The sequence below is a fragment of the Clinocottus analis genome, unplaced genomic scaffold (genome assembly GCF_023055335.1).
Source record: "Clinocottus analis isolate CAN_PGR_092001 unplaced genomic scaffold, fCliAna1.0.p SCAF_10, whole genome shotgun sequence".
NCBI classification, from domain to species: domain Eukaryota; kingdom Metazoa; phylum Chordata; class Actinopteri; order Perciformes; family Cottidae; genus Clinocottus; species Clinocottus analis.
The window spans coordinates 18,979,751-19,049,964 of NW_027175821.1; the positions used below are offsets into that span (position 1 = coordinate 18,979,751).

The window sequence follows — 70,214 nt, forward strand, 5'->3', positions numbered from 1 at the left end:
ATACAGGATTGTTTGCGAACCCTCACAATCCAGGATGAATCCACAAGTTTGTTTTGTTTGAGTTTCTATTCAGTCAATCATTACATACAATAAAGCCACAATCCAGTATACAAAACAGAAATGACTGAAAATGTATAGGCAGAAGCATAAATGCTTCTACTGTATATTCCTATCCTAAATTCTTATCAATAAAATCAGATAATGAATTAGATATAAAGAATATATGTACAAATATTCCGTTCACACTTTTAACCCTCAAAAAGTGTTTAATCAGCAATCCTTTTGAAAACACAAAATGAGTTGACCCTTCTTACATTCATGTTAGCGTTGTTCCATAATCTAACTCCTATAAAGATTCATCTTTTAATCCCTCTTTCTATCTGTTTTTTTTTACAGTGAACTTACAAACATCTCTCAAATCATATTTACACTCAGGTGTTGAAAACAACCTTTGCACGCAGCGTGGCAGTGACTTTACTTTGACTCTGAACATTGTTTGCATTTCTTTAAAATACACCAAATGCAATGCTTCCCGCTGCTTTTAGAGGAGCATAACTCTCGGCAGGCTCACACATTTTATCCTGTGAGTGTTAATCCGGGGAACACAGTCCCACTCGACAAATTATGCATAGAAATAGGGGATGCCATTTATCTTCATTGGAGGGGAAATCTGTCTCGCTTGAGCATCTCAGTCGGGGGAAAAAGAAGCGTTCACAAAATGAGAAACTAATTACCGGCCAGATAAGACCCGATGATGAGCTTTACAAGTTCCTCTCCATCGACACGGTTTAGTGCTGCACCTTGTCAGGGTTTGATGGGTGAGAGTACGTCGTTTCAGGAGGAGGCGTGGCCTGCTGTGTTACACGTACTTCAACAACGATGAGGTGAGGTCATCGGTCTCCAGTTCTCAATGGCATCGAGGAACCGATCTCATGAGGGGAGAGTTCACAGATTACATATTTTAGAGATGAAATTCGAGTAATGGATTTGTACTTTCCGCTACAAAAATAGACACATGGCATTCAAGAAATGCACTTGAGTTTATTTTATTTTTTCCACCTGTAGCAACTGTCTCTCCTGTGTTTTATTTAGACGTGCATTCCAACTGGCCCACATGTAGAGGAAGGTTTATCATACCTGTCATACTTTCAGAGACGTTCCCCTCCCTCGTGGAGCCTAATATGCTCAGTCACATTCTCAGGATGAGACCACACAGCCGCACAACCAACAGTTGCAGCCAAGCCACCTGATTGGTCGCTGATGCGTTCCAGCCGCGCCGGTAATCCCACAATGCACCGGGTGAATATGAGGAAAAATTGGAAATGGTGTCGATACTAACTCAGCTCGAGGACAATCCGTGTCAGCCCCATATTTGTAATTTATTCACGCCGACGCTCTTGAAGAAAAGGTACGAGGCCACGTCATCGACGTACACAAAACACGCCGAAGAAGCCTCTCGTGGGTTTTATGGCGATCATAAAGAATGTGTGCACACTCTTCACTGGGACTCTCAGCGCTCTTTTTCCACCGGTCTACTTTGTTATCCTGAACACATCTCGTCACTGCACAGTATGTTGTCCTTTTTTATTTATCTATTTCCATTTTTTATTTGTTTCAGTGCAGTTTATGTCCAGAAGAAATTCTTCTCTTCTGTTTTCCTGATGTCCAATTTTAGAGGTGAAGATGTTGGCCGTCGTATCTGAACAGATTCTTTATGTGGCTGCTGGTTACAATCCTGCAAATGGTCTCCAGCTGCATGTCATTACGCATCCCTGTGTGGCAGAATGACAATAATGATCCTTGGAGGTTGTCAGTAAGTTACAGAGCAGTCAACATATATTGCCAATAAACACTTCATTTTCAAATGAGCAACTTGTGGAGTGAAGGAGATTAAAGTGGAGGGTTGCTGAAAAAGAACCAGAAAAACACCGTCTGTCTGTCTGTCTGTCTGTCTGTCTGTCTGTCTGTCTGTCTGCCTGTCTGTCTGTCTGTCTGTCTGTCTGTCTGTCTGTCTCTCTGTCTGTCTGTCTGTCTGTCTGTCTGTCTGTCTGTCTGTCTGTCTGTCTGTCTCTCTGTCTGTCTGTCTGTCTGTCTGTCTGTCTGTCTGTCTGCAGGTGTATTGCTGTCGGCATCACCAGGCAGAACCCCACAAGGCACAAGAAAGAGAGCCCGGCCCAGAAACGCCTGCCAGAGGGACCTCAGGGCTGACCTCCAGCAGGGCGGGCTGACAGTGGAACAAGTGAAAAGGAAAGGCCGCGGCAGGAGACTCTGGTGCACTGTGATCAACGGCCTGCGCTCTATCAAATGGAAGCTTGTGGGTCAAGTTAAATAAGTGTGTATCGCTGAGGACACAAGGAAGCGCAGTGTTGAGTGTGTGAAGTTGTTTGGATGAGCAGTTCTCGAGAAAGCTGCAAGCAACGATACCGGAGGCCCGAGCAATCGGCTGAACCGGCACTGCGTCCCCTCCCCCGAAGACCCCACATTGGTGTTTACAGTAGTTGCTTGTGCGGTTGCTATAGTAGCATGTAACCAAAGCTTTCAGGGTACTTTGCTTTCAATATCGCACAAAACTAAAGACTACAGACCAGACCCATACTCTCTAAAATAACACAAGGTAACAACCTTAACAACCTTAAACATGAAGCGAAGTTGTCTGGTGAAATGTTAAAAAACAAGTTATTGTGCATCAGACCCTGCAGCTCAGGTGCAGCTGCGTCTTCAACAGCGGCTTTAAGAGTGAAGTGCACGGTCGGTTTCAATGCGATGACGATGTCATGCAGATGGGCCGGGGTCTAATGCAACGGAGAGCCGAGGACCGGCTCAACAATACGACATTCACTTCGGATCACATTGAAATCTGTCAAAAAGCTCTCGGGTGCATGGAGTAAACCTGACGGCGTCCGGTTCCTTCAGAACGGACCAATCCGTTCCGGCGTCACGGCCTCGTGGGTGTTTTTGTCAAACGGAGGCGGGTTTGATTCTGAGCAGAGCTCGGCACTCCACCTCTCCAGCGTTACGTAAAGCGTGAGCCGCGACTTGGCACCGTCCGCTCGCAACGACGCTGCATGAGAACATGACTGAGCAATGCTAAACCCATGACCCCATCACGATGTTATACCCCCCCATCCATGCCTCACTCTCTCCATTTTAAAAGCTCTCCTCCTCCCTTCCTCTCTTTTCAGTGGAATTTGAAGATGAAGCTAGGCTTTACTATTTTGGAGGACGTGCAGGAGAAGTGGAAGCAGTATTCATTCAAATCATTGACTTCATAAAACATTGAAAATGTAAGAATACCTCATGGCAAGTATGCAGACAAATACAAGTACTCAATGAAAAGTATAAGGACGCACTATGGGAGCAGTTGAACTGTTTGGTGGTTTGATATTAAATAATGCCTCATATTTCAGAAACTGATCCTTAAAATCCATCGACTATGAATCATGGCTGCAGTTTCAAAGTAAAAAGTACATTAAAGCTGAGGTTAGTGCTTTTTATAAACATTTTTGTAAATTTGAATATATAATTGCTCTGAAACAAAAAAGAGAAGAAAAAAATCCTTTCAATATAAATATTTGTAAAATATATAAAGTTGTACTTGGATGCAACACTACTCATTTTGGTTCCACTGTACATACATATATATATATATATATATATATATATATATATATATATATATATATATATATATATATATATATATATATATATATATATATAATTATCAGCACTGGCCCTGAGATGGATAACGTTAGTACACTACATAGTGTGAGTATAGCAGTATTCATTGTTTGAATAAATGAGTAGTATTGCAGTAGTAATGGCTGTGATATGTAGTAGTAATGGCTGTGATATGTAGTACTATAGCAGTAATAGATTCATAGCAGCAGTGTTGAGTAATAGTGGTGGTTCAAATGAAGTGGTCTATTGAGCAGTAGTAGTAATAGTACCACCAGTGTTCGTAGTAGTAGTAGTAGTCGTAGTAGTAGTAGTACTTTTTCAGCCATACAGCAGTAATACTTGTGTCAGTCAGAGTAGAAGTAGAGTGATATAGTAGCAGTTGTTTTGGTATTTGTGACAGTAGAAGTAGTTGTAGTAGTCTGGCTTCCTCTCTCCTGCCTGCTAAGACTTGCAGGTACAAGCGGTACACTTTGTACCACAACACAATCTGAGATACCGTATCCTCTGATCTCTTTCATCCTATTTATTTTGCATCTCATCCCCCCATTATACATCCTCCCTCATCTCTCCTGCCACTTATTTAATCACACACGAAACGGCGCCACAAATCAAATCATATCCAAATATCCTCGCCGTCGTCGTTTAGAGTGGCCGCTCTCGTCAGCACTCTTTTCATATTTACAGCCAAGTGACGTGAGCTACGGGGATTTCACCAAATGTCTTTTTCAGTCACACGTACACGCGTAACTGCCACTGTGAACGCGTACAATATTGGGATTTTAAAAAGGTTGAGAGAGACAGAAACCACACGCACGTCGAGTTGCTCAGTATATACCAGCCGTTCCAACGTGCTCCTCCACACAAATATATATATATATATATATATATATATATATATATATATATATATATATATATATATATATACAGTAAATGCCTTTTCTTGTGCAGTATTATGACCCTCTCTGTCTTGCGAGGAGTAAAAGAGTCATGATTACTGATAAAGTGATTGCATGTTTCAAAAGTTTACATTTTTGCAAGTTGCACCATTAAAATATGAACATGAATATTTTGGGTTCACAATAAATAACAAACCCATCAAGTGGAGAGTTACAGCGAGAGCTCTGGACTACCTCAACAGAGAAGCATAAATCACCTTTTACACTGCCGGCCAGTGTGTTCATGTGTACTTGTATCAATGACACTGTGGGGACATGAACCTGGTCACACAAGCACATTGTGAGGACTCCCCGTCAGTAAAGCCGATGGGGGAAGCAGGAGAGCTCGCATAGTGAAACTGGTGCTCCTGATCCATCATTTAAGAGACCTTTCACAATATAAAAGCAGTGTGTGGCCCCGTTGTTGATGTCACACACGAGTTGTTCTGCTCCACATGACCTTCGGCTCCTTTACATCCAGATTCAAGACTTTTCTGTTTCCTTTAATTGACCCAGATTCAATGATATTAATCAATGTCTGCATCTCACCGCTGCATTGTGTTTCCAAAACTGCACTGCTACTTTTATTCTATTTTTTGCTTCTGTTTTTAAATGTTTAATTAATGTTCTTAATTGTTATTAAATCTCATTTTCTTCTACGTTATGTTTTAATGCTTTTACTTGTTGAAATGTGCGTTACTAATAAACTTGCCTTGCAGGCGTCTCAGGGTTCTTGCACGTCTGGAGTTGAGTTCAAAATGTACATTGAAGTCATTTTAGTTCTGGTCCAGTTCTTAAGTCCACTGACTTTTTTACAAACCAACCAAGAGGGTAAACATGGAGATGCAGATGGACCGGTAACTCCATTGGACGGTCTTGGCGGTCGTCATCCTGCATCATCAGGACCGACACGGGAAAATCCCATTGCAGTGACTGACGGCAGTTTATGCATGGCTTTACGTCTGCTGTGTCTCTTTACGTTCTGTGATTCATAAAGGACTTACGGCATTATTGGCATAATGAGACTGTGAATCTACTACACGTTATAATCACCATCACTTTTCAATGGAGTTGATGATCTTAATAAGCATGTGTAATCGGATTAAATCAGGGAGGTGCTTGTATACTTACAGATCAATAGGATCACAGAATGTATGAAAGTCAATGCAAAGTCTTTCTAATTGACCGTAACAAGTGTGTCTGTGTGATTGAAGCAGAAGTAGCTTCCACAGGCTTTAAAATGGGTATTTTAACAATATTTCATCACTAATAAACTAGTTTGATGACAAAATATACGCTCAGCATGTTCAAGGGCAACAGAGTTGAGTTCAGCTCAGTTTAGTTGAGCTTGGTTTCGGCTTGACGTGCTCCATTAGCCCCGCCCTCAGAGACTGAAGATCCAGCTCAAGCCGAGGCCGCAGCCGGAGCCCCGCCCCCAGCGCCCGGCGCCCGGTGACGGACCGACCATTGTGTCTCCACCTCTGCAGCGGCCCAGGATTCTATGAAAATTGAATAATCACAGGTGAGTTACTGCTTTGACAGGGAAGTGAAATATTCCTATATTGTATAAACATGACATCACTCGCTATAAGCTGAAACTGGCGATCGTCCACAAGTTATTAAACGGAGGGATCCAATGCTTTGTCTCTGGGGTCTCGATGCTTCTCTTTGCAGCTTTTTCTAGCTGACAGATAAATTCCGATAGCAATTTTTTAAATAAATATTTGTGCTAAAGAAAATGATTAACTGCAGTGCTGTTTTGTGATATATTGTAATACTATTTAAAGCAGTTAAAGAACTCACAGATGTTTTTTTTGTGTTCTTTCTTCCTCTAAATTGAGTCCATACTCATACACATCAATGTCCTTACAAACAAATGGATAGTTTTGGTTATTATATTTGAAATGTTTCTGTTTTAGTACAAACTGTTTTTTTTCTGAGCAATGCTTAGCTCAAAGGTCACGTCGCTGTATTTACATGGTCGTTTCTTTCTGGGGGTACATTTTCATTTCCCTGTAACCATCTGAACCCTCCAGTCCCCTCGGTACTGCCCCTTGAGTTCAGACACTGAGCATCATCTACTGGGGTTGATGACAGAGAAACATTATCATCATCTAGATAAGCTCTGTTTAACACCAAGACATTTTCTTTTATTGCCTCTTGGCACTTTTAGAAACATTCCACTTATTTTGTCCGTCCTCCACTCATCCATAAAAACTGATAAAATAACCAGACTCAAACACTTTGGAAACAGTTTTTTTTTTGGTCACACAGTAAATGCCCCTTTTTTTTACTTGTATCCCTCTTCAATGTAATCCAGATGTTTATTAGTTAAAGAATATCTGTGGGAAAAAAAAGAGACGACATTCAAAACAAAAGGACCCAAATCTGTGGGGGCATTTCTGTCATATTTTTCCTCCCTGGGGAGAAGACGTTGACACACATCTGCAGAGCTTTTCTGACACTGTCAAGTGATACTTTAAAACACTGTTATGGTTATGATTATAGTTATGCTCAAGGAACTGTGAGAAAGTATTTCAACAAGCATTCTCAAGCGAGGAGGAGGACACTGGACGTTGCCGTGACGTTTCATTGTGGATGAGATGGAGAACAACGTACGAGTGACTTCAGTACATCAGCATCAGTCCATTCTGCTGCCTGTCTTTATATTTTAGAGCTCTGCCACATCGGCAGCATTTGTATTTCTACTTGAGGTCTCATTCGTGCCAACCGACTGGCAACGATTTCCCACAACTTGGATTTTTGAGCCGCTCACTTTTTTCCCGCTAAACGCGCTTCGCTTTTTTGCAGGAGTGCCCCGAATGCCCTTTTCCTCATTGTGGGGACTTTTGCTGGATACCTCGAGCTAAACGTGTTCAAAGTAATGGACCAGGATCTGAAGAGAGAACGGCGGGAGGCAACGGTGTACGGGAGATTTCGGGTAAAGTGTTGGATAGCGCACAGCTCATGTTTGGTGTTTGTGTCGAGCTAACGTTAGCATTCATTATGTGATTGTGACACAGCAAACTGCATAAAATGCTTTGTTTAGTTGGGCATCAAGATGGCAGCGATCCAGACCCAAAGGAATCCTTTTAAAGGGGCATGACAATTTATTTGGCGCCCCCCAGTGGTAGTACAAACAACACCGTGACACACACAGTCAATCATAAATACAATGCATACATTCGCTCTATGATTGTGTACTTTTTCTACAAACAAAAGGAACATTAAAATCATTTCAATTGTTCTCTAACCATACAAAATGGTGCGTAGTGTCTATAATAAAACTAACTGTTGAATTTTATTGAACACACTGAGGAACAGAGTCAATTAACTCGTGAAAGGAAAAGGTCCTGTTCATTGCTATTATTTTCTTCTGCAGGCATCATCATCATCATCTTCCTCACAGCTTGGTCAAATCATCCTGGACTGAGGCCGTCTGATGTCCCATTCATAACGTCTGACAGGTCAGCAGGAGCTGCTGTAATCTGATCATAGATAATCTGTGGGGTCATACATCACAGCTGTATGAAAAACACTCTCCGTTTGAACTCCTCCGACTTCTTGTACGACTTGTGTGCGAACAAAAACCTCGTGACTGGTCATCCGTCACTATCCGCGTAACCTTTACATGACAAAGCAACAAATTGCCGTTGAGCTGCTTGCTGCGGGTGACATCCCGGCTTCAGGGGAGAGTTGTTCTCCTTCCATCTCAAAGCAATGAATCATAAAAATGTGACAAATATGGTTTGACATTGCTTTTTGGGGCTGATTAATGAGTGTAGCTATAGTCGCGGTGGAAAGTCCCACACAGACAGGTTCAAGGATTTCTGTTTAGCACTGGAGCAGGAAAGAAAAGCCTCTTCATGTGTGTCCTGGCACTCAGCACAAGTTGGCGGGTTTCTTGCAATCAGGCTGTTGCCGATGTGAACTTTGAAATGCACTTTATAGCTCGCTGCTGTTTTATATTTTACAGTTTGAGCTGTTCCTACCACAACAACACATTGTTCAATTAGTCATCTACATGCTGGCCCTTTCTGTATTAATTGTACGGTGTTGTAACGGCAGTGAGGCTTGTAATGGAGTTACATTTACCTTCAGTCCAAAAAACAACACACTTACTGGGACACTTCACTTCATAATTCATACTTTTACTTTTGATACAACAGGTTGTGATGGAAGATTGTTAATTCATAGAAGATATGCATGTTGCACTGTTTTTCTTTAGCTTTCAGAATCTATAAATATACGTTGTCCAACCTTTCTTATTACAAATGATATGAACAACAAAGTCACACACATAATAGCCTCCGTAAATATAAGTTGGATTAAATTAAAAAGATAATTGTCTCGTCAGTAAATAAGAACAAGTTTGGTATTGCCGGAAAGTAGAACAAACTTTCTAAAGCACCTGAACCCATCACGGCTCACACGGTCCATCATTAAAAACGTTGGGATGGAAAGTCGCCGTGAGACTCAGAGAGGAGTCAGCAGCCATCTTCGTCACGTGTGAGTGACGGCTGTTTGTTTCCACCTGGCGGCTGTACAGAAGCACCAGCAGCCAGCAGCCCGACGTCATGCTCCTCTTCTGGATGAGAGGAATCTGTGGATGCCCAAACACTGTGATGCCTCCCATCCTCCAAGTATCTGCTTGTGTAGCATGGAGCTCTGACGTCATATATGAATATTGATCTCCTTTCATTGAATTTATTACGACTCAACATTTTTGGGGAGATTTGTTAGTTGTAACACTGCTGTAAGGAAAGAGTGTTTTTATAGAAAGTTAAACAGTCAACATGTAGACAAAAACTAACAGTGGTAAAGTGCAGCAGAACGGCTTTGGAATTAAGATTATACAAGAGGCAGAATAAAACATTTCATCACTTCAGATGAAGTCACAGAACACAAGTCCTAAATACTTCATTTACAAATGAGGACTCCGTCATTTATAAAGAAAGAAAACCCAAGCTCATTAGTCAAGAATGAAAGCGTGCATACTAATGATTTACTAACGTGTATTCATGTTGGAACAATGCGTTATAAATGATGAATTCAGTGTTTATTCATGCTTTACTACTGCTAAATAGTGTGTAGTTATTATAAAGTGCTACAATTACCCTTGAAGAGACCATAACTTTGCCTTATGGTTGAGGGCGTAGTACATTTTGCAGCTAATATTTGTGTATTTTTAAGATACAACCCCATAGTAGCAAGCGTAGCAGCAACAGTAGTAGTAGCATGAGCAGTATCAGTAGTACCATTTGCGGTAGCAGTATTTTGTAAAGTCCTATGCACAGTACTATCATTTGATTGGTCCTGGAAGTCTTGTGAGAAATGAGAAACTTCAGGTTCCTGCATTGTTTCAGAGCTTCACCACCCAGAGAGGACCTGCCTCCACGCTCGCTGGATACTTTACTGTTGGAAGAGTTACGGCAGTTAAATATGAAATCATCTTCTTCAGCTATAAAAAAAGTCGCTGGTATTTCTGGTGTCGGCGCCAGTGATAGTAACCATGACTTCTTACAGAGCTGTTTGGAAACAACCTCTTCATATTTGTTTGATTTTATTTGTCACCTGTAGCAACATGTTCGTCTGTGTTTTATTTAGACGTGCATTCCAACTGGACTACATTTAGAGGAAGGTTTATCATACCTGTCATTCTTTCAGAGCCATTTCCCTCCCTTGTGGAGCCTAATATGCTCAGTCAGACCACACAGACGATTATGCAACAGCAACCCCAGTGATCGGTCAATGGAGCGGTCCAGCCATGCCGGTGATTCTCGCAATGCACCGAATAGCTGAGCTTTATTAATATTGCAACCGGTCGCTGTGATGACGAAGAGCAACAGCGAAGAAAGTCAGGAGAAAACGTACAATATGATCATAGGAGAGGACACTTTGTTTTGTAATATTCAGGTCTGTGTTCAGGACTTTAAAAACCAGTAAAGCTTTAGCCCATTACTGCTCTGCTCAAAAGGGAAAGAGATTAATAAATAAATAAATATATATATATATATATATATATATATATATATATATATATATATATATATATATATATATATATATATATATACATACATACATACATCGACCTTATAGTTCAGTAAAAACGCTGGAATATCCTACGAAACAACATTGAAGTAAATGTATTACAGTAATACATACTTATGATAATACAAGCAGTTTTTATTTGTCCAGTTCCGGGACCAAAACACATATAACATTAGCTACATTACCATCTTTATTCTATCTATCTATCTATCTATATAGATATACAATATCTATCTATCTATATATATATATATATATATATATATATATATATATATATATATATATATATATATATATATATACATATATATATATATATATATGTATATATATATATATATATATATATATATATATATATATGTATATCTATCTATCTGTATATATATATATATATATATATATATATATATATATATATATATATATATATATATATATATATATATATATATATAGTATGTATGTATGTATTACCGAGGGGCAATCTCAAGCCATCTATGATCCTTTCTTTGTTTATTGAGGTAGTTGTGACTGTGTGTGTGTGTGTGTGTGTGTGTGTGTGTGTGTGTGTGTGTGTTGGCAGCATGCTACCTGGAGCTATACCTGGAGGTATGACATTACTTGGAACAAAAGACGTCATTGGTCAGACGTATATTTCTTTGAAATCGAGGCTGAATACTTCCTCCCCGCAAGAATGTTCAGCAGGGCCGTGCAGGCAGTCGTAACCCACAAAGTTATGTTTTATACATTTATGTGCTTCTTTTTTTTACAGAAGAAACTCTGAGTTTGGTGTGAAAGGGCTCCGATAACATTTTAAAAACGAAGACAAATAGTGATGAAGTTAATCATTTTCGTCAGCTGTGTGGGAAGCATGCGTTGGCGTGTAGAAAGCACAAAGGTGTTGATTGTTGGACTATCATTGGATTAAGTGACCTATTCCAGTTTTGATAAGCAGCACGAGATCAGTGCCGTGTGCACACATACTCAAGGACTGACACAGGCGACTGAAAATATTATCGCTTATCTTTGTCTTGGACTCTGTAATCCACATTTAAAAAGGTGGAATTAGATTAAAACCTAAACTATTAATTGGCCTTTTTTCAATAAAGACATTTCTTACTGTGACAAGTATCATTTCACAAATAAATAAATAAATAAATGATGAATGCCATTTAGCTGCTTCAGTTTCAGGTCCATGGTTTAGAAATAAAACAATGCCTTCAAAACTATGACAATGAAAACGTCTATTCATATCCCTTTTCAGTAGTAAACATTTAAGAATAAAGGCCTTTGCACACCGTTTACATTTTACACAAACATAGTGGTACACGTTGGTCCACAATATCTGGCTTTTAAAAAACAAGTATTCATATCTACTTTAAGTAAATAATGATGATATCAGTGAGGTCCATCATAAAAGTAACACAGCTGCAGGATGCAACCATGAGAAATACATGTAATAACTACCCTGGAGTCAAAAGCCGTCACATATAATCCAGACACCAGTGAAGAAAGACCAACATAAAAAAAATAAACAAATACATCCACAACAGCCACAGCGGGACAGCACCTGCCTGGTTGACTCCAGGTCGTATGCAAATGAGCACTTTGCAATGCAAAACCTCACGTGGTCTTTTATGGACTCAGGGAATTTTGTGATCCTGTATTAACGCTGCCTTATAAAAAAAAAAAAAACTGCTGGTAGTCTATAAGAAGAAAAAAACGTCATTCTTCTCATTCTTTTCTTTGTGGTTTTTGTCCCAAAGCTGCAGAATAGCTGGAACAACCCCCGTCCCGTTACAACAGACTGTGTGATTTCAGCATTGTTTGGGAATTTCCCTGAAGAATCTCGCAGAATATTAGCAAGCCGCAAGACTTCACAAAGACTTTGGCTTTGGAAAAAGGTAGAGAGACATTTTTTTCATCTGATTTAGCTGCTGCAATAATAAACATTGGCATTCCTCTCTTTAACTCGCCATCTAGAGTTTCACACGCGCTGCCAAATTGAGCAAGTTTTGTTGTTGTTTTGTTCCGTGTGTGATACATGTGATTATACACGAGAATACTTCTTCCATAGCTCGTGGGGACATCGTGCCCTTTGACCTTGCTCTCTCTAGAAGTGGCTGTTCAGTAAATAATGCTCCGATTGAACATTTCTGCAAAGCATTTTGTGGTTATATTTTTCTCTCCTGCTCTCGGCGTATGATCAAGGTAACGCGACTTAAACCATGTCGGTTACCCGAGTGCCTCTCATTAGAGGATTTCAGTGATCTGGTCCAGCTTTGATGTGCGCTGCGAGCACAAACTCTCACTAACGAGCGCTAACACCGCCGAGTGAAATGAATCTCGTTAAACCTGGACCAGGGTTCCAGAGTGACGACGTCACTGATCCAAATGTAAAATGCGTCTCAGGGAGGATTAACTGTTGGAGATAAAAGCCTACGCTCGCTTTAATGTATATCCTTTTCCGGGAAGCTGACTCAAGCGGACTCAACTAGGCTTCATGCTTTTGGCCTTTTACACAGATATGTTGACATGAAGCAACACACACACACACACACACACACACAGTCATCATTAGTGTTATTAGTAACACCTGTATGTACAGTCTGTAAACTGTGCTGCTTTTTTAGAGAAGACCCTTTTCCAAAAAAAGAAGAAAGAAAAAAAGAGTTACCCTCATCTATAAACAGCTTTAAATAAACACTGACAAAAGAAAAAGGTTAAAGCAGCATTTACTGACTTTTGTGGCCACTTGAGGGCAGCAGAATCTACACAAACACAAACACGGGCATATTATCACCTCGTAAAGTTGTGGAAGACTTTTGCCTTTTTAAATATCCAGCAGATATCTGGATATTCCCACGTCGCCACATACGGATGCTTGGGTACCGGTTAGCATCGCTTACGTTTACGCAACAAAACTACGTGGTTAGCTTTAGTAAAAGCTGTGTTTTAGATCAATAACCATATTTGTGACATTACTCCAGTGACGCAAGTTAAATATGTATGCGTCTACCTCAGAATAAGTCCATACTGACATGAACAGACGTAATCGTTTTATATACAATGTCACCTGACCTGCGTAGGAGTTCCTCTGAGGCGGATGGGTTTTACGTTCCAGTAGCTTCCAGAAAACCCTTGTGTGTTTCATACAGACGCTAAAAAGTGCCGTCTGCACTGGTATCAGACGCCAGAGGACGTGTAAAAACGTTATTTAAGTCCACCTAAATAGCTAATTAATGCTAAAGGATCACAGGCTTCTAGGTAACCTGGTCTGCCTGCTGTTTGGAGCTGGGAAGCTAGCGTATCAATTTGTTTTTTTTACTCCAACTTCAATAAAAGTACAAAAGCTCATGCAAATCCATGTGTCAGTATGAGGCCTCGTCGACTACGTCCCAGCAGCATGTATCCGTGACGTTATTAATAGCGATACACAGCAATGTCCGCAGACAAAGCAGCATTTCATTCTCCAACACAGGAGCTGAACACCTCCTCCGTTGTTTGTGCAGACTTTCCTCGTTCGCGCCCTCCGAGAGTTCGTCCAGTCGTGGCGAAGTGCCACCGGCCGTCCGTGTCGCTGTGATCGGCGGTGCCGATACGTTTCATTGAGAGGTAACTCGAGCCGCTCGCATCTCCGTTTCATCCTCAGCGAGTCTCCTGGGAGCGTGCTGGACAACAAAGGCTGCAGGGTCCTTTGTGGGGTACACTTAGGACTGCTGGAGTTTACTGTAAACACCCTGCAGGGCCACCGCAGGGGTCACTCATGAGTGTTTGTGTGTGGCTGCGGAGGCTTTAGTCGCGGTGCTTTCATACAGAGTTAAGTTGCAGTTGGTGATGGAGAATGAAAAGATGAAGAAAAGGAGACTTTTCTTCAGAAGACTGGAGGGCAGATAGGAGAGAACTCAGACTGCAGTATGTTAACTGTATGAGGGAGTTTGACCAATATGGGTTTAAATGTTTTAATCCTTGTATTAATTTTTAGGATTATATGTGAAGTTTTTTTGCATGTAGTATTTACCCCACAGGTTCTCAAAGGACCCCTGAAAAGATGGAGAGACCCCCTTATGTGTGTTTTCCACAATCAGGGTCCATGCAAGGAAACATTATTTATTAACTAAGATGTATTCAAAAGAAACAATGGATTGTGCAGATCAATATATTCAGCAAACGAGGACCAGAGAGAGACGGCGAGCACCTGGATCAGCGTTCACCGCCTGAGAGGCTCAGCGCAGCTTCATCGGGCTCACGGCGACCAGGACAACCCGCAAGACATGGAGGCATGCAGGAGGCATCTCCTCATTGGAGAACATGAGAAAGATAAGAGCAGGTATTGGACATGTTTCAGTGACATTGATTAGATCAGCTGCACCTAACCAAAATATAAAAGGTGAATCTATAAAGAAAAGGGCAGATTTGAAGTTTGAAGTACATTTAAAAACACACACGCACACACACACACACAGAAAAGTAAAGGATTTCACTTTGAGCTCATTGTTGGCTAAATAAAACATGATTTTTTATTATGGTACAATTTGATAGAACCTGAGCTGTGAACTACTTTAGATGAGAGAAAAAAAATCATTGAACTACATAGCCTTTTGTAAAAATAAATGAATAAAATACATTTAAAAAAAGATAAGTACCACAGTGCATACATGTGTGTACCCATGATCATTGTCTTTGCTGCAGTGTGAGTTAATAACATCATCGACGGCTGCATTTCATTTAGCTGAGTTACTTCAGGCCTATGGACCCATCATGATCTTTACACCTACTCCTGCCTAAAGTCAAGATGTCTCCCGTGGAAAAGGTCTGTTACGGTGTTGGACCTCATTAGGGGGCTTAACGACATTCTTCACTTGGCATCAGGGACAATTTCGTGAAGCAGGTGGATTGTTAGCCGACTCGTTAGCGGGCTGATCAACTCGCAGAAGATTTATTTGGTGTTTGCCATTCGTCACCTTGACCCTCAGCCGATCTACAAACAGCATGAGGTGCAGACCCTGATGAGGCTGTGTGTGTGTGTGTGTGTGTGTGTGTGTGTGTGTGTGTGTGTGTGTGTGTGTGTGTGTGTGTGTGTGTGTGTGTGTGTGACACCGGGGTCAACCAGTCAACTAGGTGCTGAGGGAAACAATTTTTCACAGGCTTTGATTTGCCTGTGAGTAAGTTGGCAAGTATGCTTTCAAAGTCCAGTAGTCTGCGGTCCCAGCAGACCACCACAAAGGAGCTAATCCCCTCTATCACAGCCAGCGCAAACACATTAGCCACACAACATCAACACTGCACTCAAGAGCCCCATTGACAAATCCTCCCTTGCCTTCTCAATGAAATGCAGGCGAGGAGCCACGATGTTCCTTTCCCAGCAAATCAAGGAGCTCAAATGTTGAAACTCAAGATGCTGTGAAGACTGATTAAAGCTGCAGTGTGCGGAATTTTCATTAGATAAACAATAATTGAATAAGACGCTTATATTAGTGTGCGTTTCTGACGAATGAACTCATATGATTGAGCTTAGCGTTTTGCCAAGGACAAGACGAAAGAATGAAACACAAAAGTACACGTTGCAGTCGATAAAACCTGTGTGAAAGATAAACTGAACGTTCTTTTAAGGTTGTTGATGTTCTTACGTCTGTCCGCTCCCTCGGCTGGCCTCACAGTTTCCCTCTGAAAGGCAGCAACACGCGTCAATATCCGCTCGTGTCGCGCATGCAAATCTTTTCAAAATAAAGTTCCGTCATTACGGGACTAAGCTCGGCGAGGTTTAGGAAACAAAACAACCTTGCGAGTTTTCGGAAGCGATCGTCATTTGGGTAACAAACAAAACAACACGGAAGTGCCGTCACCGATCCACAACATACGTGACGAATAAATCAACTCGGATTCCTCGTTTCACGCGGTAAGCAAACATCAGTCTCCTCTGTGAAGGACCAGCGTTTGATGGACCCGTCTCGCTCCCCTCAACCTTCCCTGTGGAGACCTTTGCGGTCTTTGCGCCTGCTCACCAATGGATCACACACAAGATGCTCTTGAGAAAGATCCACAAAACGCCGACGCATTATTTTCCGTAGGTGTAGCTACGAATGCTGCGGGAGGACAGCCTGCATCAGGAGTCAACAGTCAACTTCCTGCCCCGTCTTGCCGCTTGAATTGCGTTGCTTACAGTCTACACTTGAAATAATACAGAATCCAGCCACGGACAGCTCCATATTTTGAAATATTTTTTTTGTTTTTGCATTTTTGGAGCAGGTTTGTGTTTCCATATTTGTCCATGTGAAGAACAGAGACACCTCTCAGCAAAATGGTTCCTATAACTTCTCCATCGCCAGCATGACGTTGGACCCAAAGCTCATGCCCGCTGCACTCTGACAGGTGGACGTTCCCCTTCGAGCAGCCAATCACAGAGCAGTGATGTTCAGCCTCTCTCTCTCTCTCTCTCTCTCTCTCTCTCTCTCTCCCTCTGTGACTCTGTTGGCACCACACCTTGCAATCAGGCCACTGAAAAGTGTCTGAAAAGAATTAGTGTCGAGCTCCTGAGAGGACGTCATCAGAGGCACAATGGGGAGGAGGCAGCGAGCCCTTGGGCCCCCGTGGGGGTTGCCGGCTCCCGAGTGAGAGCCCTGTGGACTCCCAGCTGTTCTATGCAACATGCTGAACAGTAGGGGGTCGCCCTGTGTTTGTTTAAAACTAACAGGAGTCCCATTAAAGCCCTGACTCCCCTCATTTAGGACTGCCATGGGGACACAAAGGACAGCCCTGGGAAGCGGCACGTTGCAAGGGACACCAATTATTGAGGCGAGGACACAGGCCAGCTTGTTCGTGCTCAGGGACATGTCAACTCGTTGGACGACCCCCTCCGTCAAACCCATTGACCAGAGCGCACAGAGAGGCATCTTAATTGGTGTTGGGCAAACAGATTTTGTCACAAAGTTGCAAAGGAAGCTAAGTAGCTGAATGTTCACATTGTCCAACCCCTGACCTGGGCTCCAGGGGCCGTTCCGAGACATCATTATGCTCCATTACTTTGAGTAATCGTCTCAGACTCGTCCTATACCGCAAGCGGGGAATCCAGGGCAGCAATTAAAAGCAATATTCTGGCAATAACAGCGGCGTAAATATAAAGTGAGCCCTTTTCTCTTTGTACACTGATATGATAGTGGCGAGGGGTAAGATTTGGCACAGGAAGTCGCTGGTAGGGTCTTTGAGCGGCACCCATGTTGAGTTGTTTTTTCTGGGGGGGCGGGGGGGTCTCATCTCAGTCTTCTTTGCCCCAGTCCCCTCCTCCCCCCCGTCCGCCCTCCCTTCACCCCTCATCCCATCATCCTCTCCAACAACATCCCCTCGCTGGATCCCCAGAGCCCCCTCACTTCCCTCTCCCTCTCTGCCTCTTTCATTCTGTTTTAAAAGGGATTCTGGGAGAGGGAATCACTTGACATCATTAGTTTTGGAGAGCGGCCACCATGGCAGGGTTGCTTGTCTTGGCTCATGAAAACACATGTCAGATTAGCAGCAGAGGACCTGTGTTTCGACCTCAGGTGAAAGGTCTGCATGAGTGTGTTCTTTTCTTTTCGCTTTCCTACTGTTCTTCCTCCTCCTCTTCCTCTCCCTCCGCCCACCCGTCAGCCGTAAACTGCAACTTCAAAACCCAACGGACCACCAGGTAACGATGGAAACGCCTTTTTCTGTAACTTAGCATTTCATTGCAACGTGGAATTGAGTCGACGTGCAGATGTACAGAGACAAAGCGGGGAATAAATAAAAGAAGGAAGGGGTCATTACGTCATTGAGACAGCATTCCAGTTTTGCATTGGCGCCAGACGTTGGTGCCAGTTCTGCTGGAGTTATAATGGGCCGGGCATGGCAAGTCCCACTGTTACCATATCTGTGTTGTTTTCACCTTTTGACAGATTTTTTTTTCTCCACGCAATTAAAAAGACAACACATTACGTGATGTTGACGGATATTTGGTTTTTCTAAATGTGCGTGTTTGTTTTCCTTGTCATTGTCTCCAAACAGATCATGGCTTTGTCCTGTCGCTGCATGAAGCAAAAGATCTTGATGGACGGCCAAATTATTATCGCTGACCAGACTGCAATTATAACTGGATCAATGTATTAATAGCTCTGATTGGACTCAATGACATCAGTCAGTTTGATTTAGGACTTGACCGCGGCTGCAGGTTTCCTCAGTGATTTACATTCATACTCGCCCATATAATTAGCTAGCACACCCATACATCATGATGATAATAAAGCTGGAGAGGCTGGAGACTTTAATGTCACGCAGCAGCACTGCAGCTTCTTTTACACCTTCACAAGTATTATTTAGTACTCACGTTAAGAGTTTTATCTCCAAACGAGTAGGTAGCATTGCCAGATATTGGTAGCTAACGGTAGCCAAACAGTGCAAATGCTAATTTAGTACGGATTTAAAGAGGCATCGCGCTATAAAATGTGGCAACCTGTGCCACTTCTGGACAATAATAGAGAGATTTGGCTAATGTTATGGCTCCTGAATATTACAAATATAAATAACAGTTTGATAGTTGATTAAAGATGCTACGTTACATTACTGTTCCAAGTGGAGTAACACCGGAGTGGCACCAAAATGAATTCGCCACAAAACAACGATGACGGACTGACAAAGAACAAATGAAGTGGAGCTGCTGTGTGTGCAGGGAACAGCTGATTGGAGGAAGTGGGAACAGGTGAGCAGGAGGAAGTGGGAACAGGTGAGCAGGAGGAAGTGGGAACAGGTGAGCAGGAGGAAGTGGGAACAGGTGAGCAGGAGGAAGTGGGAACAGGTGAGCAGGAGGAAGTGGGAACAGGTGAGCAGGAGGTCTGGTGAGTGCTGCTAACGAGGGACAGGTGAAAATAATCAGGACGGGGCAGACAATAAAAAAACTGGCCGGAAAACAGTAATCTGAAAGGAAAGAAGATGAGTTACACGATACAAATAAATATGAAGAAAAAAATATGACACTCATTGTTATTCTGATTCTTTCAGTCATAAACACACACACACACACACACACACACACACACACACACACACACACACACACACACTATAACACACGCATTACTTTATATTGTCATTGTTCATCTATTTGGTATTATTTTACGAAGTAGTTTATTTTTTTGAAAGAGTTATAACAGCCGTGTGCTTCTGATGATAACCAAGCAAAGACCACAGATGTAAGAAAATAAACAGAACGAAAGAGGGTGAAGCGGTATGAGACGAAGGGAAAGATAACGAGTAAGCAATGAGTATTTATCGACGGAGAGAAACATAGCTTAAAGCCACACAGTTGATGTCAACAAAAGAAAGTGATGAATCAAAAGGAGCTCTTGATAAGTCACAAACACGTCTGAGCCAAAGAGCATTGGCTTAAACAACGTATTTGTGGCGCTCCAGACGGTGGGATCGGGTAAGTTGCTGCTTTATTTTATGCATCAAACCCCCAAATCTGACCTTTATGCTATAACAAGCATTACAATACAATCGGATAATATCTGACTACACCTGAATGTCTCTACTCTCCTTGTTGTGTCCTGATATTTTCTTTACTGGGAAGAAAAAAAAAAGGCGTCACGACTTAAAAATTTGGCCCTGATAGAATCAGCGGCTTCTGCTCATTGGTGGGAAAGTGCTGATTAATTGTGTCGTAGCCCTGTGAGAAAGTACGCCCAGCGCAAAGCACTAATTACGGGCCCTGCCTGGCCGAGAGAAAAGGGGACAAAACTCTCAACAAAGGCTCATCTCATATCTCAAGACAATGAGGAGCCCAAAGAATAGGAGAAAGGAGAAGTTAATGAGCTGTGTCACCTGGCATCTGTTGATGCTGCCCGGGACAAGGCCTGACTGGTGTGTCTGTGTGTTTGTGTACATGAGGCGGAGCGGGTGCTGAAGTGGTTATGTATGTTTACATGCGGTTCATCGCGGCGTGGCCCATTTCTTCCTGCAACAGCACAGACGAGACAATGAGGCAGGGAAAGGTCAGAACCCGAAAGGTGAGGATGAAAATGAGAAGGAACGTATTTTTATTATTGGTCCCCATCTTTTGTGAGCTTGATGCAGGCGAGGAGCCACGGGCTTAATGTCTTAGTGGTCTTAGTTTGAGCGGCCTTCTCAAATGGAGCTCGATTGGCTCGTGGTGCTCATAGCGCCACTCGTTTAGGTGCAGCTAATCTCAAAATACATTTAAAAAATCAACAGTTTTTGAAACTGTTGAGTTTTTCAAATGTATTATTTTTTGATGTAGGAACTATTTTCTTTCTGCCAAACTACATCCTCCAGGAGACGGCGTGCATCTTGACTCGACGCTGCCATAGCTCACCTAGCGCCGCTGAGTTAGCACAATGCCATTAATGTCAGGGCCATGAGTGATGAGGCTGCAGGGTGAAGTTCGGTAGGAAGAAAATAGTTCTTTCGTGAAACTGCTCACAACAAGGTCTGTGGATCATCTTCAATAACTGGGTTATGAGTTGATTTATTGAGTGTTTATAAGTCCACAAGCAGAGTGCCATACAGTGTCCTATTCAAGGCAGACATCTTTACACACAGACACTCTCATAAACAACAGTACAGGTAAAAGCAGGAGTACATTGTCAGAAATGTGGAAACCAAACGTGCAATGACGCTTCCTCGATGTTCCTGCTTCTCTGGTCTCTGTCCGTTCGGCCATAGTGGATGTGACTGATGAAGAAGTATGAATATTGTGTCAGAAGTTTCACGTTTCCCTTTGCTGTCACTGCCGTGCAGCTGCAGGAGATTGGAAGTTTTTACTCAAATCCAAGTAAAAATCAATGCAGATGCAACTTCCCGGTGAAGATAAAGTCCAACTTTTCAGTCAAGTCGGTGAATTCACTTTCGGTCCACGTGATCATATTGATCTTTAACCAATCGGCTCTCCAATTTACCATCGAGTCAAATGGAATAATGCTGACACATTCAACCTGGCGACCTTCATTTTGACCCGTATTCATAACACGCCGGCCACATGTTGTTGTTACGAGGAGAACACCGAAGAGGTCTGGCTTTCCAGAAACTCTATGTACAGTAAGCACATTTGTAATCCTGTAAAAACACAACTCAGCCGTGTGTTCAAAAATACTGTGAGAAATCCACAGGGGGAAACACTCACTGGGATTCTCACTCGTAAAAAAGCCACCAGTCGACTGTGGTTTAGCGCTTAGCGCGAGTTAGAAGGGCGGCAGTCCTGTTTTGACAGTAACTGACGTGACGTGAAACTGCATTTAATGACACGAGGGATATTATAGCTCCAACTCTGTTTTCTGTTGTGTTTGGCGTTGGACGTTTGTTTTTTAACTGACCTTGAGGGACAATTTCAGTGATATTCAGAGAGACAAAACGTGTTTCACGTCTGAAACAGAACTCATTTCTGTTGACAGGGCTAATTGTTAAGTGTGTGGTTGCTGATCTCGAGGCCAAAGGACCACTTTTGGTCGTTCCACTGAAATCTGTATAACTTACGGAGTACCGCAAGGTTTTTCTCTACATTGACGCTGCTTTCTTGTCATACTGTATCCATTGTGCACAGTGGGAGCGCGCTGAGATCTCTTTCTTTTTTCTTCTAATAATAGAATATAAACTACTTGGCAATCAAAGATTCCACCTCCTCCTGAAAGAGGGGCTGGGCTTTCTGCAAAAGGGAATCCTATGTTTCATTTTGAAGTTATTGGTCCAGTTCCAAGAGCATCTAGCCTCCACTGATCAAAGGTTGAGTCAGAGAAAAGCCTAGCGGGAGGCTTATGCAAAATGTCGTCTCCTTATTGCGAATCGGCCGACACGTTGGAAACCATCGGCGCTCGTTTTAAATGTCAATATACCCAGATGCAGTTTGGCTGTGCTTGGTCAAGTTTGAAGTATGTGGATGAAAAAAAAAAAAGAGAAAAGCTTCTGACTCGCTAAATAGAATTTGGAGGGTTTCGAAAGTTGCATTGATTAAATTCCTCCAGGAGGCCGATTTGAACTCCCAGTCCTTCACAACACTACAGTGTCTGACCAGGATTTATTCCTACCGCCTTACTAAAACACATCTAATGCAAATTACATCGTGTGTGTGAACAAATATTATTTTCCTCTCAATAATATCACCATTCTCACACAGAGGAGATAATAAACAGTTGAAAAAGATCATGACAAGATGAAGGGACATTCCTTGACATCCTGCAGTCATCCCAGCTACTTCTCCCACTGCTCCCACTTCTCCCACTTCTCCCACTGCTCCCACTTCTCCCACTGCTCCCACTGCTCCCCGCCCCAGACGTGCAGGACCGTCTGCGCTGATCCATTATGTTAATGGTGAACTACCGGGTCACACATCAAGCACTACGTTTCCACCTTTTAAAAGCAGACCAGACGGCCGAAATCCCATGACGGGACAAGGGACTTCTGGTCCGCTGGAGGTAACTATACCGGAGTGGAGGGGGCCGATAGCATCACCAGGAATTTAAACAAAAGTATTTTTTTTTTCTCCCTCAAAGCCGCCATCTTTCAGTCTGACGGTTACTGTAAACATCATTCCAGCGCACGGCATTATAAGACATGCTACTCCACATTCCTCCAGCTTTTTAAAAGAAAGGTGGAAAAATGTTTCAAATATTGTGTGTTCACTGGTCTGCAGGCGGATCTTGGTCTTGAAAGTTGTGTTTGAGGTGCTCAAAAGATCTCTTAGATCCTATTACATCTCAACAAGTATGATGAACCTTTGTGACTTTTTCTTTTTGCTACTCAATTCAGCAATGATGCAACATTTAATTCCTGTTATTTGTATCTGGAAGAAAAAAAGTGCTAAAGATTAAAAAAAAAAAATCACTTTCTTTGCCACAAATATGTTATTATGTAATGCTATCGATGTTTAAAAAAAGCACAAGCTGCCCTTTTTGCAGGGATAAAAAAAGCCTTCAGAGATGTTGCAATCGGCCTTTCTCAATTTAAAAAGCCCTGACCTTAAAAGCAGTCCTCACACTTTGGGTTTGTATATAAAAATGCATACCTTGGCAGTATGCAGAGAAGGGAATGTACTCCATGTCCAACCCTTCGCTACCTGCACAACTTCTCTTTCAGGCAGGACATTCAGCGTTCACATCAGGAAGATTCCAGTCTGAACCCGACACGCAGGACCGTGCAATAAAGACGTAAAAAAAATACTTATTTTTTTAAAATATAGTCCTCATTTTATTAACAGAGGCCAAATAAAACTCATCACATTTTATTTACAAAGGGAGGCAATAAATATCTTAATAATAGTCATAAAATTATTTTTGCTTACATTTGTTTAAAAAAAAAAAAAGAGAAAGAAATTCATAAATGTGTCATGTTGTTAGTAGCAACTCATACAAAAACCTGCCAGCGGACAGGTGAATACATACTACAGGTGAAAAGAGGCTGGAGTTGGTCGTCAGTGAGAGAAGGAATGATTGAAGCACAGACTTTTCCCTTTTTTTTTTAGGATTCAGACACAAACGCATGTCGTTGAAAATGTTCTCATAATCCTGGACAAGTTGTTTCATCTGGGTTTCTGGTGGGGGAAGTCTTTAATTGTCAAAACGTGGATTCATGAAGTGATCAGGGCTCGTCAGAGCGACAGTATTCCTGTCTGTGGATGACACATCTGTTAAAAAATAAAATAAAACAAAAAGGCACAGGGATAAGCTTTCCCCCAGAAAGCGTCTTTGAGACTTTCATCCAGTGAGTGTGGAAGGAGCGAAGATGAGCTCACAGTCAAAAGATGATTTTGGAAGAGAGAGAGAGAGAAAAAAAAGAAAAGAAGCGTCGAGTCGACTGAAAGGTTCTTGAGATTAACTGAACACAGACAGTCAGACTCGGTGAAGATAAACACAGAAAGAACAAGGAGGTAGAGGAAGTCTTCATCACCCGCCCCGAAATATCAGCGAGCTCACACTGAAAAAGAATCATCCTTTTCTGGAACGACTCGAACGCGCGTGAGGAAGAGCTTATTAAAAGAAAACACCAGAATAAAAAAGGACTAACATCCGTCTCCTGAATGTGATGAAGCTGGAAGACCTTTGTGCTATTATGAATGACTTGAGCTGTAATATCTTGTGTTTTTTTTGCATTGTTTTCTCTTTTTTTTTCTTCTTCTTCAGGTGTTTAAACAAGACTAAAGCCACGGCTGGTGCCCGACTAGTCAAAGCATGTCGTTGTTTTTAGCTGAATCACACGCTGCATGGAAATGTCAAAGGAAATCACACACAGCACTCGGAGGCTTCGCCGCATTCCCGGAGCCACGAGTGGAGCTGAGAGACATGTGGAGAGACGAGAAAGGGAGGAAAAAAAGAGAGAAAAGAACAGAAAAGAGAGAGGAAGAGAAGGAGAGAGAGCTGTTAAATATTGCACTCAAAGCTACACAGTTATCCCGGGCGGCACAGCGTCACCTGCGGCCGCCACCTCTCTGCGTTTCATCTCCATGGTGTCCGATTCCAGTGGAAAGTATGGCAGCCTCGTCATCAGGGGCAACGCAAACAAAAACCGACAGGTATTCCAATAAAATCTCTAGTTGGCTGATTTTTATAACGTTGCGTCAGCTCCGCTCTTCGGCCCCCATTGTCAAAAAAGAGACGCCGGGCCTTCAGCCTGCGGGTTCAGACGGAGCCGAGGATCTCTCGGAGGTCCTTTAGTTTATCCAGTATAAATAACATGACAGACACGTTAGCACAATGACATCAACCCAGAAGAATCCAAGAGTTAGGAAATATTCAGTCATCCTGAAATACAAAAATAAAACATCTTTTTTTTTGTGTGTTTGTTCTTTTTGTCCGTCTGTCTCTTACAGAAGTGAAGTCTTTCAGGTGATTCTTTTAAGACAAGAAGCTTGAGATTTTCAGTTACAGTTTTTTTTATGTTTTGTCCCAACCCCCTCTCCCCATCCATCCATCCCTCCGCCCCGCACCCCATCGAGGAAAATTAGTGCTGTCCCATTGCTCCCATCAGTTCCTCTTGGAGTTGGGTTTTAATCGCCGAGCCCTTCGTGTCCGCTTAGTCACTGTGGTGAAACGAAACTCCTCCAGCGGGTCCGTCCGGCCCTTCGGCTGGCGCTTCATGAAGTGGACTTCCTGTTGCCTCTGCGTGGTCCGCGAGCCTTTCTTGGGCCGCCCCTTCCTGTTGAAGCCGAGGTACCATCCTTTGTACTTGGCCGACACGAGAGCCGTGTAGTTGTTCTCCAGGAATTCCTCGACAAAGACGCACTCCTGCTTCCTCCCATCGGGCTGAGGGGAGGGAAGAGAAACGGGACGTTAACTTGTTGGCAACGCAGCAGCGTGACCTCTTTTGCAGCTCAGAACGGTTCACCTTTTGTATTTTACAGTTAGTGTCGAACAGTATTAAGCCACAGGTTAAGATTGAAAAGGTAAGCTAACAGCTAACGGAGAAACGTCATTGAGGTCCAATAGCAAAGGTCTTGTTCACGCGACTCGAGCCCTCAGCTGCTCACCTTTACTCCACGCACCATTGTAATATGAAACTACTTCCTGTCTGCCGGTTCCTTTTCAGTCCTCCACTTCACTACGCACCACATTACAGGAGTTGTTGTGGTTAAAAAAGACAGATTCCCTTCACTGCCGAGTGAGAAAAACTCACTGGCATGCTTAGCATAGCATAAAGACCAGCTTCATAGTTAACTGAATGATAAAAGAGTATTATTGATGTTCTCACATTACTCTCAGTAAGAACGCAAATTTCCCAACATGTAAAAGTATCGCTTTTGAGTGACTGAGCTAGATATTCATGAGATGTAAAAGATGAGGCCTGCGGATTATCCGAGTTAACATCATAGTGCTGCTGAACCTTTGAAGTGGGGTGGTGAAAAAAAACATTTAAAAGATGGAGCCATGAATAATTAACGGTATGCATGTCTTCATAGAAAAAGGGATAAGTCGGATAATACATTTTTTTTATTTTATTACATAATTTGGGTAAAATGACACCTAAAGGTTGAATCAAATCGGTCTAAAATGTCTTTAAATTTAAAGTTTAACTTGTTTTTTTATCATTAACAAAGCTCAAAACCTCCAGCAATCAATAATTCAAACGCCGTTTTAATCCGATTGTTAAAATAATCTTAAAAGGAGGCAGCCAAAGACCATTCTTTTAAACGAATGAGGCCCCGGCAACTAAAACAACAACACAAAAAAAAGCAGGTTTCTAACAGATGACCTTGACGAGGGAGTGAAACCGTGTGTGTGAGCGGCTGCAGCCCCTCCGACGCTGACAGCGTGAGTTATTAATGCAGCCCGGTGACACGTGTGCTTCCAGCGGTGCGTCTTTTCCAACATCCACTTCCTTTTCCACACCGGGAGCGGCCGTCCGCAGAGTCGCATGCAGTCATCCCGCGCTTTGTGGCCACCTGGTGTGACTAAGTGATATAATTGCAATGGCATTCCTCCTAAGTGACCATTAGTCTCTCAATGCATTGTGGTGATTGCAGTCCGTAATTGACTGATCGAGTGTCAAAGGAGTAGGCCGATTACGTAATGGAAGAAGGGCTGCGAGTTATCAAAGGGGTTTTGTTAGGGTGTACAAAAAGCAGCAGGGGAAAGCAGATATGAGGCTGCTTCAATTCAGCCAGGATTAAGAGCTCCGCTTCAAATATTCATTTTGATATCAGAAAGAGGCGCTTTCTAGTCTCGAGCTTTTTCTTTTGCAATGATCCCAAAACAAAAAACACAAATATACTCACTCTTCCGACTATCTTGCCCTTCTCGTTCATGCAGATGTAATGTTCGCTCTCTTTTCCTTTTATTCGGATGTGACTCCCGAATGTTTCCGTCTCGACGACGAGGAGCGCTGCAAGAGAGGAAACAGTGAGCGTTAAAGTCTTTCACCTCCGCCGACTTTACCAGATCCCCGTACATTCAAACATGTTTTCATCACGTGGCGGGGTCCGGTACTTTTATTCAATACTAATTTGTATGTTTTAGATCCCACACATTCAAGACATAACAAATGATTTAAGTTGCAACCAGCATTATTAGTTGTACCAGATTAGATTATTTTTAACCACATCAAGGGTCACAGGATGTAATGGATTTTAATATCTTAAAGAAGCTGTAAGATCCAGAACATGTTAATCTGGCGTTTATATATAAATTAACAGACTGCAAACAAGACATGAGCATCATTCTCTCTGTGAATATCCACAAAATAAGATCTTATAGCCTATAGTCTTTTTGTCCTCAACAATGGACCAAAGGAGATGAATTATGGGTCACATAGTTCTTTTGAAGGTATATTAAGTGTATAACTTTCTTTACACAATACCATATATGCACCAAAACAACAATACCGCTGCCACTTCAGCCTGACAAAGCAGTAATCCACTCTCGAGACGCATCCCGGCGGCTCTTTTATCCCCCGCCCCGCCCCGCCCCCCCCACCTCCAAAATGTTAACCCCTGCGAGGTCACCTTTGTCTCTGCTCGCCCCTCGACCAGCAAAGAGATCTGCCAAACATTTGTGCAGCGGTTATGTGCCCCTCAGGATTAGGTTTCAAGTTCCCTTTAGTCTGTGCTCACTCAATCAAAAAGTTAAGATGATCCATTTGTTTAACACACAGGGCCATTCAGTGGCGCTCAAGGGAGCAGAGGAAGAATAGGCGAAGGGGATGGGACGGGCTCGAGGGCAGAAGTAACTCCCCCCCTCACCCCCACTCCCACCCCTCCTCCTCCTCCTCCTCGTCCTCCTCCTCCTCCTCCTCGTCCTCCTCCTCCTTACATCCAACCTTGGGAGAAAAGTGGGAAGAAGGAAACCTGTCTCAAAAAAGGTGAAACTTTAGAAGTTCTTCCTTTTCTTCTTTTTGAGAGATTTCTGTTTCTGCGTCCGGATCCGTCGGGACCTTCCTGGAGTCCTCGCGAAGGGAAAAATGAAGTGAACGATGTTTACAAAGATACGTCAGCTCTGCAAGTCAAATCAGGAGTCATTTGACAACACTTTGGCCTCCTCACTCTTTGCTGGTTTTGCACAGAGACCTAAAACCTCAGTTATGAAGCCTCGACCCCGAACATCAGATAAAAGCAACATTTTCCTCCCCGCCGTAAGTTATCCGTCGTCTGTGACCCCTGATGGTGAAATAACAAAGAAATGGAGTCATTTCACTTCATCTGAACAGCATCCACCAGCAAATATCTCCAGGAGTCAGTGAGTGGTCACCGTGATGTTTTGTATATTAACACTGGGTGTTTCTTTAAACAGTTCTCCGCTGGCAGCCATAGCTGGCATGTGAAAATGAAGAAATTCTGACAGGAATTTGGGAATATCTGATCAATGTATTCATTAAATACCACTTGCAGTGATCTCTTAACCAGTGAAGTGTTTTCTTCCTCGGGGCGGTATAAACAATGAGGGGCCACAGGCTTTTATTAACCTCAGCATGGGGGTCATCTGTCAAAATAGCTGAAACTCCTGCTTTAATTCCACATTGCAGCTTTTTTTCAGTTCAAAAGCCCCCCCCCCCTCCTCCTGTCTGCTCCAAGTGGACAACAGGCATCGTTTACTGCAGATTGTTCTGTAAGAAGATTCTTCTAGTCTCTTAAAAGTAATGACTATGCTACGCTAATACCTAAGAAGGATGATAACGCCAGCTCTTTGACCGCTCGGATCCGGACATGAAGCTCTGCATCCACGCAGAACTTTTCTTCTGTGGTGGTTTATTGGCGCTCTACAGCGAAGCTGCGTGACTGAGAGTGGATCCGAGCGAGCCGAGTGTCTTCCTGAGCGCTAGAAGTGAGTGCAAAGGAGTTCACAGGTGCCAGGTACTGCAGCTGGATGGTAAGGAGGAGGAGGAGGAGGAAGAGGACGGGAGAAAGGAGGAGGAGGAGGGGCGGAGGGCAGAATTGGCAAGGCCTCATGGGAAAAATTGGATCTGCTTCCACTCAAGCTCTAACAAGCATTGAGGAAACTTCGCCTCGGCGCATCTGTGACTGAACACACAAACTCAGAGGCATTCGAGACCCGCAATTTCAGAGCCGTGAGTCAGCTGTTGTGAGCAAAATACCTGCAGCGAAGCACAAAACAAATCCGGGTGCTCGTGCCGCCACATCGGGGAGCGCGGCGCTGACCGGCGGCTTGCTCGTCTGCCATGTTGCTTTTCGAGTGAAAATGGTCAACAAGGCCACACAAAGAGGGAATATTTAAGGTTGATGGAAGAAACAACTTAGAAAACAACTAAATCTATCAAATAATTATTTTTCTCATCTGTATTTTCATCACAACCCACTGTTTAGAAGTTTAGAAAATGTCTCTGGACCTTGAACTTGAAAGAGACAGTTTTGAGACTGCACCAATTTTCGTTTCCAAATATGGACGCTCACATTGAAGTGGAAAAACACACATTTTCTGATAAATTAAGAGACAGTAAAGAGTCACATCCTACGTGACCTTAAAAGCTCACAACCTAAAACACTAAATATATATGCAATATTTGACAGAGTGACAAACCAACGAGTCAGTTTTGATCCATGTTACTCATTCTGGCAAAAATTCCTACCGTTGGCCAATAAATCCATGAAGGTAAACATAGACTGGCTCTGGATACCCAGATGCTACAGTAAACATCAATTGCACGGTCAGCAATTTCATAATGTTTCCAGCCACCGCAAGCAGTACTTGGTGGCTTATGAAAGTCACCGTCCACTTTGCCCCCCCGAGCCAAAACACCGAGCGTGGAAAACCACCTCCGCACCGTGGTTAGTAAACAACCAGAGCGGCTGCAGGAGTCTCGACATCTGGCAGGAAGGTTGGCGGGGAGTTCTCTCATCCTCTCGTGACAGACTAGCTAGCGTGTCGGGTGAGATGCACAGGAGTTCTCCCATACCATACTTGCCCCCATCATCTCCGTTGGCGTTGACTTTCTTCCCCAAGATCTGGACGTGTTTGCCCGTGGTTCTGCTGTAGAGCTGGTAGATCCGGACCTGCTTGCGGCTCAGGTCGTCCGGGTTCCTCGTGTGGTTCTCGATGTAAAACCTGAAATCGGCAGAGGTCTTTTGGCATTCCTGCGCAGAGGTGAGAGGGAGAGAGAGAAAGACAAGACAGTGAGAGATCGTCACGGCACAGGTGTTGATAGTGATGTCTGCTGTTGCTTTTATGGGCCCTGTGTCAAAAAAAAAAAAAAAAAAAAAAGTGCCTCCGAGGCTTAAAACTGAGATACCGAGCGGGAAACTGTGGCTGCTGCATTTTAGTGTTTTCTCTTCTGGCTTTCAACTGGCAGATTTTTATATGCGTTGCATTTACAAGCTGATAACTACGCACCCGGCGCGTTAATGGAGTCACCGTAACCCGCAGAACAAGTGCGAAGCCCATCGTGCAACCTTCTGTTGCTTCGCATTGAGACAGCCGTATACTATGTGCCGCCGGCGATATTGAGAAACCTTTACTCCATTTCCACAAGCAAAGCAAGCCACTAGCAATTATACACCTGAAGCATCCAGACCGGTTGCACTATCATCAAACAAATATCTGCCTGCAGGCCGAGCAGGGTCCATAAATTAGGAAACGCAGCAGGCGGAAAGACAAGACGGAGAGGTGGCAAGAGGCACCTTGAACCACAAGGAAACACTCTGGTGGGAGGACCTTTCTGATCAAATCGTCCAGATCCACCTTTCAGAATTCACTCGCCGGCTGTTTACGGGTCACCTTAGACCCGAGCTATAAAGAGAGGAAATTGCAGCCGACGACGGCATGTCAGCGAGAGCAACCATGTCACCCAACACGTGGGACTGCGAGAGGAAACGTATACTTTCAGAAGCCCTGGAATCTCAGTTCACGCCAAGATCCCATTTCCCCAGCTGTATGGTGTGGTAATTGCACAGTAATGGCTTTTTATGTGACTGTTCTCAGGTGGCTAATTATATACACATTACATACCCAGAGTGCGTGTTATTCTAACTTCAGTGAATTAACGGCATGTAGCGAACACGATGGGAAATCGTTGGCTTCGGAAGAACAAATCCTTAAACTCCCGAGAGGCCGCGAAGACGAGTCCCTCACGCGTTGGACCGACGCGACAGCTCGGACGTCAACTCAAGGCCTCTGCCTCTCGAGTGCCCAATAGATTGTGTGACGGAGGCGGCGTTTCTGGGCGGAAGGACTCGTTGGCTCACCATGACGTATTGGGTCTAGAAATGTGGCCCGCGGAGGATCCAGCCCCGCGGACTGGGACACAGCTTCTGTATCTTGACATTTAGGAAACACGCCCATCATGTTACTTTTGGCTTCAGGCGGTGTGGAAAAAGAGAGGCTGGATATCGAGACGCATAACCTACTGATGCAACTCATTTGAGCTATTAATATTGACTGCAAGGCATCAAAACCTAAGAACTGTGATGACTTTAGATCACGCAATGGTTTTTTTTTCATGGCCAGTAAGCTTCTACTTAAAATAAAAGTACCAAAATTGGTTGTTTTTTTTTTTTTTACCCCCAATTAGGTCACTCTAATTTCTCATTTACTCTCAGGATGTATTCCAACATGCAACACAACCGGCATGAAGCTGCTCAGCCGTGACAACCATGACGTTACATTTGTAAACAAAAAATTTTAAAAATCAAGCGCAGTTCTTTGTGGAGCCCTAAAGAGACCGCCTTATATCTCCAGTCGCCCTCGCAGGCCCTCTCTCCTATAAACTCAGACCAGGACAACGGGGCCTCGACCGAGAGGTTTACAGCTGCACCGCGCTGGGAGGCGCGTTAACATCGGACCAGGGAACCAACACAACATGTTCAATCCAGCGATTTGTCATTTCAACACACCAGTGTGCAGAACAATGCACGTCTGTGAGACCGCAAACGCAACTTAAACTGTCATTTTTACGGTCACGGGCATTAAAATGTGACCCGTGCATTTAACCCATCCTAAGCCTTCAGGAGCAGAGGGAGGCTGGACCTCTGGGTGCAGCGTCTCGCTGATGGACACTGCAACACATGGACAGTTCACCCCCCCCCCCCTCCTCCTCCCCCCACCGCCCAACCCCTCTAGCCACAGCCAGCCCTTCAATACATGCACATGGACAACATGTGCCAGACTGCATTTACTGTATATTGATTTTTTTTTGGGATACAGCTTTTTGAACCTTTGCTCCAAACGGAGACTCGTGGAAGCTTTTTCACATTTGTTGCTCTGAACATTCGGCGTCTTTTAAATGTTCCCGAGGGAAGCTCCAGAAAATGGTTGATGCGTTTAGGAGCTGAGCAGTTAGCATGAGCGGCGGCGGCAGCAGCAGCAGCCACAACGGCTGAACTAACAAAGACAAAAGCAGCACCTACAGCACTTTTCATCTCAGGGGAAAGGCTCCAAATGTTTGACTGACAAGTTATCACTGGCCTTCACGGAGCAAGACGAGAACGCTTGGAACCAAAGATATTTCAAATGTAAAAAAAAAGAAAGATGCCGGATTACCGCGAAACACAGGCGGCAGCAAAGTGCTCATCCAGAAGTGCACAGCAATGTGTTGAAAATGATGCATCTATTTCCAAAGCTCAAACATCAGCATTTGTCAACTTTCTCTCCAAATGAACCTCAAAGCTGACGAGCGAGAAAGGGAGGAAGAAAAAAAGGGAACACATAACAAAACTTGGCCTAACTGGGCTGCTGAGGGATTTATCCCAAATCTCCCCATCTCTAAACAAACATAAAGGTGTGTTTGGTAGACAGACACATTTTGCATCAAGGGAAAGGCAAGCCTCTGCACATGGTGGACGCAAACGACAACAGTTCTGTTTTTTTGCTGTTTTTTTTTTTATCACGCTGTCTCCTTTCTTCAAAGACACAGCATGAAAACGGATATGGTTGAAACTTCAAAAGTCTGGCACTCATCTTCACCCAGGAAGCCGAGTTGTCGCATCCATCTAAGATACACCTTGCTATCTGCTTGACACACACACACAGCAGGGTCACACACACAACTGGGGAGAGACACACACTCGCACGCTGGCACAGCATTCAAAGTTTACTTTCCAACTGCGGTCGCTTCTGTTGCCTTTCCTCGTGAAAATCACAAGCCCAGCGTGACGCGTAGGAGCCATTAGCCGCACGTAGCGGCGCTGAGGCGCAGAGGGCCGACAACACGGAGAGGCCCCCGAGAGAGGCGGGCAGAGAAGTGAAGGGCTACTGCTGCGTTCCTCCGGTGTGATCGCTATCCTGGAAGCACTCAAGAGAGCCACGGTGCATTTCCCTTTGTTGGATAAATGCCTTTATCTCATCTCAATTTGTCTCCAAGCCGCGACAAAACATGCACGAGATAAAACATCCTTCATGTGAGCTCGTCGTGCAGTCTGCAGGAAGTAGATCCTCTCTTACATGTGAGGAGCGGTCAGTCAACACTAAAGCTTTGTTCCTGCCGGCTCTGTTGGAATAATGGGAGCACATTGACTTATATAACGTTGCAGTTTTATAGTTTTGGGGAAGTTACAGCGGTTTTATATTTAGTTTTTTTTTTTAAGTATGTAAAAAATAAAACATGATATGATGACATTTTGTGTTGCAGAGAAATCGACTATCCGACTAGGACAAGGTGATCCAAGCAGCCTCGAGGAAGTAAGATGCCAGAATTGTGCAACCACTAAAATGTATTTGATACACAAAACAAACACTCCATCTGTCAAGGTCAAATGTCAAATTGTGTTTGTAGTCTGTTAAATATATAATGACATAAAAACTACAATCAGCATGTTAACTGTTGGAAGCTTATATGTAATAAAAAACTGAATCCAATAAGTGCATGAGAGGATTATTATTATTTGTTTGATCAGTCAAAGCTGTTTTAATATTCACGAGTGAGAGCATGATCTCCAACAACAGCACGTGGGACATTACGATCAAACACGTCATGCAGCAATAAAGTGATCGGGGAGCTTTATGAGAGAGGCAGCGTGCTCTCTGCGTCTTATCGGAATCACGGCGCGCAATTAGGTGAGTGGATGCCTGCAAATCATTACTGTTCAAAGTGAGACGCGACTAATAAAAAGCGAGGCAACGAGCGCCAAACGAGCCCATCTGCTGGGAGAACAACTTTGAACCCCGGGGATCTAAACATTTATTACACAATTCTGTTGTAAAACACCGAAACTGCTACTTGAACTCCGGATTAAAAACAACTGCTTTGAGTTAACATCTGCCAGAGAGATGGCCACATGCTGATTGGGGATATTTATTGATTAGTCTGTGAGCGAAGCAGCGGAGGTTCCGCATCCACCTGACGATGGTACTTCACTGCAGAGTGTTTTACTCTGTCGTTAGTCACGTTATGGATCAGATACTTCGAGATCTGCGTGTTGCTGCAATACTAAGAATTAATGTGCTCAATATTGAGTTTGGTTACTTTTATTTAACTTACATGTGTGTGTGTGTGTTTACCTCTATAATATGACTTTGATTTCACATCTCTGTGTATTTATTATTACCAACCCACCTTTTTCTTTTTGCAATATCCTTTTTAATTTTAACGTTGATATTTATTTATTTAGCACATGCTTTCCTAAAATATAGCCCGATTTTTAGATCCTACTTAATAATGAATGTGGATTTAATATAATCATTTAATACAAGTGAATCATTCGGCACATTATAAATAACCTAAACCCATCATCAGCATAAATCTGAACAAACTTCACAGTGGCATGCAAACACACTCACACACACACACACACACACACACACACACACACACAAACACACGACATTAGTTGGTCGTACCTGTAGCTGGAAGTAGAGCACCAGAAAGTGTAAACACCTAGGTGGAGGGAGAAAGAGAGAGAAGGCAGAGGAGGGGAGTGAATCACAGGCAATGACACGAGCAACAGCCGCAGCCCACCTGGAGGACCGCGACGCGCAGAAACACGAAGCTTTTTGGCGACTTCTATTGGTAAGAATGCATCGGCTGAGTGTGAGGAAAAGGCAAACGGAGATGTGGAACACTTACAGGTATATGAACCTCGAAGGCAGCACAGACATCTTGACTCGTAGAAATACACCTGCTTCCACAGATTGTAGAGCCCCAGGAAAGGTTGGCGAAATCGCCCCCCTCTCTCTCTCTTTCTCTCTCTCTTTCTCTCTCTCTCTCGCTCTCTCTCTCTCTTTCTCTCTCTCTGTCTCCCGCTTTCGCTCCCCCGCGCGTCCTTTACGCACACGACTCCGGGGGTAAGTAGGAGATTGAATCCCAGCGTAAGGATAGATCACTGGAGAGCAGCAGCACAGTCACTGAGTGCAACATTAGGTGTTTCCTTGTTGGGGGGAAATATCCAGAAGATTTGGGTTCTTGTTTTGTTTTGTTTTTCAGCTCAATCTCCTCCTGCTCCCCGAAATCCTGCTCTCCGTAAATCGGTGCCAAGCGTGGAGTTTAAAAATGCAACCACCTTTTAAAAAAGAAAGAAAAAAAATCCCCTCGCTCAAAACATTATCCTTCGAGTTTTGCGCACACAATCCAGCAATCCCGCTGCTCCAGAGATCACAGCAGGCTCCTCCACTCCGTCCGTACCTGCAGGGGGTTTCTACACCTTGCGTGGGTCATTCTTATTCTACCAAGTGCTGCGGTGGTAAAAGTTAAAGCGCTGGATGCTGGAAAAAAAAATAAAACGCCTTTTCCACCCAGAAAAAAACACGTCGCTAAAAGTGGCGAACCAAACTTATCCAGGCGTACAAAAAAGTTCTGCGTTTTTTTAACAAACAAAAAGAAAAGAAAGGGAAAAAGCAGTTTGGAAGCCTCTCCGCGGCTCCCTGGAGAGGTCTGCGGGCTGGTGATGGCGCAGCAGTGCCTGTCAGTGGTGTTTGCGCGTCTGCGGCTGGAGATTTGGGCACAGAGAGGCTTTTTTGTTGTTGGTGGGTGGAAACATGTCAGCGGTTTGCACCTGATAGGGTGATCTCGGAGCGACCATCAGCTCGCAGAGGGGTTTTTTCTTCTTCTTTTCTTTTTTTCTCCTCTTGGAGGACAAAAACGCGGCGCAGAGGAGATCAAGAACAAGAAGACACTGCTTTTTTAAATTAACACAATATATTTTGTTTCCTACATTTTTTTTTAAATTGGTTTAATGTTATGGACAAAGACAACTTTATGTACTAGAGCGACGTCTAATTGGAGGCACGGGATGAAACAAATAAACAATCAAAGTAGTACATTAGTTTTTATTACACGAGTTAATCCATTGATATTAACGTTAACATCAAACCACGTGTTCAGAGTGAAACAGCCTCTCTCTCTCTTTAAAGTGCTGCTTTGTGGATTGGCCTCGGCTCTTCCAGACACCATTCACATGCAGCTTGTTGTCGACCTCGATTCTTTTTTTTCTCCTTCCAATAATGTGTTATAACTTCTCCTGCATTTAAATGAAAGAGAGGTGTGAATGTGTTTATGAGCTGGCAGCAGTAAAGCCAGCCCGCATCCCTGCTGCCATTAAATAAATACTTTTTTCTTTTTTTTTAAAAGGGTTTGCCTTTATTGTCCCATTAAAACTGGATCCTCTGCATTCCTCGCCCATTGATATTCAAAATAAATTGAAATGATTACATAGAACACTTCCCATGTTGGGGATTTCAAAGGGCCTCCTGCTGTGACTTCAGTGGGGAATGAAAGGGAGTGTTGAGCTGAGAGCAGCTGCAGACCAACATCAGCAAAACAAACAACAAAAACAACACAATTTCTCAGAAAAAAAGAAGAAAAAAATCCTGGCTTTTCTTGAAGGATACATAATCTGAGTGCTCATGATTTACAGTGACAAGCTACACGGTGTGTGTAGTGCATGAAGTGGGCTGATGTGGGCTGAGCCATGATTCATGGCTGTGCGCCGAACAAGAAGGCTCCATCCCGTCAACCACAGTGCACTTTAATAAGCCCTGTAACACAACCGATGCATAATGTCGTGTAAAGCATGACTAATTTGTCTCTGCCTAAGGGAGGGAAATCACAGCAGAAAAGAAAAGAAGAAAAAAAACTTGGCAAATAGTAATTATCAGCCAAGATAACGTGCTGATTTCTCTCCAAACGCAAGTCTTGGGTTCCCGTTGGATCAAACGAGCTTCTCGTTAGCCGCCGCTCGCCACCCGGTCACCGTTTCTCTGAAAGTTCAAAACAAAAACAAACAAAAAAAAAGCACCCGACAAGTGATTTAAAAAGAAAGCGGCACGATAAACAGCAATTAAGCACACTGACTGAGATGGAGCCAGCGGCGTGGAGTCACTCAGCGCCTCTTAAGCACATGTTGGTGACAAAAAAACCTCTCGGAGCATGACTGTAAATCCACAAGCGAGGAAAGAGCGCGCAGCAGCAGGCGTGATGCGGCCACCTGTGAGTCACGAGGAGGAGGAAACGTATCTCTGCTCGGGGCAACAACTCACAAAAAGAGGAACAATCCCAGCTTTCAAGAGCACTTTTATCCTTCTATCCGTCTTAAGAGTTTGGGAAATAAGCAATGGCTGCAAGCCAATTTTTTGGATGGTTTCTGCCAATGCACTTGTCTGGACAACCAGTCATGCTGGCCGCTGGCCAATAAGGAGCCAGGGGGACAGATTTATACAGGAAATGTAAACTAATATGTGACACACAAAAAAGAAGCAAACCACACGTTTGTGCCTGAAACTGAATCTGACTTCTGATGACTTGAACCAAACGACGTTATTGGTTTTGTCGCGCAATGTCCGCTTGTCATTTTACCGTGTTAATCCATATCTATCCAGGCTTCATAGTTGAGCTGTTGATCCATATCTATCCAGGCTTCATAGTTGAGCTGTTGAGGTTTCTACACCCGGCACACAAGAGAATGCAACCTGCGTGTTGCATGTGGAGAATAAAGAGACACGGGCTCCAATGCAAGGTGCATATAAATGAAACAAAACGCCGAAATCTGTTAGGGACGTTGCAGAGTTGAAAGGTCACAATTCATGTAAATACATCTGATAAACCTTCTAGACCGCTTTACTTGTCCAGATTTGTAAACTGTACAACATCTGTTTTCTTAAATGCAACATGTGGATGCTTTGAGAAGTCATTCCATTGACCTCCATTCAAATCTCAAAACCTGAGTAACTAAAATCCAAACTATCTGGAAGTACTGACAATTTATATATATATATATATATATATATATATATATATATATATATATATATATATATATATATATATATATATTGTTTTTCCTTTCTTTCAATTTGGTTGAACTGAAACTTTAAAAAAGGGATTGAAAACTACATTTTCACCCCATCAGTCAAAAGAGTTTCTGCTCCGACGACAAATTGCCTGCTGACACTGTATGAAAAAGTAAAAAGATGAAACAGCAAGAATCAATCAAGTGCAGTCTGCTGCTGGTCGAGCAATAACAAGAGTGAGCTTTATGAATGGGGAGAGCTGTTTCACAGTCCGGTCTCTGAGGCTGCGAGGAGGAGGGGGGAGCAGCCACTCAGGAGTTGGGATAAGGTTACCCACAGAGATTAGCTGACAAGAGTGAGGGAGTGAGAAAAACAAGCAAGCAAGTTAAAGGTCTTAGTTTACCTGGCTCGCTGTGCTTGGCAGCCAATGAAAGTGCTTTTGGAAACCACAGATTCAAACGGGCCCTGAAATGATCCTCCGCCGCCACATTTGCCAATTCTATTTCAATTTGGACGGAAGAGGACGCGACGTTTAAGCTCGAGGACGGCGGATGATGTTATTTAGACGACTCCCGGGCTCCTTTCAAGCCCTTTTGAATTTGACCCTCGCCGCGTCCCCCCGTGCAGCTATGCGTGTCTGTCCTCAGCGACGGGGACTGTGGGAATGTCACCGAGGATATCTCATTGAAGCTGGAGGAGGAGGCATCTGAAGGCGGGCGAGCGCTCAGCGGTTCAAAGGGCCCTAGCAGGCATTTAGGGCTTGACAAAAGAACTTGGCAGATCAGTAAGTGAAGCCCAATGTACTACATTAGTGTCAGGACCCCCTCCGCGTCCCTCCCACTTTGCACTTTCATCTCTGACACGGACATATTGACTTAAAGGAAAGGAGGGGTGCCAGGGCCGCAGAGGAGGGGGGGAGTTGTGCTGTGTGTCGGAAGGGTGTGTGTGTGTGTGTGTGTGTGTGTGTGTGCCCCATTCAATTCCCAAGGTGAGGCGATTGATGCAGAGGGGTGACCACTGACTCATATAAGCCACCCAGAAGCCCCTTTTAAAAAAAACAAAAAAAACTGGAAGTCACAGGCCGACAAGCGTGTGAGACCTGACCGGGACGGCCCTCTTCCTCTCCTCTCACTGAAATCAGCCTCACCCCATTAGGATATGCTGCCCCCCCCCCTCCACCTCTCTCCAAACACACATCCCTTTTCACACTGTCGGCCGTGTCCTTCCGCGGGCTACTGAAGGCCGGCGGACAGCGCGGGTTTGGGGTCGCGACACCTTGACATTGCGGAGGGTGACAGAGAGAGGAGCCAGAGGAGGGAGGGTGCAGCTTCAGCCAGCTACCTCGGACACCTTTCAAGTGTCACCTGAAAGAGAGAGGGAAAAAAAGTGTTTTAGTAATTTGTCGCCCGTCACACGTTGTTTGCGCGGAGTCATGAAGGCTCATTTCAGGGTTTTGCCTCAGAGGGAGGAGGCCAGAGAATTTGGGTGCGGGTGCTCTTTTTTTTTTTTTTTTTAAGGGGTGGGGGGTGGGGGGGGCGGCGTGGGAGTGAAGGGTGAAAATGAAAGCGTCGCTCTTCGACAAATCGTCTCCGAGCGCCGCGCCGCATGCAGAACATATTAATATGTTCCCACTGAATCCGGTCGCCTGTTTGACATTAGTGACGACTTCGCTCCGTCTCGTCCAGCGGGGAGTCGAGAGTTGTTGCTCTCCTGTTGCTAGTTGCTAACACGTGGAACAACTGTGTGACTGCATGCATTTTGAAGACATCGCTAAACTATTCTCGCTTGGATGAATTCTCTGGCCTTCGGTCAGACGCGGAGACAAACTGCCAGAATGTGTCACAGAGCAGCGGTTGAATAACCAGCAGCCGACAGACCCCATGTGCTCGCGGTTCTTTTGGCCCCGGGGTTGACAGATAAATGTCAAGTCTCTTGGACGAGCAGAGGTAATCAAAAAGTCTCGCTTCTCAGACTTTTTAGCGAACAACGTGAGTGCCTTAATGACATAATAAGCCTTCAGAGCTGGGTGGACTGGCGGTGAAAGACTGGGAAGTCAAATGATGTAAGTGTTTCTTTGTCAGCTCTTTAATTTGTTTTTCCTCCCTGAATTCAACGACCCCATAATTGTTTTCTTGGATTGCCATAATTACCTAATTAAGGGGATGGTTGTTTGTAATGATAAAATTGCCCTGAGACGCACAAACTGGCCAGAAGGTTTGACTCATTCACACAAAATGTGTGAATATTTGACAGTCGTTGAAACAACAGCTCGCCAGTTTCTTCTAAAATGCATCTTCAGCCCATGATGAATGGCAGTTTATGGATCTCGTTAATGGCACAGAGGCTGGCGGTAAATAAAAAATGGCCTTAAAAACAGCTTGAAAAAGGTGGCGCTTTACAATCAAAAGGATGCTGAAGCCCACCAAGAGTGTGACCCGGACCCACTCACATCGTTTTATGAGGACTTTGATTTTAAGTCATTACCTTCGGGTGAGAAGTACTAAGTGAGTGTTCAAAGGCGAAACCTGTCAGGCTAATGTTGATCTGATTACTGAGCTGTCTGAGAAGCACTTCCTCAGGTGCGACTGGTCTGTTGTGTGCGCTTGTTGTGGCAACACACCAGATTGGTCTCATCTTGTGCAACTCCATCAAATTCAGGAACATTGTAATGATGACAATAGCATTTTGAAAATTAAGGGAGAGCTGTATTGTTTGATTATATCTATTAATTACATTTTGGGGGAATTAATCCCATCCTCGACTCCCTTTTTGTTCAAAACTTACTTGAAAATGTTGCTTTCTTATCGCTATATTTCAGGCTAAAGTGTGTTTCTAAAGCTGGATGCAGGATGTTTGATGCATATCTTTTAGAAAAATGAAAGAAGGGAAATGGCAGAAAGAAATCCACTATTTTTGCTTCTAATCAATCACTTCCTGTTTGACGAAAGAGCGTCCAAACCTGAGAACACAGCCTCATCAGTAGGACAAATATACGGCATCTCGTTGAGGCGCTTTGCTTCACTGCTGGCCCACTTCCAGTTTCAGGCTAACATTTGCCGCTTTATGTTTGCTTTCAGGTCATAATGAACATTTGACATGGAGTTAAAGACAGAGGTTTCTGTTCATGCAGCATCTGGACAGACTGACAACCCCAATCCAGAGCAATACAAGGGGTCAGTCGGCCCCTCTTAAACTCCCGATGCTCTCCCTTACAATTTAACTTCAACAATAAGTCGCACTGGAGTGCAGCTGCTGCACAAAAGTCCTCCTTTTTTCCTCTCTTCCCAGTCACGAAAGGTCCCACAGCAGTTGGAGTGGAGTCCCTCCTTGAGCGGTCTCTGCTCGGGTAAAGCTAGCCCGAACCTGCAGCTCCACTCATCCTAATCGCTGAGCCCAATCCATTCCCCTGTCTAGCACCTCTTCAGAGGCCACTCGCCCCTTTGTTCTGACAATACACAAACGACCATTCAAATGGAGGGACTCTGTAATCAGTGAAATACTAGCCTCTGGGCTTTGTAGAATAGAAAAAAAGGGAGGGAGAGAAAGAGAGCAACATAGAAAAAGAGGAGAGAGAGAGAGAGAGAGAGAAAATCCATCCATGACCAATCAACTCTAACTACCTGTCTGGCTTTTTTCGCTGCAGATGTTATTTGGAAAAAATGTGCCCGTTCCAGATGTAAGATGTACAAAGGGAAGGCAGGCTGGTACCTCCACCCACCCAGAGAAGGGCTGGACTGGTCCACACCCAGCCAGCTTTTGATATGGCTGATGTTGTTTTTGCTCTTGCCTACGCCATTTCCTTCAAAGAACTATGTGATGCGTTGCGTCACCTCGCACTAAATTTAGACAGCACGAAAGATAAAATAAAATATGATCGATGCCGTCTCACTGTCAAAGCATGCTGAGATCTTACTGCATCATTTGGGGCTGAACGTCACCTGGGAATACAATTACTCATATGAATGGGTTTATGGTTGGTAGAATCAAACTCTTTTATTGGTTCAAGACGTTTTAAAAAGGTTTGGTATTAGAAATTTAGGGCAATGTCTTTCTTTCTTTCTTTACAATACAATAAACTTATTGTCCCACTCAGGGAAATTTGTCTTGGACTCTCTGCGGTGCGTCACAAATGCCTTAAGTTTTATAAAAACACACAATATATCCCCAGCCAAACAACAATTGCAGTATTGCACACGTCCCATAACAAACACATAGATACACCTCATAAAAATACACGCTAAAAGGATCACCGTAATAAAAGCACTATTAAAAAGTGTTTCATAGACTTCAGTCTCAAGCACCATTGTTAAGGATTTTGATTGAAGTCGGAACAAATGAGTTTTTAAAACGGTTTAATTCACAAAAGGGATCAGAGGTCTGAAGAAAAATGGAGCAAAGATCTGCTTTATATTGTTTATGTGTGCTTTTCTTGAAGCTACTTAAGTGGAACCGCAGAACACGCTTCAAGTCATGCACTAAGTCGTGCAGTAGCGAGAAAGAGAAGTTGGCTGGGTATCGCCTGGAGTTATGAGCGCCTCACAGCGAGTGTCTGCATTGGTTCAGTGCACGGTGACTGTTGCTCTCAACGAGAGTGGGAGAGTTTACTTTGTTGTATTATTTGTGTATTTGGTTCAATTAGTTTCACTCTGCACCACAATAAACAAACCGTGGACTGTCAACAAAACTCACACGAGTCAGTCATGCAGGTTGTTTATTGAGCCCAGCTTTGGTAACCCAATAGGGTGCAGTCGTCTGCAAAGAAACAGGTTTTTCTTTTTAATTGTAGGCCTGTAGTTTCAAATCATGATTGACAAATCGGCGTAGCTTGAAATTGTGGATTTGGGGATGTTTTAAGGATATCCCTGTTGTCTTGTTCCCAAAAGAGCAGAGCATGTTTGATGTTTTTACTCTTGAAGGGACCCTACTCCCCCATGTTTTGGTTTCTAAGTGAATAATGAGGACGGCAATTTCTTGAATTTGTCTCCTATTGAACGAGAGCACTGCAGCCCCTAAAAGGGCTACAACGTAACCCAGTTGCACACAGTCAATGTACACTTATCATAAGTGTCTGACAACAGAGAATTAATCTGGATATGTCAAGAATAAGGACGTGCATAGATGAAGGATTACAATGTTCCCTGTTTTGTTGTTGTCTGCTGCATAAGACAACATTTTAGTCCTCATGAGTCACTTAGACACTTGAAAACATGATGAAGATGTCCTGGATGAAAGACACTGACGTTACCGTTAATCCAACCGCCCTGCCAGTGTTGATGCATTGAGCCGTCAAAAAGATGGAAAGCTATAATACGGTTCATTATCACATAGCAATTCACACTCAAAGAATTAATTGGACATTTTAGCTTTGCCTTTTGTTAATAACTGCTTTTGAACACCATTTGTGTCATAATTGGTCGGATTAATGAAAACATTTTTTTTTTTTAAAGGAGTAACCATGCCCAAATGAAAGCAGCTAAACCAGTAAATCAGGTTAAGGCCCAGTGCAGCGTTGTGTAGTAGGTCAAGAAATGCATTAGCTCAACCCAAATGAAGTGTGGGGTGTTTTGCATTGCCAGCTGTACGTCATCCGCCTCCTCCGCACTGCTCTTGTGAAATCCATTTCATAAATGTGAATCATAATTGTCTGTAGCTCTGCAGCTTTGCCTACCTGTGCAGAGGAGGAACACATGGCTGAGATAATGTGGAGGCACTTAAACTTCTATATGTTTCAAAAATCTTTAGTGTAGCAACATCCTATCCCTGCACTTCCTCCTGCGTGTGCGGTCTCAATGACTATTATATATGATGTATTGTTTTAATATTGAGGTTTCTTTTCTCCCCAGAAATCCAACCCAGCGTTTTAGTTTGGGGTTTGTTCAAATGGAAGCAAACACCCTGTTGAAGCATTGTAGAGAAGCAAAGCTGGAAAGGATGTCAAGGGAGAAAAAGAAAACCATGCGAGGTGCAAACCGGCCTCACACAGAGCTCGGGGGCTCAAGTCATTACAAGATATCAGCTTTTTGAAGTTTGGGGACTGACAAATTACCTTGTTGAACTACACCGATGTGAGTGAGACATGTCTGTCAAATACATGATGAAAGTGCTGCCTCGGGCTGCGGCTGATCGAGGACTGATAAGTGTGAAACAGATAAATGAGAGGAAACTTGTACATTCATATGCATGTTACATGTTACTCACCACTTAATTGCTGGCAACTTGAGCGGCAGTGAAATACGTTTGATTGAAGTCCTTTATGACTGCAACCCAAGCAGCTGGCGGTTCGAGAGATTGCAGATTAACTTTGCAAGGATGTGTCACACATCAAAGATTAATGATTCATCTGAAATATTGACCTGAATAGTCAGCATTGCTTGCCTTGAACTGCGATTTCTTAGCGCGTCAATCAACGTTTTACTTCTCATCGTGGTCAGAGTGCTAGCAGAGTTAGCATGGTCAAGCAGGACCATCTGGCTCTGCACCTCCAGAGGTGTTCTGGTCTTCAGTAGTCCTCCTCTGCTGGGAACAACCTGAGCGAGGACCTTTCTCCCCTTTTTCTCCTTTCTTAGTCATCTTACATCTAACCAAAACTTTGCTCAACCTTCCACATGAAGGGGATATAACACGCCAAAAGATCCAGATGACCACCAGGGCCCCCCAACTGGGCCTGATCCCAGACTTGCAACCAATTCAACAGCCACACCTGGACCCTGTGGTCTGTAATCCTAGGTGAGGGAGCAGCCCCCCTGCTGGTTCTTTTGGGCTTCAGTGCTTCTGGTCCTCCAGGAAAGGACCCAGATTTTACTCTTCTGAGTGAGCTTTATTTAGCTTGGGAACAAGCTAAAGCTTCTTATGGTTAGTTTTTTAAAAGAGAGACTTATTAATGACATTATTTAAAAAGGTGGTGACATAACCAGTAATAAGACCAAACTAGAGGTAATAGCCAGCTCTGACTTCTTTGAGGACGTAGAGGAATTACAGTTTGAGCAACTGGAAAACGGTTTAATTGGTGGCTCTGGCCCTGTTCTGACCTGCCAGCATGCATGAAGTGGACAGCACGAAGAACAAGTGATGCACTCAAGACTCAAAGAGGACGCACTGAGAGTCACATTGTCAACCACATCGCAATAAAACCCCAACGGACATTCAGCCTGTAAAGCATCACCTCAACAACAGCTTCATACATGGCGATGACTTCAGAGCTGGTCTGTGCTGGACGGCGGTGATGTCCAAGGGTGGCCGGCGCTAGAACCACATATATAAAGATATATATGTAGATATATATGTCCATGAAATGTACCTGAGTTCCTAAATACATAGGCTATTACTACCACCGTCTACAACTGGTTGAAAACACATTTGATCTGAGCAAATCGTAACGATGCGGGCGTCATTTTTCATTCCCACAAAGAGCAGAGAAGCGACATCCCATAGCAGGCGGTCACTCGAGACGCATCCTTTTCACAGATGTGAACGGGACGTGGCAAACATCTTCCATCGGGTTGGATTCGCAAGATAACTAATTGGCAGAAAGTATCTCAGAATCCCACGAGGCTGTCGTATCTATCGCCTTTTGGCAAACATGAGTTTTCTGTTCGAGACCTGAAAACAATTTCCACCCAGGCTTTTACCGTTCGATGGTTTGAATTGGGTTTAATCGGTTTGAAGTCAAGTGATTCAGATCACGGGGCATTCAAACAGTGCAGCGAGTCATTGTGAACGCCACCGGGCCAAAAATAACACTGAGTCATATGGATTCTGACGTTTTACTGGAATTAGCTGCATACTGTCATTAGGACTCTTAAGTGTTACGTTATAGTTCAACCTCTGCTGAACAGGTGACGGACACATACTTTCTCACTCTTTATCCAAACGGTCACTAATGAAGCGTGGGCTACTTTTCCAAAACCATCAAGCGAGCGCGACGTTAAAGAGAGGCCAGAGTGTGGGAGATGAGGCCACAGAGGAAAGAGAGTTCCCTGAAACTCCCCCAGACCTGAGCTTGACTCTCAGGAGCCTCTCCTGTATGTTCGGGGGAAGAAAAAAAGGAAAAGAAAAAAGAGTCTCTGAGTTTGTGGGCAGAGGAATGCAGCTCACATCTTTGCCATTGCAGCCGAAGAGGTAATGCGCTCGCATGTTGGCGCTTGTCGAGGTGAGCGCACCTCCCTCTTCTGTATTAATAACCGCATGTCCTATTGCTGTACCAACTGGGCTGTGTTTTACTGGGCCAGGGCTTTTTTTTTTTTTTTTTTTTGCTTACGGGAAGATAGATGATGGACTCCCCCCGCCTCTTCCTCTAATTTACACAATTACTTCCCCCGATGTCTGTTTCGCTGAAACGTTCCCAATCCCTGAATGAACAACACTCACACATCCCCGTCACCCCCCCCCCCCCACAAGGCCAAGAGCACAGACTGCAGCTCAAACCATGCGAATACGGCATCAAACAATCGAGCGCGAGGACTTACTTTACGACTGAAATACTTAAAAATAGCTCTATTTAGTATTCACGCTCGTCTCGGAAACGCCACCGAGTTCACAAATCCTGACAGGAAAAGTATCGCCTGCTTCTTCTTCTTCTCTTTTTTGTTCTGCAGAGAAATGTTTACATAAGCGCATCACACTGTGACAATTGACTTACACATATGAGGAATTGTTATTAAGATACAGTCAACTGTCAAAATCTTGCCCTGAAAGAGAAAATCACTGGTGATGACAATGATGGCTTCCTTTCCGTCTAATATAAACATACCAGCGTGATCACTTTTTCCCCCCAGGGCAAAGTCATTGTTCCATTTTGAAAGCTCTCCGTGAATGCTTGAAATGTTCCCTTGATATTTTTTCCCTCTGCTCGTTTATTTGCTTGTATCCAGGTGATGTGCCAACCTGTCACATCAAGCACAGACGGCCTTATTTCCTCAGAGCAAAGGTCAAAACAATTGTCATGGGAGGGATGGGCGTGTGTGTATGTGTGTGTGTGTGAGTGTGTGTGTGTGTGGATGTGTAAAGACCACTCAGTAGTTTTAGTTTGACGTGTTACAAACTACCCGAGGAAACAGACAATGTTAAAAACATACTCAAACGTGAAAGAGGTTCCGACGTCTTTGCAGGCTTTTGTACTGAGAGATGCATCATTGTATTTTTCTGTATGACAACACAACATTCTTGCACACACACTGTGGTTGAACACAACATCATTTGATCCCTTTTACGCCTGCAGAGTTTTGTCGCATATTAAAAGGAAATCAGCTGGCTTGTTTTAGGGAACAAAGAGGCTAATAACAATAAAAAAATACATAAAAATACTTTGTCCACTGGTGCAATATCATCACAATACGTGGCCGATGAGAGGTAATTAAGTCCAAACACCCACGATATCTTCGGCTGCCACTTGGGGCCGCCAAAGTGCAGATCCGACCGTGCAGCTTTCACAAGGTTGCTTCTTGTGCAGCACATCTGCATGTCCCACGTTAGAGGAAAAACACTGAGCTGCTTCCCGACTTGTTCTTGATGATGCTTGTCACCAGTTACAGCACTGGCCACATGTCCTAACCGCAGAATTATTATATAGTATTAACACGTGTTAACAACACCTGTTGTCATAACATGAGTTTAACATGAGGAGACGCACAGATGTGTTTAAAATCACATATCCCTCCGTTGGGTCGTGAGAAAAAGAAGAAGAAGAAGAAAAAAAAGAGGGCGGAAATGTACATGCCTGCAGAGACATGACCTTACATTTCTTTCCAGCAGAGATGAGAATGAAAAATATTGTCCTCAATTAGAAGTCCTGCAGGTAAACTCTAGAAAGACAAATTGACTGACACATGATGTTGCTGAGGTTTTGCAGAACTTCTACTGTCGTAAAACAACACCGAGCAAAAAGAGCTCACATTTAAATCTATCGATCCACTTATATAAGGGGGCGTTACTTAAAAACATAGTTCCAGTGTGTTTAGGGGCCATCCACCACTGCTTTTAGCTTTCAAAACTGCAGTTGTACAAATGCAGGCAGAGGCGTTGAGAGTGAGAGAGTTGGTCTGACAGTGGTGTTAGCATTCCCCGAAGGCAGTTTAAAGAACAGTGTAGGGTGAGGTTGCATAATCTGTGCCTCAGATTCATGGAAAAGAGTGCCTGGTCTTGAGAGAGATGTACTGACACTTCCAAGACGTCTGGAGTGAGACTCTTGGCAGCAGCACAGGTGATTGTATCAAATGGAAATGTGTAGCTTAATTAACACTCGTTGCTACAAGCCGCACTCACAAAAGGAGGCGATGAAGTGTTGACATGTGTCTGAATTTTAATGTGAATTTGAGAGTTTGTTTCTTCAAGCACATGTGAAAGGATTAGTGTTTTTCTTCCATAAAAGACTGGATGCCAACTCAAAGAGGGGTGGACACTCAAATGTGTTTTTTTGTAGCTTTTAATCCAACTATATGACTGAACTGTGATGAAACACAAACGATTCTGGAGTTAATATTAACGTTTCTTTACAAAATGACGGTGCTTACAACGTTATAAGTCCAGTGTTTGGGCTTTGGCGGCATCTAGTGGTGAGGTGGCAGATTGCAACCAACTGAAACTTTTGCAAAACGTTCAGGAGAACTGGTTTGGTTTGTTTGCTCTGGGCTTCCGTAGAAATGTGAACATAAAGACGACATGGTCTAATTCTTCGGTTGGGACTCATCTATGTTGTGACAGTCATATTTAAAAAGTTATGTTGCCGCCGTCGTATAAGAGACCGGTGGATGTCACTGAGTAGAAGACTACAAACAAGGAAACATGGACGTAATATTTACATTTTATGAAAAGCTTAAAGGAAAACCTACGAGCTGACTGGAGGTCAGGCGTGGGTTAAACTCCGGTCAGGCTACCTCATCACCAGATATACCAAAACATATTAGGATTTCATCTGCCAAAAGCCAGAATTTGCAGCCTGCACATTTGTATATTTTTAGTGTTTCACTGCAAAGATTTCTGCCACGGCTCATTGAGCAGGTAAGTCCAGGTGAAGGCTGTAACACGGTGTTGCTTCCAGGAATTAAATCATCAATCAACGACAACCATGACACGGAGGAGACTGGAGATGGAGGATAAGGCGAAGTCTAGAGATACTGAAGACAAGATTGTGTAAAACAGGCTGCGAATCAGTTTGAGCTGTGACGGAGAAGAAGAGGGGAGGAGTAAAAAGACGTTCTTAATGAGCCTCTTTTCATCATCTTTGGTGTTTTAAGAAGAGAGGAAAGGTTCAGATGGATGTCTGAATGTTTTTTTGAAGTCAAATTCTGGACAGATTTGCCACACATTGCACCTTTTAAAGCTCTCATGACCACGGCATCCCTCTGAGTTCTCATGATTTAATTTTAAGAAAATTGCAGGCAAATTAAGTTTTGTTTGTGCTAAAATGTTCCAGAACAGTACAGATGATTCACTTTGGATGAAAGACTTTTACATCTCTCTCTCTCTCTCTCACACACACATGCACACACACACACACACACGCACACACACACACACACACACACACACACACACACACACACACACACAGAAGAGATCACCCTCAGATGTCCTGCCCCACATCGTGTGACTGCTGGATTAGGGAAAAGAGCGATATTTCCCTAATGGCTCAGTGTTGTGTTTGGCTGGCGCACACGAGTGGGAAGTGATACCTGCAGTTTCACGTGCACAGCACACCTGCCTCGTCCCCGTGAGCATTTACTGGTATAGCGAGGCGCCAACAGGATCAGGAGGACCATTAAAGGGCCGGGTCACCCGGGGTCACGAAGCTCTGGTGGCCGTATTTGCACAAAGGGAAATAAACTCTGCAAGCGGCTCTATTTTCTCTCCACTGGGGGTCCACAGAGCCACTTGGCCGGCCATTCCTTATACATATACTGTGTATACGTGTGTGTGTGTGTGCTTTGGGATTTTGGCGCGTGTGTCAATACCTCCAGGCTGGTTCAGTCAAACCCTGGACTGGAATTCAAGACAACCTCAGCGGGGGGATTTCCACGAGCCTCCGAGTCGTCTTGTTTGGAACACAGGATCGTGCGTCATGCCGCGGCCGCATCCGCCTCACTTCCTCGTGGCTACGGGGCAAAGGACGCTTCAGCTGGCAGTGAAGTAATGCCTGACTCACACTTCAGGTAAAAGCTTTATCAATTTATATCATTACGAGGTCTCGCTTTGAAGTGCAAAAACGCCCGGGCTTCCAGTGCCATCCACTGGCGGTTACAGTTAGCGGGAAGGTTTCCACGCGTATACGCTTTGAAGGGAACTCACATTCGCGCACGCTGAACGCACTTTTTTACTGCAGCCACTTTAAAATGTCCCGTAGCAAGCTAAGCGCAGGCGTAACGGATCAAAATCAAGCGTGGTCGTAGTCTATAGTGGGCCAGCGTGAACCCTGGCCCACCGAAATGGAACGGGGCCTTGATTCATGCCGTGTGTTGCGGCGATGTTTACAACAACGCGTGGAAATGGACCATGTGAGAGGGGCATGTTGCTGCAATTTCAATTGTACAGTGACATTGGACCCACAAACGCCTTGTTAAAAGTCGAGAAACAAATTCTTAAGTCGGTATATTTGCTCAAATATGTTCTCTTTTCTGCACAAAGACTTTATTGCTGTTTCTGCGTCGCAGCTCAGTAAGATCCATCTGTTTGTAGAAACACAAAAGATATCGAAACACTGGGAAACACATTTGATTTTAAACTTAAACAATGTCAAGGCCTCATATCTTACCTGAAAGTGGGTAACTTACATTGAAGGCTTGAGAAAGGAACATGTTTCACACCTTTCTACCAATACATTTGCCTTTGAGACAAGTTTTTTTGTTTGTTGACCATCCGTTCTTAAAGAAATAAGAATAAAAGGTCGGTGTGGGACGTTTCCCCTCGCAGAGAACAGCCACACATCAAGTGATGTCACTGACCCGCCCCGACGTTTCAGCCTTGTTGAACCAACACAGGTCTTCTTAGTGGATCTGAACTGAACCACGTACCTGTGAAGTACATTCACATCACTTTTCCAGGCCTGGAGAAGTGTTGGAAAAGAAAATGAAACCCAAAGAGTTTTGGACAAGTCAGGAATTTACTTTACAAACAGGAAGTTTTGGAAAAGTTACGATTCAACCCATTTAAAATCTTAACAGAACCACATATACAGGTACTAATTATTTAAAGCAATTTCTTTCCAGATTACCATTGTAGAAATAACCATACGCCCCTTGAAGTAACCTCTTGACTCCATTATAAACAGAACAATAGCAGCAACGTTTCAATGGACACGTGGCGTTGCACGTTTTTGTTTTTACAACAAATTGGAAAGAAATGTGAAGTAATTCTTCAAGGAGGACAAATGATATTGTTGTTGTTTGATAATGAGGGAGACATATCCAACATCTTGGTCTTTTATGTCCTCCTCAATGACCAGATGTCCGCCGATAAGCCTGTGGACATAATGAGAACAGATCCCACGTAGCAAAACATGGAAAAGTTAAATAACCATGTGTCAAAATTTCCCCGCAACTTCTCCAACAATGTTCTGGCAACTTGTTGCTCAGAATGCTTCTTGACCTTTTGTTATTCTTTTTTATTATGCTGCTGTCAAAGTCCACCGTGAAGATGCAGTCAAAGAGCTGACACACACACACACACACACACACACACACACACACACACACCAGTAAACTCAGAATGAATAAACATACAAAATAAACACTTTGTCTTGATTATGTTTTCCACTTAACCCTTTGTTACGGACATGTTATAAATGTTAGAGTCAAATTATTCAGATTATTAATATTTTGTCCTGGTTTACTGGTAAAAAACAACAAACAGAATAAGAAGATGCGTGACTCAAAACCAGTTGGAATTTACTTTATTCAGGTAAAAGTTACATATAGATAATAAAAAAACAACAACGATGGATGGATATGTTCATCTGAACAAAGCATGAATGAATAACAGCAGTCATGCATAAACTAATCAATAAAGTTTGACTCAATGAACAAGATGGACTTTCTTTCAACATGTGGAGTCGGCTGCAGCCGTCGTCACCTCGGCAAATATTTCAGTGTAATACAATTTAATTTGCATTGACATCTGCAGTAAACATGTACGAGCCTCGTGTCCCGTCAGATCTAACTGAAGACGCCTCTCGTCGCATGCGCATGCTTCACTGGAGGGGTTTTAGGTCTCTGACAAAAAGGCAATAAAGAAAATCCAGAAGGGTCATTCGCTGGATGGAAACAGCACCGAACAAAGGTTCCTCTACTTTATTCTGATACGATAGTAGACACTTCAATAAAAGCCAAATGTAAAAACACACATCAGGTTATCAATGAAGCTCACAATGTTTATTTGTCCCCCTACAGGACATAATGAGATACTGGCTTCAAAACACAGAATCAAAAGGACAACTTAAAGACGACAAACACTTTCTACTCATAAAACATTTCTATACCAGACTAGAACACAACGTTTCAAACAAAGATCAGCACAGCGACAGAGCCGAGCTGCAAAACCAGCTCTTATAGCGAGGAAGATGAAGTGTGCGCTGAGAAAAGAGCAATGTTCAGCGGCCGTGCTGCTCAATAAAAGCAAGAGAAAAACTGTTGATTTGGTTTGATACAAGAGCAATAATACAAATACAAATGTAATATTTCGGTTAATTATCGGACTTTATTGACCTAAATTAGTTGAAGTTAACAGCCAAAGTATTTAAACCATCCTTTGCAGACAACAGGAGGGTTGAAACAAGCAATTTGATTGGTTAAAGATGGTCTCTAACAGCCAACATTTGACTCATAAAAGGCTCATAAATACAGGATCAGGACCGGATACAGGATCATAAACACATAAGCACGGAGCCATTGTATGCCTATTGTCATCGGGGCCCTGATACACAAGAGTGCTAACAATTATGTGGTTGAGTTCTTTATGGGGTTTCTGTGAAGGTGACGTGGTTCTCTGGCATTACACCTTGTGATTAAGCCGTCATAAATAAGATGTTCTGTGTTCACAGGCTTGTAACCAGCTTTTAGTGCATTAGAGTTGAACACATTGAAAGCAGTGTTAATACCACAACATACTCCTGGTGCTAGTTAACAATCCATTGGCTTTGCTTTTGAACTGTGTATTACTCTGAGACTCGTGTACAGCTGTGACGGGGCTATAGGGCTCATCATTTCTCCACTGCTCTTATGAGAACTGATTTTGCTATTTCACATTCACTGTAATAAAAACTCTCAGATTTGGATGTAAATTTCCACTGCAACAAAATCAGAAATAAGTCGGGTCAGCGGGTTTTGGATAACGCTAAAATAAAACTATTTGAAAGTTTCGAACGAGTCTTGAAGGTTAAAAAAAGAAGATGAACGTCACTGTTCTCCTCCAGAAAAGTCTCCAGTTAAAAACATGGATAAAACTCAAGAGACTGATTGGAGAAGATGTGACAGGAGGGTTACAGCTGCACACATGTACACGGATAAGGATGTTACCGTTTCTAAAGTATGAGTTTGAGTGAAAATATTTAATGAACAGCTGGATCCTCTGTGTTGTTGGCCAAGTTGTGAAAGAACGACAAATACTGTATGTTCTTTGTTGTTGTCGAGACTTAAACAAACAAAAACGTATCTCGACGTACTCCTACAGGATGAATGTATGTACAGAAGTAGAGAGCGATTATGCCACGACACATTCTACGGGGTTTTTTTGCAAGCTAAAAATGCGTCGTGAAGCAGGACAGACCGTAAAAAAAAAACAAAGCAACACTTTGGAGGAAAAAAAACCTTTTCATGGAACATACTGCTCAAAAATCACACAAAACGGGTCTCTGATTCATCTGTTTACAGTCCGGATATTTAAAGGCACATTCTGCAATATCTCCCATTGCAAGGTTGACTTGTCGAGGACACGCGGCGTCACGGATGCGAAGCACCTGAACCCGAACTCGGCCAATGTCCTAAAAACTGCAGAGCGCGCAGGCGACGACATATCTGAAGGAAAAAGCAGAAGACATCTACGGGTCCTAACTGGCGGCGCTGCAGCCTCCCTCCCCTAGAGGTGGTGCAGATGACGGTGGGGGAAAACGCTGCTAATCGCGATTGAGCGAGTTTCTGAGTGGATTAGAAACAAGCTCCGGGTGGTGCTTCGCATCCGAATCTGATGACACCTGCATCGAGAATGGATTTACCCATTTTTCTCAGCGCTCGGCCCTTCTGTTCACTCCGAGTTAGCGATGGTGACACCATATAGGGGCCGAGGAGGAAAATCTTGCTGACTGTGCCTTTAAATGTCTTGCAGGACGCAACACACACACACACACAGGTTGTTACTTCTTCTCAATCTTCAGTGTTTGTACAAAAGCCCAAAGGTCCTTGACCACCTGAGGAAGAGGAAGGGGGGGGAGGAGAGAGAGAGAGAGAAAATAAAAGCAGAAGAGAGAGAAAGGACACATGAAATTAGAAATCTTCCAAATGAAGTGCTGCACAGCCGCATGACTCACTTTTACTCCGGCATGCTTTTGTGCGTCTCGCCTGTGGGAACACCGAGTGTAGACGGGGCTGCCGGGGAACGACGAGGGGTTGGGTGGGGGCAACAGTACATACCAGAGTGTATGACTAGGTGCTCCAGGTCTGACAGATCTCAGACCTTGGCTGATGAAACCAAAGCACTTCCACAGATGTTTCTACACAGTGGGATCAACCCCCCTCCTCCTCACACACTCTTTCCCTTGTCCACCCAGCCCTAGTGCCGGTCTGAAGAGCTTCCACCTGCTCTCATAACCGTACAGTTAACGCTTTAACACCGACAAGCCATCACAAATTCATATTTGAGCAGCCCGTTATGAGCGACCGCCTGCGTATGAATACAGAAAACACAGCTTCCCCATCCAGACTCACTGCCGAGAGTCCGTTAGTCTGTGGCGATCATCTAAAGAGGGTTTTGGGTGATTAATTCGTGCTCCACAAAACAAAGTGCAGGGGGCAGTTGTTTTTCTTCTGAAATGACAAGCAGCATTAGAAAAGATTTAAGTCCTGCATTTAGGAAGGGAAAAAAAAGCCCCTCTTTTGGGTTGGTCAAAAGGCCTTGAATGCGAAAAGAGACTGGTACCATCCACATACCGCCAGTCCCTTCATTAAGGCTACAAAAGACACACTCCAGTAAATCAGGGAGAAAGAGTTCGCCTTGGCAGGTGTACTCCCATTCCATCTCGAGAGAGCCCGCTGACACAAAATGAATATAATTCAAAGCGAACGCGCCGCGCCGGAGAGTCGTTTGAGGCCGAGTGGACAGAGTACGGTACGAGGACGCCGTGAACAATGACGCATTCCTCCGCATCGATCACGGCAACAACAACAAAAAGAAAGAGCTCTTAAAGCTCAAAATGAAGGCTGGTGTGACTGTGCCTCTGGCTGCAAGGCAAGTGTTTACCAGGCTGAATGCATTGAGAGCAAAAACACACAGAAACCTTTTTAAATATCTTTTTTATTCTGTATGTATATCAAATACAGCTATTGTAGAGTTGTTTGGGTTTTATTGCTGTTTTACTTTCTATTCTTATTATTCATTTTTTATTTTACTATGTGTCTCTTGCCGCTGTAATCCTGCAATTTCCCCACTGCGGCACTAATAAAGGATTATTTTATCTTAAAAGAAGCTAGAAATTGATATAAATTGCACATTTGAAGTGAGAGCAAAACATTTTTTTAAACGTCTCAGATGCCTCGTAGTCTCAAGATCATGTGCATTGTGCGACCAATAAGTACGCGTGCTGCATAATACATGAAACGGCTCACGATGACTCACTTTTTTGTCCGAGATTTTCCAACAACTCTTGGCGTAATTCTCCAACTTCTGCTCGGTTTTCGGCAGCGGTTTTCCCTAAAAAAAAAAGAAAAAAAAAAAAAGCCCATTAAATCATCAGCTTAACCGCGCGTCAGACATTCAATTAAGAGCGGTAATTTGCAAAACAGAGGATGACAGCCTTACCTCCTTGGCTGCCGTTGACAACCTGCTCTTAATCTCCGTCAGAGAGAGAGATTTAGACGGGCCGGCCTGGGGTTTGTCTTTTCCTGGGGCAGGTGTCTAGAAATATATATCAACTAGATAAGAAACACTGATTGATATGTCAACTAGAGAGAGATTTATGGAGCTGTAGATAAATAAAAAAAAGAAAGCTTCCTATTAGGACCACAACATATCTCCTTTTACTCTTTTTGTTTTTTTTCTCCCGTGTTCTCACTTGAACTCTTTTTGGTGATGGATCCATCCGCTGACCAACGGCTCTATCATGACCCGTTTAGTCTGGGTCTGTGTTTACAGGCTTGGCGTGGGCAACCGGCTGGAAGAGGATAAAAGCACCAGCAAGGACAACAAATTCTAGCCTAATTACACCATCCTTTTTTTAACTATTACATCGGGTACAAATTATGGTTTTATTGTTTGCAAGCAGGAGAGGGCAAGCCCCGACTCTCCAATGAGTAACGGGGATTTGTTTGTCAAAAGTGTTTTTCCCCTGATGTCGAATCCTAAGAACTGGACTGAAGGAACACAAGTTAAATTCATGTCAAGCTGTTTTTTGTATTTATTTATTTGTATCAAACTCAAACATATCGCTTCTAACAAGCAAAAGATTACACTTCTACACTTCACCCCGTGTATGGACGGTCAAGGCTGAAACGCTACCATCACACGCGACTCTCCTTTTCATCATTTCTGCCGACATTCTCCGGCGCCATCTCCGCACATGACGAGCAGCGTGAGCGCTGAACTCGCCGGCCCCGCAGGTGTGTTCAGACCCGGGCAGCCGAGGCCCCAGAGGTCCTCAATTAGGAAGTGTCTGGATGTGACACAACAACAACACAGACACACACAGACACACACACACAGACACACACACACACACACACACACACAAGGCATACGCCATGACTGCGTGTTACACAAGCCCTGGAGCTTGTCCCTGCATGTAAAGCCGGTGTGGAATCCAGTAAAATTGCAGGTTTCATCGATAGCCAGAGACGCATGTGAAAGAGGAAAAGAGACGAGCGACTCCTCGAGGCCTGCGAGTCAGACACGGACTCAAACGCACGAGCAAATGGACAGTGCAGTGCAGTAACTGATTGTCTTAGTTCAGATCACTTTTTTATTTTGACAGAGCAGTTCAGGAGCTCAGCGGGTGAAGCATGGCACTGATGGTTTCAGGGTAAAGGTCACGAGGCCTAAAGGAATTATTAGTAGGTCTGAATATAACTGTTTGTATCAGATTCTCACATTATCATTTGAGTCTGAACCAAAGTGTATTGAAAGCAAAGAACTGTTTATTTTTAAAGATTCAGGCCACTATAAACACTAATTTGTCAGAGACGTAAGATGCAGGTGGAAGTGCAGAAGGACAAGGTTCTGCGGTCAGTAAAGGATGAGCTCCTACTCCAACTGGTTGTTTGGATGAAAGCAATCAACAAATGTCATGTGTTACCACTTCTTACTTCAAACACCTTTAGCAACTTCAGACTGTTGAAAAACAGGGTGAGACTGCAAATAGTTAAAAACAGGTGGAATGTTCTGGAGAAAATAAACTCTCTTTCTCTCTTGCAATCATCGGTCCCTGTCCCCAAGAGAGAGCAGCATTTTATAGCACAGATCAAAAGGTATAAAAAGGGAAGAAAACCCTGACGCACACATACCACACTACAAAAGAAACAGCGCATATGCTGCTGGCTCCCGGCCAGACAAATGTACTACGTATTTATTATTTATGGGAAGTTCTCGACTTCCAAGGGACAGCTGTGGACCTGAAACAGCTGATAAACACAGCGCAAGCTTTTTCATCTGGACCAGACGCTGATTACAGATGCCACGAGACATGGAACTTAATCACAAGCACGCCATCATTTGATGCAGTGTCTTGTCCTTCAATCCAGGGCAAACACATGCTGTGACACTTTTGGCTCAGCCGGGTCGGCCCAGAGGTGGCACTTGTCATTTTGTTGGAATGAGAGCAGTGGAGGGTCGTGTCTGGGGGGGAGAAACCAGCTCCAACTGCGACTTTAATCCTATACCTTGTATGTGTAAACAAAAGGGGAGTTTTTTTTAAAATGCGAATGCCATGTAGTTATTACTTGACATCCTTACACTCACGGGAAAAGTCAAGAGACACAAACAACACAGGCACCTGCTGCAACACATGTCAATCAGTCGCTAAAACAATGACTCACACCCTTTTGGGGATAAGCCTGACACAAGTGGTGTGTACACTTTACGACTCTGACGTGTGCTCCAAGGCATCGTCTACTCCCAACACATCAATCACAAGACGCCAGCTGCAAGATAAAGTGACTTCAGATCAGTTAGCCGGTTCTCATGTCGAGCCTGTTGCACGAGGAGGCGCGGCCCCACGCTGGGCCGCGGAGAGGTGAGAACGGCGGTGCTGGCAACACATCTGACGGGTTCGATCTAATGACCAGTCACCTGCGTTTAGCGGGGAGAAGAAGAAGAAAAAAAAAAACAGACATCCACGCCCGCTTCCCCGCTCCTCAGGGGCATCTGGAAGCGCAAGCTGCACCAGACATCAAACGCTGGTAATGGGGAGCAATTGGGAGAAGGTGTGTCCAGGAAGTGAGGGGTGTGAAGAGGTTGTAGAGAGGGAACAGTTGTTGTGGAGAGGTGGGGAGAGACGGGCGGGGGGGTTGAAGCTCCACGGGCCAGAGGGTTAAACTGGCGGGATGGTTTCGGCAGATCGGCTGCCCATCGGCTAATCCTCCAGAGCATTTCAAGAGCCGCTGTGTTATGTCTGGACGGCGGCCACCGCAGAATTAGCTGCACTCTCCCACATACACACACACACACCCAAAGAAATGAACCCCAGGGGCCCTGGGAGGAGGAGGAGGAGGAGGAGGGGTGCTTTATCGCCTCAGAAAGTCTGCAATCCAGAAGCTCCGTGTTCAACATGATACAAATCACAGAGCTTTCCATCGAGACGTCAGAGAGGAAGTGACAACGTTCTCCTGCAGCGTTCTCCTGCAGCGTTCTCCTGCACTGTTCTCCTGCACGTCTTCAGTGTGTTTTTATCCCACGAGCAGCCGACACATAACCAACGCCTTATCTGAGCCGAGTCTCCGTCCAAGTTTTTTTTTTTAATCACAGTAACATAACTTGTGAAATGTGTGAGCTTGCGGAGGCGCTTGCCAATTTGTATTTCCCTCGTGCGTATGTGTGCAGCAGGGAGTTGGAGGGCATCAAAGTGTGGGGGGGAGGGGGCTGCAACTCAAGACGTCGGGGTCAGGCCAAGGGGTCACGGGTTTAAACCTTGCCTCGGGAAACCCGTTTGGAGGTCAGGTGTGTTTGCTTAAAGAGAGGCAGAGTTCAAGCTGTGGGTTTTGAGAGGCGGCCGTCCAAGACATTCCATCCAAGAAATTAACTATCAGGTTGAGCTAATTGCAATGTGCATTTATCACATTCCTTGGCTGTGTTTTTTTTCTTTGGGGGGGGGCATGTTTTAATTGTGAAAGCCAATAAATGTAGACAATTACCTGAAGAGACAGACACCTTTTGTCCTCTCAGGCTCGGGCTTGACCAGAATGTATTTCACACAAAAAGGTTTTTGAAGCGCGCTACATTGTGCAACGCATTTTGCTGGCAGGCCGTATCAGGTTTTTCACCTCAGACTCGCTGTCAGAAGTGGGAGGTCCAAGTCTGTTTACAAAGAAGTACCAGGTTTTACATTTGTTGCTCTCCACTGACACAATACATTGCGTACATACTTATGAGAGCAACACCATGTCTTTTTGTTCAGGAATTAAGTTGCTGAGGACAAAATGAATCAGTTCCCTGCACAAATCTTACCAGACTAATTGTTTTAATGATAAGAACAAAGAAAAGAAACAGGCCTAAGATGGGGAGGCGGATGTAATATAGAGTTTTTCCAGATGTCAAACATCACATTATGTTTACATCGGGAAAAAAGAAAACGAAACAAACAAAAACAGGTCTGTTTTCACTGCATCTGTTGTCCACCGTGTGCTGAGTTGACTCTAATAACTGACCCAGCTCTGCAGCAGAAAGGCTGTCAATCGGCTAATTAAATAAGCACAAGCGACCACGGTCAACGCTGAGCAGGCGACGCGGCCGTTCCTACCTTCGTCTGTGATTTGCCTGCTGGCCCCGATGGTTTCCCTGCGGGGCCGTTTTGCTTCACCGGCGTCTTGTTGGGCTTCTTGGCTGGAAACGCTGAGATCTGAGAAGAAGAAGAGCACAACCACGACCCATGAAGAACGACGTCTCCACTGTGACGTCCCCACGTATGTACACATGTTGAAGTAATGACAATTACAAGAAAAACTACTTTCTTCTATTGAAAGCAACTTTTTACCATCAGACTGTTGTGTTGAATATTTAAAGTGACAATGTTAAGCTCAGGAAATAAATGAATCATTGCTGTAAACAGAACCAAAAGGTGAGAAGAGCACATTGAGGGGGGCACCACACTGAAGTTAAAAGCAGCTGTAAATGTAATCAACACTTCATAAAAAGTGCCACGACTAGCTTTGAAGAAACTGAATGAAATCGCTCAACTCTGCTGCAAAGGTGGAGAAGATGTGATCGCCGTGCACGAATCGATACAAGATATATTCATACACCATCGTATCCCTTGTTGGTTGGTTTCAAACTCTGTGTGAACGCGGACTTTCCGGCTGTTCCCTCCTGACATGTTATGTTGAATATCAAGATAACCTTCGGGGCTTTGTGTCATGTTGTTATGAAAACTCCCATATCAAAGTAATAATTGCCGAGGCGCTTTTATGGCTGACAAATACAGTTTTTGCCGTGTAAGCGTAATGTGAACCACATTTGTAGTGAAGTGGAATTGTGGTTAATTCCCTTCGGTCTTTTGCCATGAGGCGTTATTTTTCACTCACCCTTGTAAAGTCATAACAATATCAACGCTGCACATGTGAACTATCGTTAAAAGCATGTTAACCCGTGAAGACTGAAGTGTCCATTCCACTACAAATGATGTCATTCTGGCGGCTAAAGGAGCAGCGGCAGCCCTGATGTCAGAGACACAATATAGCAGCAAACACCTCAACGCCATATACAGATATGGTTGAGTAACGTCTACCTGAGAGGAGACCGAATGTGAGCTGTTATTTAAACTCGTGCGTGTTCACGTAGCCGGGCCGGCCAATCGCCACTGCTGTGCCGGACTTGCAGCTGATGGCGAACGCCGTCATCGCCAAAGTGTAACACCTCGCTTGTCTGATCAGATGCTGGTCATTGTTCTCCACACTGGAGGCCTTTCCTGTGGCTCTCAGTCGCCTATGTAATTACCTTGTAATAGCCGAGGCAAGTACCTGCGTTTCCTGAGCACCAACCCTTTTCCTCGGAATGGGCTAGAAGTGTAATTGCCTGTGTTGACATAACTGCTACAAAGGCAATTACATGTGTTAGTTCCTAGAGCAAAGCCTGGTACGAGAAGATGCTGGAAGGAGGTTCCAGTGCGGTTGCCAAACTTTTGTGTAGTTTGTTTTGGCAAATCAGAGGAATATTAATACACAATGGACACCATTTAATGAAATAGAGGAACATTCCTCAAATCCTCCATAGATGCACCTCAGTGTCTGTAAATCTTATTCTGAACTCCCCTGGTGTTAGCCTCTCCTTTCTGTGTTTAATATCATCCTTATTCACCAGACCGCTGTGCTTCTCCCACAAAGGGAAGCACACCACGAGAAGACTCGAGAGTTTAGACTCTGAATCCATTTTAGATGTGAACAAAGTCCCTGTGCTGCTTTGTGTGATGTTTGGATAGAGACGTTAGGAAGGTGTCTCAGTCGGAGTGAAGACCTGCTTACTGCACTCCTTTGACACATGACCACATTGAAACAATTAGCAACAGAAACTGTGTTTCAGTAACTCACTCATTACCCCACTTGGTGTCTCTGTCGCGTTCTTTGTTACGACTAGTTGGAGGTCAGCTGCAGGACTGCGAAGAATGCTGCGCTCAGCGGCGCGGTCTGGAGGCTCACGCGGGGCCGTCCGGAGACGCTCAGCGCCGCAAACCATGTCGTCTTTTTGCCGGGACTCTCCTCAAATATCAGGGAACTCAGATTGTGTCGTGTTTCTAATATTATTCCTAACACAAACACAAAAGCTGCTCTTTTGTCAAAATGATGATGATCGGCTTAATTTGAGGACGTACGTTCATGACAATGCTGTCAAATTTAATTGCAATTCAAACATCTAAGTACAAAAAGGCACACACACACACACACACACATGCACGCCCCGGAAGGTTACGTGACTCCACCAACAGGTTCGCACTTCACAAATGGCGAAAAACACAAACATCGGGTGACCAATGCGAATCAGAGTGCCGTTGAACTTAAAACTGAGTTCCTATATTTGTCACTGCAATGCTGCACAACAACTCAAATTGTCCAAACTGGAAGGTAAATTATTGGATTCTAAAATGAGTAATATGTCTCAATTTCCTAGATTAAGAATCGGACCGAGCACTTGATACCAACTGTCCATACACACATTTTGGTTGGTCCATTGACATATTGCTGATTTAGCGGTCCAAATCATAATAATTGCTCCCAGCCCTACTTTCTTAAGTTCAGTTCTTTCATTAGTAAAGAATGAGACGGGGATAACCGCGGAGCTGAAGAGAGGAGGGGTGAAGAAAAGGATTAAGGTCACGGAGGGGGAGGAGGAGACGGGAGGAGGCGGAGGTGGAGGTATTGGAGGAGAAGACAACAGAATAAATCAACAGGTGACAGAAATGCTCAGCTGTCATCTGACCCCGAGGCGAGGATCGGCGCTCACGTCGCAAGTATGCGCATCTGCCCTGCTTTGATCTTTTGCCTGGCACAGTTTGCACTTGGATAGCGTGTTTTAACCCCCTCCCCTCCACCTCCCCCCCAAAAAGAAATCACAAACAGACACCGACGTAAAAAAAACGAGGCAGATACACACATGCACCCACACACTTGCAAATGATTGTGGTAACACGCAAAACAAGTGTTCAAAGGGAAAAGGGCCAGGTGCACTGCTGAAATGGCACGAGAGACGATAAAAAAGGAGCAATCATATTACCAGTGGGATGACAGAGGGACAAAGATATGCAGTGTTACAGAAAAATGAGGGAAGAGGTTTCCCATAACTTGTGTATGTGTGTCTTTTTCTACATATGTAGGGTAGAAATTCTGTCAATGTTTGCAGACTGTTTGCATTTATGCAAGTGTGCTTACACATTTACAGTAAGTCTACATGTCTACAGTGTGTATCTGTGTGTGTCTCTTTGTGTGTGTGTGTGTGTGTACAGGATAACATAGTGCTGTCTTGTTGGTGAGACGGTGAGAATCCAAGCAGATTACAGAGGAGAAATCCGATCATTACGCCACACAGACCCTGTGTTTTACTCGGAGGAAAACAGGTGGGTACATGAGCGAACAGGATGGAAAAAAAAAAAGTTCCATGTTTTGTCTCATAAGAAAAAGGTGGACGGTCAGCGAGTGCAAGAATGGGAAGGGCCTGCTGAAATGAAATGCGACTATAGGATACAGGCTGAGGGAGTTTGCATGATGTGGTAGAAACAGAAAAGGGGGAGCGGGCAGAATGCAGACACACACACAGAAAATTCCTTTGACGCACACAAAAAAAAAAAGCCTGTGGCTACTCTGACACCTGGTGGACAACTGGGGACTGGAGACACTCCAAACTGGTTTAATCTGCTCTTCGGGATTAGTGAACCTGCCAGTGACATTTAGTTTGGTTTGAAAATGAGTTACAAACACTGCGAAAAAATCTGTATCTCATTTTAATCTATTTAACTATATTCAAACATACTAAAAAAACAAAAGCTATTTAAATTCTTTGGTGTCTGTAAGCCAGTGGAGCGGTTGAAGTAGAAGTGAGAAGCAGCATCGGTTCAGACTGATTTCATCAGGCCTATAAAACATCATGCCTTTGCTTTACGTGATGTAAAACAAATGATACATTAATGATATCACTACACACCGCATGGTTTGAAAATATCACATATTTGAGGTGGCAACATGCATGAATATTGCCGTACATATACACTCTCCTTGCCTAATGGAGATACAAAGAGAAAAGCTTACTTTTTTCAGCTCTTTTCCAGCATTCTTCACAGGCTTTGCATCATCTTCATCACTTTCGTCCTCATCATCACTACAACCCAGGAGGACGAGAACAAACATTAACTAAGGTTGAGGTTTATTTCAGGTAAAATGCTATATAACATGCACAAATTATAGAAAAAAAACATGGCGCATGAAAATATTCCTTGTATTATTCGTGCATAGAATTTAAGATTTTGGGGAGCTAAATGTGTGTTTTTTCCAGCATTAAAAGACATACTCGTCATCGTCATCGTCACTGTCGTCTTCATCGTCGTCGTCAGTATGCATCTTTAGTTTTTTCTACAAGGAAAATGAAACATGATTTTGTCAGAAACATCTTTAGCATTTTACAAAAGGACTGCGGAGTAATTTATTCATTTTCAAGTTCATATCTTTCGAATAAATAACAATAAACCCTTTTAAATCTAGTTTTGTGGGCGTGAAGCACACAATTAAACACCACTGCTACAGACAATAACCTTTAAGAACCTTATACAATCTTGCGATCACGTAAACTTAAAACTAAGTGTAGAAGAAGAGAAACTTTTTAATCTTCTGGATCATTTCTCTCCAGAGTTGAAGCAGCTCAGCGGCTGAATGAAAACACAGAGGTCGTTACCATTGGAAGCTTCTTCCCCAACATCAGGCCCGCCGGCCGCTTCACAGGTGAGCTGTTGTTCTCCTCTTCATCCTCTTCATCCTTCACACCTACAAAAGCAAACGCAGGTTACTCATTTACTCATGATGAGTTCTGTTTCCCTGAGATTTACCTGGACAGGTACATTCAAACATTTTGGAAACAAAGAGTGATAATTTGTCCACAGGTAAAAATGCTAAAAACTCTAACACTATTAGAAATAGACCGTTCAGTTTAGTTTACTGCACACCATGTATTTAAAAATGTTTGTATGAATAGTTTGTTTTAGGTAGAAGAAAAGCCCGAACATCTTGTGCATGAAGATATTTCTATTTATGGTTTATGATTTTGGGAAATATATCCTCTTTTAAGTAGTATAACACACACTATATGAATAGACTGTTTCGTTCCCTGTGAATCAACGTAGAAGTATTTAAAGCTATTGTGATAGATATTTGAAAAAAATCATTGTATTATTTGTAAAATCATTGTTTGTGATGAGTTACAACAAAAAGAGTAGGCCTGATTTTCTTTTTTTTAAACTCCCTCTCATTAACCGTGAAGGCGCAAACCCAGTTCACGCCAAAATGGAGCTGACGTGCTGCCTTTGACTGATTTATGTGAAATTGTGAAGTACATATTATTCCCAATACAAACTGTGAGTTGAAGCAACTATCAGTAAAAGCAGCTGTTGCCCAAATACTCACTAACAAAATGCTGCCCGCTGATGTGAACTGGTCCAGAACCAGACTGGAGGCGGAAGGTAACAGGAGGTGTGATCTCAAATCCCCCTAAACTCATCTGGACAAGAAAAAGATCAGTCACAACCACAAAATATGTACTTAAATCACTTTTAATATACTTGTTGCATGCTTTATTAGGATGCAGAATTCACTTTTCCGTTCCACACTGCTGGTTTCGGTTTACTTCACAGCATAGAGGAGTTTTTCTTTTCAGTTTTTGTCATTTTATTAGGCTAGAGAGACATTTTTCTTTTAATATTACAAACAATACACGTATAGTAAGTATTGTTAATGATTACACGTCACAATAATTATTTAGGTATATATCATTGAGTAGCCCATCAAATACTTCACAGAATGATGTCAGTCACTCACAGAGGGCAGGACGGACGGTTTCAGGACAACCAGTGGCACTTTGGTCGATTTCCCATCATACGTGAGTCCTTCGATTTCCACCATGTGGAACTTATCCTCAGCCTCGGCTCCCAGACACACCTGGGAAAGCAGCACAGATGACCACCTGCAACACCACCTGCATGGCTCCATAAGCTTCAGTCTCGCTCCTGATACCCTTTGACTGATCTGACGCAGCGCCGCCAGCTCAAACTGCTTCTTCATTGATTTGACAGAAGACTATCAGCTGTTTAGGTTTTTTTTTCCATTTTGTGGATTCAAGCTGTTTAAAGATTTTATCGGTACGGATCTAATTTTAGGATGAATACATTTCTTGCTTTTCTGTTTCACATAAAAATAAAACATTTGAATTAAAAGCAAACACATTTCAGAATTTGTTTTCATCTTCATTTTTACATTTACATTTTAACAAACCAGAAATAGGAATGATAATAAAATAGAAAAATAAAAATAGATTTCTACACATACCTGAAACTACAGTCACTTGGATATCACATCTAAAATATTAAACTATTCTATCAGAGTTTTGAAAAGCTTTTTCAGGCTTTATGACCCCGCAAATAAAATAATACATAAACTATATTTTCTATCAGGGGGAAGAACAAGAAAACTGCATAAAGAGCAGCTCATTTCGTTTAACTGCTGCACAAGTCAATAAAACACATTATTAATGTATAAGACATTTGTAACGCATGTAACTACTACCCCTTACGGTTTTGAGTGACAGCTGCTGCTCCGTATCATCGTCGTCTACGTCAACTTTGAACTCCCGTTTGTCCGATTTCAGGGTGCAACCTGGAGAAAACGTTACGCGCAACGTGTCACTAAACGTTTCCCTTGAACAAGACACACAAATGTATTAAATAGCTTGCACACAACACACGCTGAAGCTGCGGTATCCCCGCGCTTTGCTCGGCCAGCGAACAAAAGAGCTGAATTGGCGCGAGTAAAGGGGGGAGTTAGCTTCACTTCCTCCAGCTAAAAAAATAATGAATTCCTATTTGTGCGTTATGACGAGACATAAATTATGTTTGTGTGACCGAATATTTTGTTAAAGGTTTGCCAGAATAAGCGAGCTCACCAAACAAGTACATTTGTGGTCTGCACAAATCTGAGATATCGTCCTCCATCTTTGTTGTGGGTGGTTACACTTCCGTAAACGGGTGTGACGGAGACGTCGCTGAGCCAATGAGAGAGCGGGACGTGCCCGCGGTTTGTGAAAGCAGCAGCCAATAGAATTAAAGACTGGGCGGGACATATAAAATCGTGCGTTCTTGAGGTTCAACACTAGATGGAGCTCTCGTAATAGTAATTAAGTAAATAACCGATAAATATGAAAGAAAATATAACTCCAATAATTAGAAATGTTTTAAGTCATGCATTATTCATCAACAGAGGCTATTACAGTGTTATTGTTATTTAGATTGGTGGTAGTTAGCTGCTTACTCACTTAAATATGTGCAAGGAGAGGAATAGCATGACAGTTAACAAGAAGACAAATAATCTTGACATGTATGATTTTCATGTAAGATCTATAAGATTTGTACGACAACCGATTTTCTCAATATCTGCATGGTCTTTGTACAGTCTTCCTAATTCGTAATGGCTTCTTCAAATACACATTACAGCTTTTTATATTAAGATTGGGATATTCTCCCTTATGTCTATCACTTAATACAGTGTTTGGACTAAATAAAAGAGGCCTTTGGTCAGTAATATTAAAAGGGCAGCCCAGGGGGCAGTTGCGATGCTAAAAGAGTCTTCTGTGGTGGTTAAAAATATTGATAATAAAAACAGAAAGCAGTCAGAGAAGAGATATTACAGAGAAGAGAAATTAACCAAACTGCACACCGTTTATGTTTAAATGTTTGTATCAATAGTTTGTTTTAGAGGGAAGACAACAACTTGTGCATGAAAATATTTTATGATTTTGGGTTTTGTGAAATACATCCTCTTTTAAGTAATATTATTTAAATCAGATGAGCATGTGGCTGAAGGATTGAGGATGTAAGTTGTACCCTTCCTTTTTAATAAAGACTATATTTGATCTGTATTCCTCGTCGTACTCTCAATACTAGAGCAGAGGAGATTGATTGTTTTCCTCTTCACAGGATTTTGAATCACATTGGTGAGTCGACTTCTCAGAGAAAACACCCAAAACAAAATGTCAGAAATTGTGCAACAGCAACCGAGTTGCTTAATTGTGAAACGTCTTTGTAACCTTAATGAGAGCCTCAGAGTGAGTCAGCACGGCCGGCCAGTGTTGAGCAGGTGTCGATGATCCGGAGTGCCAGTGTAGTTCACCCACAAGGAATGAGTTGTCTTCATGCATGCCTGAAAACTTGAGAAGGCATTAATGTGTCACAGGCTGCCAGGGCACGTCCGCACATCCGTTCTCATGGCAGATATGATGTTGTTGCACTTGGACTTGGCCAACACATTTAGTTTAGTGCAGCTCCCTGAAGGTGAAGGGATATAAGAAGGTCCATTTATTATATTTAATAATACACAGCCATCTTTAAAGCCTCTTTATATATTCTTATATTTTGTTCCTATCATGACTCATCAGAACATGCCTTACCACCAACAGCACTTACTTTGCACTCATGTTATGTTTATATCTGTTTATATATATATATATATATATATATATATATATATATATATATATATATATATATATATATATATATATATATATATATATATATATATATATATATATGTATGTCTTTGGTGCCTTTTTGTCATCTTGTATGCAAACATGCATATCACTATTTGTATGTGTTTATGTGAGCCAGTGTGTGTGCGTGTGTGTGGGGCTGTAAGAGTGTGAGAGAGGGCCATGAGAGGCGTCGTGTCGGCAGGTCGACTTCACTCTGAAGTCTCTGTCTTGCTGTCAGGATGCAGAGAGAGTTCCTCATTCTTCACTCAGATGACTTGATGCTCCAGGACGCATCCTGCTTCAGCAGCCGGCAGTTTAAGTCGAATAACCATCATATCGTAGCGTACATCCAGAATCAGAATCAGAAACTTTTTTATTGCCACGAGAGTAGGTACAAACGAGGAATTTGTCCTGGCAGAAGGTGCATCACAGCAACAACAACAACAACAACAACAGCAACAGAATATGATGGCATATGTGAATATTACTTTAAAAGTCCCCTACGTGATCTGGTGTTTAAAGACATTCTGAATTTGTTTGTACATATATATTTATAAAAATCAAATCAGGTTCATTTTTCAAATCTTCAAATTTTTCAAAACGTTTTTTTCTTCTCATTTTCTTTTGTTCCTATTTGAAGATTTTCACAACTGTTTCCACACATGTTACGAACCCTGTTTGTATTACAAGAGCATGTCAAACATCAGAGGGCTGCATGTACGGGTACACGTCACACCGGAGGCCCGCTCTTGTAGAATTATAGATTCTACAAAGCAGGACTTGTCCCTCTGCTGCAGAATTCCTCTGC

At 43.3% G+C, this 70,214-nt stretch overlaps 2 protein-coding genes across 2 annotated transcripts; both read right to left on the reverse strand.

Annotated features, from left to right (window-relative positions):
* Nucleotides 1–25,645: 25,645 nt before the first annotated feature.
* On the reverse strand, nucleotides 25,646–35,875 carry fgf24 (fibroblast growth factor 24). Its single transcript, XM_068585316.1, has 5 exons — nucleotides 35,634–35,875; nucleotides 35,408–35,444; nucleotides 30,534–30,711; nucleotides 27,403–27,509; nucleotides 25,646–25,933 (listed from the first exon to the last, which is right to left on the reverse strand). The coding sequence occupies exons 1-5, from the start codon at nucleotides 35,663–35,665 to the stop codon at nucleotides 25,655–25,657; spliced, it is 633 nt and encodes a 210-aa protein (XP_068441417.1). The 5' UTR covers nucleotides 35,666–35,875; the 3' UTR covers nucleotides 25,646–25,654.
* Nucleotides 35,876–52,657: 16,782 nt separating this feature from the next.
* On the reverse strand, nucleotides 52,658–67,907 carry npm1b (nucleophosmin 1b). Its single transcript, XM_068594244.1, has 11 exons — nucleotides 67,823–67,907; nucleotides 67,454–67,536; nucleotides 66,703–66,822; nucleotides 66,292–66,385; nucleotides 65,567–65,655; nucleotides 65,186–65,247; nucleotides 64,927–64,996; nucleotides 60,936–61,034; nucleotides 56,789–56,884; nucleotides 56,606–56,680; nucleotides 52,658–55,181 (listed from the first exon to the last, which is right to left on the reverse strand). Exons 1-11 carry the CDS (start codon nucleotides 67,869–67,871, stop codon nucleotides 55,128–55,130), a joined length of 891 nt encoding a protein of 296 aa, XP_068450345.1. The 5' UTR covers nucleotides 67,872–67,907; the 3' UTR covers nucleotides 52,658–55,127.
* Nucleotides 67,908–70,214: the final 2,307 nt, after the last annotated feature.

Excerpts from the sequence above, each read along its gene's own strand:
- fgf24 (XM_068585316.1), bottom strand. The coding sequence starts at position 35,665 with ATGTCTGTGCTGCCTTCGAGGTTCATATACCT. Across the intron at positions 30,712-35,407 it reads TGCTCTACTTCCAGCTACAG|GAATGCCAAAAGACCTCTGC; the intron begins GTACGACCAACT and ends ACCTCTGCGCAG. Across the intron at positions 25,934-27,402 it reads AGGGCAAGATAGTCGGAAGA|CCCGATGGGAGGAAGCAGGA; the intron begins GTGAGTATATTT and ends CCCTCCCCTCAG.
- npm1b (XM_068594244.1), bottom strand. The coding sequence starts at position 67,871 with ATGGAGGACGATATCTCAGATTTGTGCAGACCACAAATGTACTTGTTT. Across the intron at positions 56,885-60,935 it reads CAGGCAAATCACAGACGAAG|ACACCTGCCCCAGGAAAAGA; the intron begins GTAGGAACGGCC and ends ATATATTTCTAG. Across the intron at positions 56,681-56,788 it reads TGTCAACGGCAGCCAAGGAG|GGAAAACCGCTGCCGAAAAC; the intron begins GTAAGGCTGTCA and ends TTTTTTTTTTAG.